This window comes from Echiichthys vipera, assembly GCF_963691815.1.
Source record: "Echiichthys vipera genome assembly, chromosome: 18".
NCBI classification, from domain to species: Eukaryota; Metazoa; Chordata; class Actinopteri; order Perciformes; family Trachinidae; genus Echiichthys; species Echiichthys vipera.
This window is the reverse complement of record NC_139843.1, coordinates 4,967,339-5,039,000: the sequence shown is the minus strand read 5'-3', so window position 1 is coordinate 5,039,000 and position 71,662 is coordinate 4,967,339. Positions and strand designations below refer to the sequence as shown.

Sequence of the window (71,662 nt, the reverse complement as noted above, 5' to 3'; positions counted from 1 at the left end):
AAAAAAATAATGAATTATGAGTGTGTATGTGTTTTGTTTTTGGAAAAATAAACATTTGATAGTCAACAAATAGGTGTTCCTGATGACATTTCAAACCAGGTTCCCAAGGCGAGGAGACAGGACAGTGCGCAAGGCCGAGCGACAGCGCCTCAAAGCTGAAAGGAGGCAGCTCAGAGCTGAAGTGAAGGAAATCAAGAAGAAACTGAGACTGGAGAAGAGGGGGCTGCAGTGGAGCGGGCCCTCTACCTCAGGCAGAGCCAACCTGACAAACATGGCGTCCGCGTCCACCCAGGTCCCAGCCCTGCCCCCCACTGCTGCCTCAGAAACAGCCTCAGGTCCAGCCCCAGCCCAAGGTCCCATCCCTGCCCCGGTCCCTGATCCCCAGGCCTCCAGTCCAGAGTAAGCGCCACCTCGGAAGGGCGTCCGACAGTGCTGGGTACCTCGAAACCCAGCATGGATGCAATAAAGTCTTTTTTTTTCCAAGAAAAGAAATCAAAAATATGCCATCTTTGTAATCTAGTCTGTTATGGGTGTATCGCTGGCTGCTCTGGGGTGGTGGAAAAATGTTGGAACTACCTCAATGTGAAAACTGCTGCTGCTGCTGCTGCTTCATAGATTTTCTAAGAAAAATTTGCTTTTGAGCTGCAAAAAAAAAAAAAAAAAAAAAATCTGGGGTCCTGCTTTTTTGATGCGTAGAGAACAAAAGAGATGGGTGTTATAAGAAACCAGGGCTATTTTCAACAATGCTCTGTACACTTGAAACTAGGGGTCCCGGGGTCTCGCACACGTCCTTGGTCCCCACTATGGCTGCCTTGTTTCTGGATGAAAATCTGCCGGACGGCACCCGTCTGGAGCCCGATACCAAGTTCATCAAATACTGGAAGATGAGGAACTCGGGCACTATCAGCTGGACCTCAGAGACTAAGGTACCGCTCCCACCCGCCGAGAGGACAGCCCCATTCTCTTCCCCCCCACCCCCCCCCCGCTTCACTTCCACTTTGAGTCCCCGCTCAGCTTCATTTATTACATAACCACTAACACCAGCTAAGATTTCTTACCCAGCCTTATACAACTAATACTTTTCTGTCTGAGACGTTTATTATTTTAGTTCAGTTGAATCTGTTTTCTGGTTTTTAAGTCTTATTCGTCATTATTCGTGTGCGTGTGCGAGTGTGTGTGTGTGTTATTTTTCTGCTGTGTGACTTTGGCTGCATGCTCTTGTCTCTGTGCTTTTTTCGCATGTGTATTCCTATTTTGTGTTTTCTTTTGTGTGTATGTGTGTACGTGCATCCAGCTAGTGTTCATGTGGGGGAACCTCGGCCTGGCGTCAGAGGAGAAGAGGGAGGTGCCGGTCCCGTTGCTGCTGCCGGGACAAGTGGGAGTGGTCAGTGTGGCGTTTGTCGCTCCTGTGATGGAGGGGACGTACACCTCCCACTGGCGGCTGGCACACTGCGGGTGTCAGTTCGGCCCGCGTGTCTGGTGCAGCATCGTGGTCGACGCGCTCGGGCATCAGAGCAGCAAACGACTGGCAAGTCTTGATATCCAATGACACCCTGAGAGAACATCAGCTGTTGACATTTAGATTCTAGCATTTAAGTAACTACGTGTAATTACTCTACTTGTGCTTACTTGAGTAAATCCATTTTGTTACTCCATCCTTCTACTCCACCAGACTTCAGAGGGACACATCACGCTTTTTTCTGCACTACATTCATTTGACAGCTATAGCTACAAGTTACTTTACAGATGCATAGTTTTGACTGCCTTCCAAATCACATAATTTTACGTTTAGTGCCTTTACACAGTACACACTGATGCATGCAGTATTCACTCTATACTATACTACTTGTTCTTAATCCCTTCAAAGAGGATTGTGGGTCAGAATAGCCAGAAAAGCTGCAGGACAGTCATTTTTGTACTAGGACATGCTGCATCTATTTCTGGTATTGGAACGCTCAGTTGTACCAAAGAGACATTTCCCCCTCTGCCCCTCTCAGATCGTCTTATTTAAATAACTTTAATAACAATACATTAATGTGATATTTCACAAAAAATGTTTGAAACCACACGACCAAACTACCTGACCATAGCTCCGCCTCAACCAGGTGCAACAGGAAAACACTTTACACACATGAACAATCTAATTATCTGACATTTAACTGCAGGATGAGCACTTTTATTTTTGATACTTTTACTATAATTTGATGATAATACTTGTTGTAATTTTACTGAAAGGTAAAATGAGTAAACACAACATGCAACGAGAGTGACGTGCTTGCCGGCGGATAAAAGCCAACCTGCTTATTTTCCTATATTTGCATCATTTTCGGAGATACTTCAATGCTATTAAGCGCAAAAGATATTTGGAGTTTGCTCCTGCAGTGTAAGTTAGTGGGAAAGTGTGCGTTTAGAGGTGGAATTATGATATTTTTAAAGTCACAGTCGTGTGCATATGAGCCAGTCCCTCAAGCACATGGCAAAAATAACCATGCCTTGTGATAACACTACCATTAAAGTCACATTGAGTTTGCAAAGGCGGAATACCGACAAATTGTCAAATGGTGTGCAACAAGAAAGCCGTTCAGTATCGCACAACTTCATGGAAGATGGAATAGCTAACAAATGTCCTCCAGAGAAATAGTTGCATATTTACATGAGCAGAAGGTGGACTCTTTGTCCAACGCCGCGGTGTTTGACGATGCGTTTGTTTTAATGCATTAGAAACGTTTTTCCATCTGTGAAAATGTGCTGTGCGATTAATGTTGCTTCAAAAAAACGTGAATCTGGTCACTTCATTGTCCTGCTCTCCAAAAGAAAGCGATTTAAGAGTTCATAGTAGCGACACGTCTGATGCCGTTAACCCTGTCTGCGATGACAGTCACCGGCGTTGTGTCCGTTTTCCCGTGCTGTGTTTTCTTCCGTAGCTTCCTCTTGTCATGCGCGCTCTCGATCAGACACCTGGTCCTGCAAAGTGAAAAGAAAAGTACGATACACTGCAGGCAGAGGGCAGGATCTCTGCAGATACACACGCCTAGACATTGGTCTTTTTAAGAAAATCCTACTCATTGTGCAGAACTTTAACCTGTAATGGAGTATTTTTACATTGTTCTTCCACCACAAATGTCTTTTCCAGAAAGATTAAACTCTCAACACGATCATGGCAGTGTAAGGCTGTTATTTAAGGGATGTTTGTGATGAGGATATAAAGAAAGATAATCTGGGGACACTGTACTCTTGGGGCGCTGAAACTCTAAATGCACTCATGATGCCGTTCTTGTGTGTGCTTCAGAAAGAGGAGGAGGTGAAGCCGGTGGAGATGGAGATGGAGATGGAGATGGAGATGGAGATGGAGGTAAGGTCCAGGGACAGCGGCCCCTCCTTTGCTGTCGACCTGAACCACGAGGACTTCTACTTCCCCTCAGTCGACCTGCTGACTGCACAGGTGCACACTCAGCCGCCTCATCATTTAGTTTTGGTCCACACTTTTTTATTTATTACACACACACACAAACACACACACACACACACACACACACACACAGCTGTAAGAAAGCACCTGATTGGGGATGTCATGATTAACCGATTACATAACTGTAAGAATTGTGGAAGCCAGGATATCTGTGGCGTCCTGATTCCTACATTGTTGAAATCTCCTCTCGTGAGTCACGTAACAAGTGTGTGTTCGCCGACTTCTTTTGTGTGTGAGTCATTGTGCCACTCACCTGAAGCGTTGAGAATAAAAGCTGCAAAAAAAGTCAGAAGTCACTGATATCGGAGCCTTATATCTGCCAAAAAAGCGTGGGAGAATTCTGGATATCTACAGAATGAGCAGGGAGTTGTTGTAGAAGATATCCAGTTTGCAAAGCGTTGCGTCTAAAAGTGACTGCAACACTTCAGATATGTTCCAACATCTTTTAGATCAGGGGTGTCAAACTCCAATTCACAGTGGGCCAAATTTAAAAAACAGGGACAAAGTTGCAGCCAAACTCAATATTTACCAAAAAAAAAAAAAAAAGACTGCAAATGTGCATGTTTCCCTTCTCTCCAGATGTGTAACGTTGAGCCTTTCCAGTGCAGGTCCTTGTTCTTGTCGTGGTGTTTCGTCTGTTTGATTCTTTGGTTACAGCCACGGTGGCTCTGCAGACGAGACAAACAGTTCTTTACCTCCAGACACAGATCATCTGCCTCCCACCGCTGCTGAAAGCTCCTGTTCTCCATCTTTCCTTGGGTCGTTTTTGGGGAGGGGTGGATTACGTTTGTCTGCAGAGACTGGTAGCATGGTTGCTCATGTTTGCTAACAGAAAAGTAGACGTGTATGTGCTTTATACTCGCGGGCCAGCTCTCACAGAACCTTGATATGATCTTGGGGCCAAGTATAATTACACCGCGGGTCAGATTTGGCCAACGGGCCTGAGTTTGACACCCCTGTTTTAGAAATTCATCCACCCATTTATTCTAGGTAAAAATGTCACTTAGCTGGACCAGAAATGTAGCAGTTACCTGGATGTAACTCCAGTTCTATGAGTTTTTGCTGAACCCTCTATTTTCAATATGAATATGATGTGTTTTATGTGCACATTTCCTTCCATATCGTCCAATAATAAATTCTCTAATTAATAATAATGAAACCGGGATATTTCCTCTGACAATAACCTTGATATCAAAATTTCATATCGTGACGTCCCTACTGTAGATCGATCATTGTCTGTAAATCAGCATTTATACTTCCTGCTTGTCTTGTGTTTTTTTAGGATCTGTTGTCATTTGAGTTGCTGGATATAAATATTGTGCAAGAGCTGGAGAAGGTTCCTAACAACACTCCAGTGGGTAAGAAACTATGATGAACATTATGTGTTTTTATGCAAATGACTTCCTTCCAAAGTCGCCTTGACTTTTGTAGGAAAACTGCGACTACACTCTTTACTTGTGACATTTCTTTTAAACCATGTGAGAGCTTGAAGGCAGTAATTGTGTTGTGCTTGTTCTTCCTCATTTGTAGATTTGACTCCCTGTATATCTCCTCTGCCCCATGATGCACCAGTGCTGGAGAAGGCCATCGTTGCTCAGATGAAAGAAGACGCAGAGGTCACAGGCGTCAGGAAGCTTTTTGGTAAGACTGGTACTGTGTACCGTAAAACTTTCAGAGTAAAACTGGTGTTTAATTGTATGAATGTGATGTTGGCTGTCGCTGAACAACCTGATGCAACGTAAATGTCTCCACCGGACCTGTTATTAGCGTCTTTTGCCTTTCCGTTGGACTTCGTCAGATGCTTAATCTTTCGTTGGCCGTTATAGAAGCGCAACGCTAAATGAGTTGATTATTCTTTCGTATTTTGTCCAGGAGTGAAACTGAGGCAGCAGAGGGAGCCTCTGGAGCCCGTGACCCAGGAGGAGGACCGGGAGGAGGAGATTAGCGGAGCCCAGTTCCTTTGCGAGACGGTCATCCGCTCCCTCACACTGGAGGAGGCGCCTGATCACAGACCCCTGCGCAGAGCCGCCGCACACAGCAGCCACAGACCGCAGCGTGAGAAGCCACTGCGTAATTATACACTAGCGCTGATTATTCTCCTCCTGCATTAATCTGTCGGGTGTTTTCCCGATTAATCCGTTAGTCGCTTGGTCTGTAAAACGTCGTCAAATGGTGAAAAATGTTGATAAAGCGCAGAGGTGACGTCCTCGAAATGTGTTGTTTTGTCCACAACTCAAAGACATTCAGTTTACTGTAACAGGAGGAAAGAAACCAGAAAATATTGTGGTGTAGTGGTTAGCACTGTCATTTCACAGCGAGAAGGTTCCAGGTTTGAATCCCGGCTGGGGCCCTTCTGTGTGGAGTTTGCATGTTCTCCCCGTGTCTGCGTGGGTTTTCTCCGGGTTCTCCGGTTTCCTCCCACAGTCCAAAGACGTGCAGGTGTTAGGTTAATTACACCCGTTCGTGTGAATGGTTGTCTTTGTGCCCTGCGATAGACTGGCGTCCTATCCAGGGTGTACCCGGCCTCACACCCGATGTCAGCTGGGATTGCCTGCAGCCCCCCCGCGACCCCGACAGGGACAAGCGGTTGAAGATTATTTAACACTATTACTCGATTATCAGAATAGTAGTACGTATTATATGTCACCAAAACCATGTCAAAAGTATCGATACTTTGATACTTTTCTGATACAATGTGTTTAAAACAATTAAACCTAAAGCTATAAAGAAAGACAATACAGACGGCACGGCATAGCTCACTGGCGGTAGCGCTCTACGTTAGCATATGATTAGCAAGCAGCGGCACTTTTCCAGACGCCTTGGCCACTGCCGGGGTCGGGGAGGACGGAAAACAGCAGATCAGTTAAAATTCTGGTACTGTGACGACCTCACAGCGCAGAACATACAGTTTATTTGTTTTGTGTCTAAAGGTTACTGTATGAAGATATACTCAGACTCTTCTCTTTGTTTTCCAGTGGTTTCCCGGGGCACCAGCTTTTGCTTCGAGAGAGCTGTCGAGGCTGAGAAGACTGAGGCGGTTCAGGAGAGACACGAGGAGATCTGCGCCGTCAGACTTGAGATCTCAGCTCCGCCTCTCAACACAGGACTGAACCAGGTCACCGAGGACAAGGAGGAGACACGGCCAGGTTAGATTTAGGGTCCTTTCCTGGATCTTTTTGGTACCAGCCACAATGTTTTTCAGCTAGCAGTAAAACTGTAGCCGATCCTTTTTGTGAGACTAATGCTGAAGCTCAGTGGCTTTGACCTCTCATCTGTGAAGCCGTATGAGAGGTCAGATTTATTTTAACCGTAGTGACGGTGGACAGCGAGGGTCAATCGGAGAATTGCGATGCATTCATCGTTGGTCATACGTTGGAAGCCACCACAGCAAAACATGGTCATCCCCTTATGTGTGACTATAACAACCCACCAGCGTAGATTTCTACTTTCCTCTATTTTTCTTAGTTTACCCCACATTTCTCCTTTTTTTCTGTTCGCGTTTCCTGTTAAATACATCGAGCAGTCAGGACTGCTAAATTGAACTTATCTAAACATTTCCATCTCATCATCTCATCTTTGTTGCCATTTTTTAGATGGTTATTTGGTGTTTTTTGTTTTTTTAAGCAGTTCTTCTGTTGGAACCAGTGAATGGAAACCTGTACACCAGTTCCCGTCACGATAACGAGGACGAAGAGGTCATGGTCCTGGATGACGTGCAGCACATGAGGGAGACTCAGGAGGAGAGAGAGGAGGGCGGGACCAAAGGAGAAGACTGGGAGGAGGTGAGGTTTAAACCTTTTTAAACACAAAGGCCACACTTGTCTTCTGCCCCCACAGCATTCCTGGTCCTTCTGATCAGTCTACCGGGTCTCCGTCCCCCTTTAGTTTAGTTGTTCCCATGTAATGAAGTCCACCGTCTTCTCCTCCTGTGTCTCAGGTCAGCAGCCAGACCTCTTCAGTCTCCTCCTGCGATGATTACATCATCGTCCTCCCTGACTGCTTCGACATCAGCCGGCCTCTTGGCGAGTCCATGTACAGCTCCGCCATGTCGCAGCCTGACACCGACGCCGACGCTGCTGATGCTGATGCTGACGCTGACGCTGCTGACGCTGACGACGCTGACGCCGACGCTGCTGATGATGATGATGTGACCTCAGCAGATCCCGACGTGCAGCAGGAGGAGGAGGAAGACTCCGAGGCAGGCGAGGTGGCACCGCTGCCAGAGACGCAGGAGGTGGCCGAAGCTGCGGATTTATCCGTGAACACGTGGCCCCCGCCCGACCCTCACGTCCACAGCAGCGTGAACCAGATGCTGTGTGCCTCCCAGACCCTGGATGCTGTGACGCTCACCCCTGAAGTGGTGCCACCACCAGTGCTGCCTGACTCCTTGCTGCCGCCGCCGACCATCTACTCACCCAGGTTAGATCAGCCAGAGGCTCCCTGTGCACTTCAGAAATCTGCCGCATGAAACAAACCTCGTGTGGAAACGGTTTCATTCTTCTTTGTTTACTGTCTCAGGTCTGAAGCACTGTACCTGGCCGAGGACCCCAGTCCTCCAGCCCGTGATCCCTATGAGCCACATCAACCAAGGGTCCACCTAAATGGTGAGTTTTGCTCTTTGAATCACATCACAGTATCACAGCACTTACTGGCACACACTGGCACAGCACTTCTTATCCTGCATTTAGGGTGGATTTCATGTTTAAAGGTGTCAATTTGAACGATCTAATGATATGACTCAAAGCAACCTATTCTATTAAGCCTTAGTTTTTGAAATATTGCATGTTTTTCATTATATTATGACTAAATTCTCAAAATCTCAGATTGTTAATAGAGTTTTTTCTTAACAGTGGTGCTAATACACAATCGTAGCTGAATTATGACATCTTCACCAGTGTTTTTACATAAATACGACATGTACTCTGTGTAACTTCAGTGTTGCCTCACAGAAAGGAAACACATTTTGCCCTTTGTGGGTAGACAGGAAGTGAGATAACACACAGGCTTTCAGGATATGTTGCTTCAGCAGAATGCACAGCCTCTTCTTCTAATACTATGTGTGTTTGCGTGTGTGTTGTTATTCCCCTTTCTTTTCATCTGCTCTGCAGTGTCGTCTGGTCTGTCACGATCAGCGGGCTCAGCTTCCAGTGCCTTTGAGACGTATAACCCCAGACCCAGCAACGCTTTGCAGCCAAGGTGCAATACAACAAAGAGTAAACCTGGTTTCACTTTTGTGTTAGCTGCATTTGATGCTTTGACACTTTTCATGTGGAAGCTTAATCTAATAGAGTCTGTGATGCATCTCTTAACTTGCATTTCTATGTTTAAAACAACCGGAATACATTCTTCTCTGCGGTACTGTTGTGTAACCACATCCCTGTCTTTATACAAGGGGCCAAGGAGGCATCACAGAGGGACTTGTCAAGGGGGCCCTTTCTGTGGCAGCGTCCGCTTATAAAGCTCTCTTCACTGGACCAAACTGCTCAATACAGGTACATCACACGAAACCCTTTTTAAATCTAGCCAAGCGCAAAATAGATTAATGTAATAGTGGAAAGGTTAAGTTTCCATTTAGGGTTCTAAGTGTAACTTTCAGAAAACTCTTGTTATTAGTGAAACCTGTGGCCGTTAGTGAATGCCCGTAGCCGTACACCCCGTAGCCGCAAGCTAGTACCGGTCAAAACAGACTGAGAACTGTAGAGTGAAGCTAGCTCACTGTTTGCAAATCTCTCCGTCAGCCAACGCCAGGAAGCACCCGATGGCGGCCAAGCCACAGCCATCTTAGGTTTCGGTGATCTAACATTAGCAAGCAAGCTAACATTAGCCAGCTAGCTGTAACTTAGCTACGCTGCATGGATTCCGACGTTGCTTGCTTTGTAACGTTAGCTACCCTTTTGGGGAGTCTGGATGAATCCGTTGATGTTTTCCACTCAAGTACCTCAAAATCGTACATGACTTGAGTAAATGTACTTTCCACCACTGGCGGTTCGAGGTATCACAAACACATCCACAGTAACATCACCTTCTCACGTCTGTTTTGTTCCTCCTCCCCCTCCTAGCGAGGCATCGACCCCGCCACCAGACAAGACCCTTCCCTGATGGCGATGCTGCTGGAGATGGGCTTCAGAGACCAGCGGCTCAACCAGCGGCTGCTGAGGAAGCACGGCTACAGCCTGCTGCACACCGTCAACGAGCTGGTGCAGATCGCCGAAGACAGCCAGAACAAAGCCGTCAACGCTCAGCACTGAAGGAGGGGGGAGGGGGGGGCAAAAAGGCTACTGTTAAAGGAATTTATTTGAGTTATAATGTAAAGAGAGTGTGCAGATGCGTATCTCTTGCTCTTTCCGGTGTTTTAGATTTGTTTTGAACTGTTTACGATTTGTGCAATTGATTGATTTTTCCAAGGGGTGGTTTTGTTTATTTTGGACCAAGAGTTTAAAAAAAACACACAAAAAAGAAAAAACGGAACAAAAAAGAAAGAGGAGCGTTTGTTTCTTGGCTTCTCCTGCCTTTCGCCTTTTAATTTAGCTTTGACATTTTGACGAAATAAGCATATACGCATTTGTAAAAATGATTCTGATGAGTGGTTAACCTCTGCCATGCCTTGTTTCTTCGGGGGCTACCTTACGCGTTGCTCCAAATAGAGCCGGATCCGTAGTTTCGACAGGACAAAGGCGTATCTCCGCTCTTCATCTTAGGTGTTTGTATGGCCGTTGTAGCTGCTTCCTCAGTGCTGGAAAAATAATTGTCTTTTGACAGGGCTTGGCTAGATCCTTCTCACCAATAGAGCAATGAAATATTAATATCGTTGAATGTCCTAAAGAAGATAGAAATGTTTTTGGAGAGCCACTGGAGCTGCTTCAGTACGTCGTGGATATATTCCGGCGGTCAGCGGCGCAGCATAGCGGGGACAGCAAATATCAATATAAGACTTTTCTCGATTATCGTAGTGAAATCTGCCTAAACAATGCAATCTTTTTTCTGTATCAAGAGTACTGTTATTTTAGACGTTGACATGTGGAATGTATACAAAAACTGTCCGAGCGGAGCGCCACTCCGGACTCTGATGTTTTCTACTGCTTTTTAGGAGACACCTGCATGACAGGTAGAGGCTTTAGAGATGAGTCGTGTTCTCGTGGTCTTAGCACAGTCACGGTAGAAAACGTCCGCTTTTTGCGTCATAGTTCAACAACCCTACCCCCCCCCCCCCCCCCCCCCCCGTTGCCTGCATCTTCACCTGTCCTCATGCAACCGAAACAGTCATTTAACGCTAAATCCAAGCTGAGATGTCTCTTAACAACACATTCCTCACTCTCACAGTGGAACCAAGTTATTTCATTACATTGCCTTTTAAGAAAGATGATTTATTAGTTTACTGAACTATCCATGTGGTGATTTTGACATTTGTGGTGTGTGTGTGTGTGTGTGTGCAGATTTAAGTTAGTCTTATTTTGAATGATTACTCCCCTCTGTGTGTGTGTGTTTTAACCATCTCCTGTCGATTGTCCATGTTTGTCTGAAAGAGTCACGCTCTAGAGAATAATTCTGAATATATCTACTATGCTTGTCAAATTATTCCTCTGTCACAGAGTGTATACATCCAGTTCCCTTCTACTGTCAATCCGCCAATAAACTATTTGCACATCTCTCTCTCTCTTGTCTCCTATCTGTTCATGAACGATGTCTAAATGCAGGTCATGCCACCCTTAACACACTGTAAGTCTTTATATACACCACAGTCTGTACTTAGATTACCCGAATGGTCAAAGTACAGCGCTGACATACATTAGAATAGTGATTATGCTGCATTTCTTTACACAGGTTGGGTGTAACATTTTAATAGCCTTTGCGTACGTCAAAGCAAACTGCCCCAGTGATGGAGGTCTAAACAAATACTCCATTACAAGTCGTCAATTCAAAATGAAACTTAAAAGTACAGAAGTCATTTCAGCAAAATTGAAAGTAAGTCAACAAGTGAAAGTACTTGTTATGTAGGCCTATTGGAGTAAAAAGTAGGCTACACTGTGGGCCTATGAAGGGTAGTAGTAAAAGTATAAATACGCAGAAAATCGACATACTAAAGTAAAGTTCACATATGTCAAAATTGTGCTTAATTCAAGTACGGTGCTTGAATAGCATAGTACCATAAGTGCTAAAGCCCCAGGTACAATACACTTGTCAGTCGGTTGTATGTAATTTGATAAATTGGTAATTAGCCTACGATACAGTTTTTATTGTGCTTACATGAATATCACTAACTAAAGAAGCAAAACTTCTACATTTTGGGAGAGTTTTGGGGATACCACTGTCTGTCGGCTTTGGTGAATGTGAAGCTAATCAGCAGCAGGTTAGCTCAGCTGAGAACAGGTGTGACGACCCTCCCTGCTCCCTCTCTCTGTCTCCCTCTGACATCAGCAGCAGGGTCGTCAGCAGCATTGGCACCACCTGGGCCGTGAGAGTCTGGGTGCTCTTAACTCTCTCCTGCAGCTCAGTCAGTGTGGCTCTCCTCCCAGAGACACCTGGTTCAGCTTTTGTTTGGTGTTTGGGTTTTTGTTCATCCTTCTTACAACATTACACACACACACTTCTCCACTCGTGCATTCACCTACACCACTGATTCCACTGACTACACACGCCATGATTAGTTTAGGTTACTTTTTAAGTTGATAATTAGTTAATTGTCTCATGTGTGCATCTCCTTGCTTTGTCATGGCCGTGCGGCCCGGTTTGTGACACAGGGTGGCAGGGGGTCGTCCCTGTGTTCCCTGGGTCCGATGTTCCCCGATCACATAAGCCTTTGCTGATTTAATTCAGCATTTTGTTAGGGTTAGGGGTTAAGGTTAGGGTTAGGGGGTAGTGTTAGGGTCGGCTTAGGCCTATTTGCCATGGAATTTGACACTTATTGTGGAAAAAATAACAGACCGGGGAACATCGGACCCTTATTTTGAAAGGTCAGCACAAACAAAACGGGGAGCATAGGACCTTTTTTGGGAAAACTGTGGAACATCGCAAGCTCAACTGTATTTTACCCGCAGAGCAAATGCGAAACATGCGAGTCAATCCATCTGGCGGAGTCAGATTACTTATGTTCCCCGGTCACATACAAAGCGGGGAACATAGGACCCGTGGAACATAGGTACGCTTACAAAAGGGTGGCAGCTAGCCTTGATGTCCAAAGTTTAAAAAAACACATCTCAAGTGTATTAAAGTAATATAAGGTGTTAATAAGTGAGCTTTAGTGACGGTAGCTGCATTTTTTAACTTTTGAGAGAGCTACGTTAGCTCCGAGTCTTGATGCTAACCTAAGATATCAAACTACCGACTCACTCAACACAAAGGTGTGAGAGTGGTTTCCATCTTCTTAGGCTACCTCTCTCTCTGCAAGTGAATGTGTTAAAGAATCCAAGAGTGTTGAACTATTGCTGCTTAACCTTTAAATATTTCTGCTTCATTTTAGCCAAAACTAGTTTTAAAAACCACTGCACAAACCTGTTCAATATGTATATTACAGTGAAAATGCAGTACCTACATAGAAAATGTGTTATGTTGGCTTTTTTTGTACATTTTAATGAATTGACTAAATCATGTATTTAAATGTGTGATTAAAATGTATCTTAACCACAGCAAAAGCTAAGCTAGGCTAATTAGCTAGGCTAGTTCAGTTAACATTAGCTACTTGTAACTTTAATTATTGGTGACTAATTTGCAGTACAACAAAAATAATTGCTAGCTAACTACAAAAAAGAGAATTAGCGTATTTCCAAAGATGCCAAACCTTTGATTTAAGGGGGCCGAATTAGCCCTGTGGCCCCGCAACAGATTGATACGGTCATGGTATAATAAATAAAATTTCATGGTCAAAATGGCTTTAGTCTTTAAAGCTTCTTACATTTGTGTTGGTTACATTTGCATTGGATTGTGTGTGAATATTGTTTTTTCTTTATGAGGAAAGGAAAGTTAATGAAAAGCAGCACATGTGATCTGCAGCCTTAAGTAACGGACCTGTCACTGACAGAAGAAGGAAGTGTTCCTCCCCCTCTGTTTCTGCAGAGACGTGTGATCCTTTCTTGTTGTCAGTCTCAATTTATCCTTTAAAGAAAATAATTATAAAGAAAGCAGCGGTGTGGCAGTTTAATCTCAGAGTCGTGCTTTGAGGTAAGTGCTCATTTCATGATGAATGTTTTGCATGTGAGGTGGGTCATATTTTACTGTTCCAAGGACCAACAACCTACATTTATAAAATTATGAAGCTATTAAACATAAGAACATATCTTTCAAGTCTATTTTGAGTAACAGAGGCTTAGATTGTTGCAGATACAGTGTCAATCGTTGAGTGAACTTTCCTAAAGATGTGAGAAATGTCAGGTGTAAAGCTAATTTAATTATTATTATTATTATTATTAGCTAATTACAATTCCTGTTTTCAATTTAAATCTAAGGGTCTTTAATTGTGTTAAGTATTTATAAAGCAGAAAACCTGCCTATAATGCAAGGGGATTTGGCCTACTATTGGATTATTTTGCTTTTTACTTTAGGTGGTTGAGGAAGGCAGAGCCGGATCACGGTCCTGCGAGGCCCCTGGGCATGTGTCTTTTGGAGGCACCCCCCTTTCATTTACAATATTTCATATCTCTATAATCGCAAATTCATCCACTAATTCGCCAAAATCTAACCGCTTGAACAGGTAACAGCTAATTTTTCTATTCTGCTGAACAGCACTTTTAGAGAAAACACGACCACAGCACCCCTGCGCTCTGAAACCCATTATTTCCAGTGGTTTGCACGGCAACACTACTTATTTTTCCCGCTGCGTCGAACACAGGGGTCCTCGCGGTCGTCTCACTCTTTACAAATTTTGTAAATTAATCTGTAAACTTAAAACGACAGCTGTCAAATACATGCAGTGGAGTAAAAGTACACAATATTTTCCTCTGACTCATAATTGAGTAAATATACTTAGTTGTGTTCCGGCAATGCAGAATATTGATCAAACTCTAAAGCTGAGAAACTAATCCTCATTTAAGCTATATTCAAATTTAAAAACATTAATTAGTTATGTAGGTGAATATACCTTCAATGTTGAAAGGAGCCAGTTGAGGTGGTTCAGGATCATCTGGTAAGGATGAACCCTGGGCGCCTCCCTAGGGAGGTGTTCCAGGCACGTCCAGCTGGGAGGAGGCCTCGGGGAAGACCCAGGACCAGGTGGAGAGATTAGATCTCCACACTGGCCTGGGAACGCCTCAGGATCCCCCAGTTAGAGCTGGTTAATGTGGCCCGGGAAAGGGAAGTTTGGGGTCCCATGTTAAAGCTGCTGCCCCCGCGACCCGACCCCGGATAAGAGGCTGAAGATGAGATGAGATGAGTGTATGATTAATTACCAATTACGCCCTTTAAACTCAATATTATCCTGTACAATAAAATTCTTCATATCACGTTGGAAGAATCATGTCACTTTTTTTAACATACAGAAACTGTAGTTTAAAGTAAAGTGATCATTGTGTCTTATGACACTTTCTAGATAGTAATTTGCATCACAAATGTTTAATATTTTACTTTTATTTAGCCTTCTGTACGTGTGTGGGTCTTCAGTGCAGCAGACATAACAAAACAAGACAAACCGGTTTCAGCTTCTTTACTGGAAAAAATTATCCCTATTTTCATAGCCTGCTCTTTAGTAAATATGCCACATTAAGGTATTGTGTTTAAATGCAGATGACTAAATAAGAAATTAACTAATACCACTGTTGCATTTATCACTAGGTTTCTGTAAAATGTAGAAGTAGTTTTTAGATTTTGTAGCTTTTGAGGCGTTGAATGATTCAGTGCTTCGATGAATAAACAGCCTCCAGTGAAGTTTTGTAACATTACACAGTACTGTAAGTGCAAATCACTGCATCATTGCACGGATAAGGTGGCAGAAACCCTGCATATAACACAGGTGATGCTGAAAGCTGATGTTCTTTTCACATGATTGAAACGGTGAAAAAGTAAAAGTAAACACCCATTTGTGTCTGGATTTTGTCTTTTGATAAAAGTATCATGGTGACACCGAAAACCAGCAATGATCTGACAGAGGGACCTGATCTGACAAAAGGGATGGAGAACGTAAAAACCCTGAAGCAATTCCCTCCATACGGTGCCATGAATGGACACTCAACAGGAGACACCTGCCCTACATGTCGCGGCACCGGGCGGATTCCCAGAGGTTGGTTCCCTGCTGTGTCTAAATGTGTCTGACTGACGACTGCACGTTAAGCAAGATGCTCATCCTGAAAGAACTGTTTCATTTCAAATCCCAAACCTTAGGGAAGTAGGTCGAATCAAAAGTCCCAAATGATGCCTCTGTTCAGCTGCACTTTCGAATCATTTTTGTGGTAAAAAGGAAATGATTTCCATCTGTCTTTTTATGCGTCGACAGGCCACGAAGACCAGCTAGTTGCTGTGATACCGTGCAATGATGTGAGGCTGAAACCAAGACGCACGTAAGGGGATCTGCTTGTGTGTGTGGAATTACACGGTTTAAATACAACTGGACATAAACAAATTCTCCGTTTATGTTTCTTGCACATGCACATGTTCGTAAAGGTCGCACCATGTCAGTTTTTGCACGTTTGCGTTGCATTTCAGGAAGCTGTACGTGTGCGTCTCAATGGCTGTCTGTCTGCTCCTTTGCTGTCTGATCCTCTTCTTCCTCTTCCCCCGGAGTGTCACCCTCACGCCTGTGTCTGTGCTGTCAGTCATGGTCTTCTTCACCCCAGATGCAGTTGAGATGGAGGTCACAGTAAGTCATAGGGACACTATTGCAAATCTGTGCTACCTCTTTGTTGTATCAAAATCACTTTGCGGAGGAAGTAGAGGTTAAGCCTTTTGTGTCTATGGTACAGTAACTAAAGCACCTACAGTGCAGTTTTCTGGCCAAAGCCAAAAAATACAATAGCTTTGGTCAAAACTGGGTTAAGACCAGAATCTAGCTTTGTGACATTTGTTTACGATATAACCAATGTGTAACCTATGGTAAGAGCATGTAGTAAAATTAGCATTAACTACAAAGCATAAGCTTAAATCTGGTTTGTTATAAGTTTGTGTTACGATTGAAACATTATTACTTCTGCTGCTGCCAGCCTCGGCCAGATTTTTAATCTTAATGAGTATTTCTCCTGGTTAAATAAAGGTTTAATTAAAAAAACAACAACATTAAAACAAGAAAAAACACAGTTAGCACCCACCAGCAGCTCCTTAGTTAAAGCTCTATACACACTGTTCCTTGAAAGTTAAAAAATCTGATGATCCAACGTGTTATATTTAGTTATACTTCTTGTACCGCATAAAGTAGGCAACTACTAAATCCAAACAAGATGAAGAAAAAGAGCAATATAGCAAGTATGTAGCTAACGTTATAGCTAAATTAATCCTGCTAAAAGCTAACTTGTCTACTATAGCTTAGTAGGCTAAGTCCTAGCTTGGCTCTGTCATCTCACACATCAATCAGCAGAAACAAGAAAGCTAACTATGTGAATTCAAAGCTAGCTTCTTAACAAATTTCAACTGTTTCCTATGAAATACAAATAAAAAAGGTAATCCAACGCGTTGGTACTGCACTTTTTATCACATAAAGTAGACAGCAAACACAGTGAAAAGGTATGGCTAACATACAGTAGAAGCTAACGTTAGTCCTGCTAAAAGCTATAACTTGCCTAGCTTAGCAGTCAGTTATTGACTCGATCTGGAAAAAAAGTATTGTGAGGTTGTTTGCTAACTTGTTGAGAGACCACTCTCATATCTGTCTGTTCAATGGGGACAGGGGACAACTAGCTTAGCTTAGCATAAAGACAACAGGGACTTTTTTACACTTTGCTTTGAAAAACAGACATGATGTAAATAAGCTTTAGAAGTTTTTTCAGGCAGACTTTACTAGCATTTGTGCATCGCTAGCTGGATCTCCCTGTTTCTCTCAATGCTAAGCTAAGCTATGCTAAGCTAATCGACTGCTAGCTCCAACACACGTGTATCAGTCTGTCCATCTAACTACAATTAGCCCCAAATGACAAACTATTCCTCTAAAGAAATAAAAATGCATTAAAATAACATTTAAAAACAAAATGACTGTGAGAGTGAATAAATATCAATTGAAATAGAATAAAACAAATTACAAATGTACAGGACAGACAGTATATACCCTACATAGACTTGGCTTAGCTAAACTGAAGTGTTACATATCTGTGTGGTTTTCACTGAACTTCCTGAGCCACCACGTTTTTATTGTACACGTCCAAACCCCGCCCACAAACAGTCAGCACTGCATTCACATGACAGACTGAAGATAGCTGCTTACGTGAAGGACAAAGTTCCTTTTTAATGATGGAAAAGTGTGTTAAGGTTGCACCTGACGAGGTGTGTGTGTGTGTGTGTGTGTGTGTGTGTGTGTGTGTGTGTGTGTGTGTGTGTGTGTGTGTGTGTGTGTGTGTGTGTGTGTGTGTGTGTGTGTGTGTGTGTGTGTGTGTGTTTTCTCTCCTAGAATCTCATCAGCATCTCCAACGAGAACTTTTTCCCAGTTCACATTATCGAGTTGAGTGTTCAGTGTCTGCTCTCGGACGAAGTTGTGGGTAAAACCAAGATATCTAACATGACCGCCATCCAGTCCCGCTCAACGAAATCGGTTAGTTTGACACTGGATGACTCACTTAAATATTCTGTTGATGTATTTATCATGCAATTAATTTCTTACCCCTCGTTCTTTTGCAGTACACCGTTCAAATGGACCTGTCCAGTAACGATAAAGGCCTTAAGTAAGTTTGAAATGCGCGAAGATGCCATATTGCTATGTTCATCATTCTTGTATATGTCTGGAATCAGCACAACTGCTTTTCTTTCTTTCAGCTATTACTGCAAGTCGAGCTCCATCAAGATTCACACTTTATTTCTGGTGCTGCAGTAAGTGTCAAACCACCGAGGAGGCTTCGTCTTCACAGCGTATCTGAAACCCACAGGGTGTCAAAAAAGCATGGTCATAAACCACAACCTCAACCGCAGAGCAGGTTGTCTTTAAATCTGAAATGTTCTTTAAGATAAAACTAAAAAGGCATGACAACACAAACACATTAAGGTTCAGTTCTGTTTTAAGAATCCACTGGAGGTGGAAAAAAGGCATTTTAACCACATAAACAAACTTTAATTTTCACTTCTGCTTTGTTTGCACTCGGTGAAAACATGTCTGCTTGCGATCAGCTGCGTTGTCCCCCAGATGCGGTCGAGAGTTTCCTCCCGAGCGTCTGAATGAGTGACATTTGAACTAAGTACGAGTGTAACATCAGAAGCGTTCAGTATAAAGTCAGCTTGTATGGACCGTATAAACCTATCAGAGGCCTCAACAAAAACAGTTCCAGTAAATAGGTTGTAATTTATTTCTGACACAATTGACCCTGCAGTACATGACACACACTATATAGAGTTATATACTGTACCGCCTTTGATAACGTTGTTTTGTTTGTATTCAGGGTTAAAAGAGCAGTAGTTCGTAAATTATTGTTAGCTTGCTTAGATGTTTTTGGCCACTTGGGGGCAGCAGATCAATCTGAAAATATTCATTTATTGCAGTTATTAAACATACAATGTGTGTAAAGATCGAGTGGACATTCTCACAGCTCCAGTCCGCTCACGTGCTCTGCCGCCATGTGGTAATTTTGCAACCATTGTCGTGATCGGTGTTGGAGCCGCGGTATTAAAGTGTAATTCCCGCGCAAAATCATCCCATGGTCTTTTTCGGCACTTACATACATCGAATAAGCCACCCGAGACAGTTTGTTTTGTGTAACAACTATTAACGGAGAAATCCGGGAGAGTCGCTAACAGCCGGACAGTGGCTAACGGTGATTAGCTCGGGGCAGTACGGTGAAGGCATTCAAACGTCTTTTTTAACCACTAATGCTGCTGAAAATAACAGCAGACCTCTGCAGCAGCATGAGAAGAGTCCCTACACACAAAAGAAAGCACAAATGGGCTCCTTCCTTTGGGATTGACTTTGGTAATCCACTTGAATGGACTTTACTATGAGAGGAGCTGGTACAGGGGCCAGTAGGTAAGTCTTTAAAACACTCTTTTAATAAACTCTGGGTTCACTAACTACGCTGTTGGTGCTTTGTTTTCTGTGTAGGGACTCTTCTCATGCTGCTGCAGAGGTTTGCTGTTATTTTGAGCAGTATTAGTGGTTAAAAAAGACCTTTGAATGCCTGGTGTTGAGGTGTTCCAGGCACGTCCAGCTGGGAGGAGGCCTCGGGGAAGACCCAGGACCAGGTGGAGAGATTAGATCTCCACACTGGCCTGGGAACGCCTCAGGATCCCCCAGTTAGAGCTGGTTAATGTGGCCCGGGAAAGGGAAGTTTGGGGTCCCCTGCTAAAGCTGCTGCCCCCGCGACCCAACCCCGGATAAGAGGCTGAAGATGAGATGAGATGAGATGAGATATATCCCCTTTTTGTAGGTTTGAAAACCAAGACTAAGACTCAGTAGAGCTACATTACTCATCATCATTTGCTCCATTGTTCATACGAGAAATAAGGATTAGTTCTGCTTTAAAACAGTATGAAAAAACACTCACTCTAATAATGTTTTTTCTTCTTTTTCCCCCCAGAATGACAATGAATATCACGTATCTCTCTCACACGGAGCAGCTGTCTCTGGACACCTTTGAGTATATTGACTGTGGCACCAATTCAACAATCCCACATCCTGTGAGATTGATGAAATCCAAATGAAAAACACCACAGCGAGAGTGTGAAACGATGAATATTCTGGCTGCATTGCACCTTTTTTTCTTCTCCTGCGTGGGATGTGACTTTGTGAATGACCGTTCTGTTAAAATGCATCTCATCCAGTGTTTCAGATCTTTTACTCAAGAAAAACTACCAATAAAACAGTTTAGAAATGTAGACATGTTAGTAACACAATGCGCTTAAAGTCACAACGTAAATGTACTTAGTGGCATTTCCACCTCTGATCTTGTTCTGTATGTTGTTTAAGCATACCTTAAGACGTTCATCCACTACTGCAATGGTATAATTTAAAATAATAATGCCTGAAATACACTTGTAATTTAAAATCAAAGGTTGTTTTTTTGCTCTTATTTGATTCATATCCGCCTGTAAAGCTGAATTACAGATAAAATGGTTTTATAAAACTGAAATAAGCGACTTTCTTAAATTCAAAATGTGAAACTATTTTTTAATTGAAGGTGTGCACATTTCTTAGACACTTCCCAATGTTGTTTTTTGTCAGGATGCAATATATCGTATTGTGTAAATAGGATGTTTATATCTGATTAACTTCTCTTGTGTCATTTGCACTTTATTAAAATGTCTTTTAAGATGTTAGATTTTCATTTATTTCAATTTCATGGTACATTTTTAGACCTTTTCTCATGTTTAAAATCATCACACTGCCGTTAACTGTGAACTAAATGGATCCTCATTGTGTTAGAGTGCTAAATTAAAAGCTGCTGCAACTTCCAGCGAGTTAAAACAGTGTGTAACGTTAAAATCACTCCCCAGTTTACACTGTGACACATAATAACATCATGATAGTCACTACCAGTATGCATCCAGATGTGTCACACTTACTATTTCTTTCTTTTGCATTTTTTTTTGTTCATTTTCCTTTTTTTTAATATAGAAAAAATAAATAATCTACAATAGGAACCGTGTTTTCCTCCAGTTTTCGAGTGGACACAAGATGGAGCCAACACTTTGTTACACTGAGAATGTCAGTCATGGGAGATGTTTGTTTTGTTTGTTTTGTTTTTTACATTTTATGGTTTAACATAGAATTGGTTCGCATCCCGGCTGGGGCCTTTCTGTGTGGAGTTTGCATGTTGTCCCCGTGTCTGCGTGGGTTTTCTCCGGGTTCTCCTGTTTCCTCCCACAGTCCAAAGACGTGCAGGTGTTCGGTTCATTGACGACTCTAAATCACCCGTAGGTGTGAATGGTTGTCTCTGTTCGTCTCTATGTGTCCTGCGATAGACTGGCGTCCTGTCCAGGGTGGACCCCGCCTCACGCCCAATGTCAGCTGGGATCGGCTCCAGCCCCCCATGACCCCGACAGGGACAAGCGGTTGACGATGAATGAATGAATAACATAGCATAACACAAGACTTAGACATAAAACAATACAAACACAACAATAACAGTGCATGCGTCAGGGGAGCACAACTCAATTACATTTCAAAAAGGTTCAAAGAGCACAATAAACACAACACAAATGTTTGTTCCACAATCATTTCATTTTAGATGTGACTCTAAAATGTGAAGTTCAATTCTGAATAATAGGGGTATTTTTATGTGTGTGTGTATGTGTTTGTGTGTTTGTGGGGGGGGGGGGGTGAGTCACATGAGTAGAAGAAGAATTACTTTATTAATCCCGCAAGGGGAAATTCAATTTTTTCACTCTTTTATTATTATTGTTATTCGGGCTACACACACACACACATGCACACACACACACACACACACACACACACACACACACACACACACACACACACACACATGCACAAACAGGACCTATATACATGCAATTAATGGAGAGATGTCAGAGCGAGGGGGCTGCCAATGGATCGGCTCCCCGAGCAGTTGGGGTTTCAGTGCCTTGCTCAACAGCACCTCTGCAGTGCCCAGGAGATGAACTGGCACCTCTCCAGCCACCAGTCCACACTCCATTCATGGTCCACACAGGGACTCGAACCGACAACCCCTCGGTTCCCAGTAGAGTCACCTATGTATACATGATTGGTTTTAATTAGTTATCTGATGCTATAGAGACGAAACGTCATGGTTGACCAGAGTACCTCCTCCACCTCGTGTGTTGGAGGGTTTGACGTGCAGTTCCGCGCTGCACCTGCAGGGGGCGTGGTGTAGCCGTCCAGGTGACCGTGACGTCACCGGGGCTCGAGGTGCCGCCGTGTGCGCTCGTGCCTCTCCGGAGCTTCCTCAGTGCTGCTGGAGGAGGAGGAGGAGAGGAGCAACGTGACCGGCTCACTATGGACGTGTTTATCGCGTGTGGATGAGGCTTTCTCCGCACATTTAAAAGGTACGTGCGTTTGTTTGTTTGTTTGTTTGTTTGTTTGTGTAGACATGCATGCATGCAGCAGGACATTTCTCATGTTGTTGGGCATTTCATTATGTCTTATGTGTGTGAGAGCTGCATGCATTTTTATATTTAAACAGTAGCTTTAACTGCGTGTCAGGTTATTTCAAATGAACCTCTGTGCGATGTTTAGAAGTTTATTTATTTGCATTTGCTTTGTTAATAACACGCAGTTCAAACTAGGTGGTCTCGTGCACGAAGAAGGAAACTAAAATGGCTTATTCCCAACAGAATAATCTTGAACACTGTGGAGAATTTCTTTTAAAAGAGACACACACACACACACACACGCATGACTGTGCATTTCCCCCCTATATAAATAAAAATCATTTAATGATCACTCTCTGCAGTATCAGATTTTCTTTCCTGCTCCTGAGTAAATAATAAATAACTGTAAAACTGTATTTTTGGCCAGAAGCAGCTGTTTGATGGGTATCAGGATGTCAACAACAACCGGATTAGTGCTGCTTCTGCTGCTTCTGCTGCTGCTGCTGCTGCAGTCCTCATAGTCATAGTGAATACACACATATGATCCATCCACTGCATTGAAATCAATCTGCCTTGAAGAGAAGCCGTTCATGTTGAGCAGTGTTAAGAGGATTTAGGCTCCAGATAACCTCAGCCGCCACCCAATGAGCTGTTGTTTGGCTCTGTCATGTGACCGAGACTTTTATTGTTTTATATAATCAGAATTGGAAGTTACTCAAGTGTGCAACAATGGATTTAAGGGTGGTCTATGAGGTATTTATCCAAAGTCAGCGAGTTACCTACAGTAGATGGAGGTCTCCCAGTTTGGAAAAGCAGACAGAAGCATCAACCCGGAAGCTAAGAAACGTACTTCTATGGATGGAGGCAGCAGCTAAATGTATTTTAGCCACTTAAAAAGCACAATATTAGTTGAGTGTACGCTATAATTGTACTATTTTCGCAGCTTTACCTTGCCGTCAGACAGCCCTGGTTAAGTTTACACAGAGGGAACTGAGGCTGTTATCCGTGCTCTCCTCAAAGCCACCAGACTCCACTGACAAACCTCACAAAACACACAGTTGCTTGTTGGTTTTGTCGGTTCCTAACCCTTCAATACTAATGATAAACTTTATCTATATAGCCCCTTTCATTACAAACACAAAGTGCTGTACACAAAATTAAATAAATCAGCAGCACAAGTATTAAAACTGGGGAATAAAAGGGCAAGAAATACTAAATAAATAAATGTCATAAAAGGATAAAACGGGAATCCTATGAGTAAAAACAAGTTAATAACGCCAAAAATGATTTTAAGATATAAAAGCCCTTAAACATGTATAGGAAATATTGAATAACAATAAAAACTATTACTGGAAATTATTCAAAAAACTATTGTAAAACACCAAAGTCGCACAACAACACAAACAAACTAAACGGCCGCAGTTTTAAACACATGGTTAACGTTGTGAATTAATGCGAAATTAACTACTAACATTACTTAGGTCTAGGTTTAGGATAAGACTGTGGTCTGGGTTAAAATGAGTGCGTCTGTTATGTATTTAAGTTTAGAGTTTGATGCTTGTAAAACTATGTCACCTGACTTCTGCAGCACTTGGATGATGGTTGGATGGTTTTACATTTGAGTCCTGCAGACATGAAAGGCTGCTAACACGTGGTCTCTGTGGTCTGCAGGAACGTACGATGCCAACATTTTTCCTGGTGACCAGGTTGTTCTGTGACATAAAATGATGTATGGCTTCAATTTTCCCCCGCATAAACTTTAACAGGGCTGTCTGACGGCAAGATAAAGTTCTGAAAATATACTAAATATAGCGTAAGCTTAAACTGATGATGGTTTAAATATGTTTAGCTGCTGAACCCGTCCGCATCAGCACATTTCTTAGCTTCAGCGTCGGTACTCCTGTCTCGCTGATCGCCATCTACTGTAGGTAACACATAAGTATGGTTAAGTATATCATGCAAAATCGAAACTATCCCTTTTAAATAAAGTGATAACCTCTGGTGTGAACACGACAGGAGATGCCGTGTTGATAGGATGTTATTACATCAAGCACTGTGACATTTGCTTTCCCTGATAACCACTATCTGTTGTCTGTTCTTTAGGTGAGATTGTGAAATAGCACTTAAGGGTTCCTGAAGCCCCCATTGTCTTCTCATTAAATGTTAACGCTCTGTTTGTTTTGATCTCCAGCGCCATCTGATCCCATCTGCCTCTGAGGACACGGAGCAAATGCCACACCACTGAAAAAGGATTAAATCAGGAATCCGTCACCTCAACTAAGTAGGTGTGAATTGCTGGGTCGCGATCATGGGGAACCAGCTGACTGATATCGCTCCCAACACGTCCTTCCTGCCAAACTTCCAGTGTCTGCACGTGGTGGTTATCGGGCTCGACTCGGCCGGCAAAACGTCTCTCCTCTACAGGCTCAAGCTGAAGGAGTTTGTGAAGACCATCCCCACCAAGGGCTTCAACACGGAGAAGATCAAGGTTGCTGTGGGGGCGTCCAGGACCATAAACTTCCAGGTGTGGGATGTGGGCGGCCAGGAGAAGCTGCGCCCGCTGTGGAAGTCTTACACGCGACGGACGGACGGGATGGTGTTTGTGGTGGACTCCACGGAGCTGGAGCGGATGGAGGAGGCCAAAGTGGAGCTCCACAAGATCACCCGCACCTCAGAGAACCAGGGGGTCCCTGTGCTCATCCTGGCCAACAAACAGGACCAGGACTCTGCCTCGTCCGTCAGCGAGGTGGAGAAGTTGCTCTCCGTGCACGAACTGAGCACGTACACGCTGCATCACGTGCAAAGCTGCAGCGCCGTGGACGGTCGGGGACTCCAGCCGGGCCTGGAGAAACTATACGAGATGATTCTGAAGAGGAAGAAGATGGTGAAGCACAACAGGAACAGAAGGAGATGAACTCTCGGCTCCGGCTGCAGACATCAGGGAGATTTATCCCCGGTTAAGACAATTCCAAGCTTAATGGTCCCTTTTTTAATGGGAGGGCGATTTGTGCCAACACAACAACAATTACACGCGGCCGCGGGGTCAGGAGAAATGGATTTGCTCATAATAGTTGAAGCTTTATCGACATATTCTTTGTTCTACAGTCCTGCAGCTGCCCTTTGAAAGCTTACGTTATAGATTTAAAGGGAACCTGGATGGCAGTTAGTCTTCACTAAGTGCTTCTACACTTGTTTTAAAGACAAATCCTAGCGAGACGTTTCCCTGTTAACTGTAGGACTAATATAAACACATGTACACCCACGAGGTCCCTATGATATATCACATGTCCTTTATAATCCTTCACAAGCTTGCACAAGAACTTCCGCACTAAATAGCTGTTTTTTGTTCCACCGACGCTTCCCTGAAATATTTATTCCATATTTTTGTGTTTGTGTCGGACAGAAGAGGCTTTTTTTTGTGTGTGTAAATGATGTGAAATGAAACAGAGTTCGAAAACCAATTATATCTGATTTATTCGCCATCGAACAGTAATCCGAAAGTGCATTCCCTTCAAGGCCACAGAGGTTAAGTTTCAGTTAGTAAGATAATAATGTTTATACGAATTGTACATTTTGTAACACTGAAGACTTAATAAATCTAAACGCTGTACAGAACATTCTTTTACTTCCTTGTAGTTGGTGTGAACGAAATAACACTTATAACCTACGAGAAATGCTGATCTATCAGGAATTATCTGCAAACATTTCAGATTAAGATTTGGGCTGACAAAAAGTTGTTCTCCTTAAAGCTGCTGTAATCCAATTAATCTAGTATTTGAGCTTGTATTTTAAGCACAGTGTTTTGGTTTCCCGGCCTGTAATTCTATTTAAAAAGGCTCGTCGACCTTTGGCTGGGGCCACACGTGCAGTTTTACAGGAACAAAACTTATCGTCAATACACAAAGGAAAGAGAACCATCCATCCCCTGAATGTCCCAGGTCTCTACTTTGTGGTTGTGAAGTTTCAGGAGGATGTGATCATCCTAAAGATCACAGCCGCCCATTTTACACAGTGAGATCAAGGTCTAAATAATCCTCTCACTACAATGAAAAGGCTACTATGGGAACTAACAACATCACACATGAATGGATAAAATAGGACTCATTAAATCCACAAGAGTGTCAGCTTTGGAGTCAGACCCAAACTGACCTGTTTATGGACCCCGGGATGCAAAACTATTCAAATACACCGTTTTAGAAAGAGTGAGAATAACACATTTGTACTGCATGTATTTTTCCTAAACTGTCTGGATATTATATATCATATCAATTCAATTTTATTTAAAGTGCCAAATCATAACAAAAGTGATCTCAGGACACTTTACAGAGCAGGTAAAGACCACACTCTATGACTTATTTATGATTTCCAGAGACCCAACAATTCCCCCGTAGAGTACGGTGGCGTTGAAAACCTTCACTATAACAGACAGGAACGTCAGACAGACCCAGCTCTGTGGAGGCCGCACATCTGTCTGCACCGGGGAGAGGAAGAGAAGGAGAGAGAGAGAGAGAGAAAAGACGTACAGATGGACAGAGAGAGACAAAGACAGACACAAAGACAGAGACAGACACACTTCCAGCAACTATAGCAATATCTATAGCAATGTGAATATGACCTATATGTTATGGAAGTGGACATGTCTGTAAATGGGAGACTCATGCGTACCCATATAACCATATATTTTTTAAGTCAGATACATTCAGGTCAGAGGTCAAGGGGCGCCTTTAGAAATGGCCATGCAAGTTCTTCCCTCGCCAAAATGTAACTTTGGAACATGATTTCCCAACAAGCTAGCATGACCTGGTTGACGGAGAGGGGTCCGCCTGCACCACACTGCAGACAGACAAAATTAGCGCCTAGCTGGGGAACACGAGCGGAGCGTTTAGCAGCTAAAGAGTCAGATATTTCCCTCAGGAGTAGGTGGAGACCAAAGCACGGAGCTAAAAGAGAGAACGTATTTGAAGTCTGTGAGTTGTGACCCTCCTCCTTAATCATGACTGAATCAGCAAATAAGGCTGACAGAGAGGGGGTGGGGGGTGGGGGGTGGACCTCCTCCTCCCCCGCACAAACCAAAACAATCCATTTACTTTGATTCCCACCTTCCAGTCTGCCAGCTGCTGACGTGGTAATTGCATCAATTAGTGGCGAGGTGGTCCAGAGGTGAGGTGGTTCAGTCCTGTCATGTGATCATCTGGGATTGAGCCAGATGTTCTGCTTTACTGCACGTCTGATACCCAAGCAGGATGAAGTCATGCAGGTCTGGGCGGAGACGTCTTCTAATACTAATGACTCTTCATCGAGGTAGTTTGTAGCCATGTTTCTCTGTTTAATGACCCAGATAACCACAGTCTCCCCTGAGGTGTCCTGAAATTGCTGATTTTCAAATAAACGATATCTTTATCTGCACGTGGACATAATAGCTGTGTGTTTATCTGCAGCGATAACAGTAAAGGATGCTCGATGTAAACAAGTGTAACATGATCTCCCAGAAACATTTGATCTTTCACTTTTGAGTATTTTGTCTCATGAACACATCACCGTGTATGAAAATACACATCGTAGCGGTTAGTTTTAGCATCTCATCTCATCTCATCTTCAGCCTCTTATCCGAGGTCGGGTCGCGGGGGCAGCAGCTCTAACAGGGGACCCCAAACTTCCCTTTCCCGGGCCACATTAACCAGCTCTAACTGGGGGATCCTGAGGCGTTCCCAGGCCAGTGTGGAGATCTAATCTCTCCACCTGGTCCTGGTTCTTCCCCGAGGCCTCCTCCCAGCTGGACGTGCCTGGAACACCTCCCTAGGGAGGCGCCCAGGGTTCATCCTTACCAGATGATCCTGAACCACCTCAACTGGCTCCTTTCAACGCAAAGGAGCAGCGGCTCTACTCAGAGTTCCTCACGGATGCTGAACTTCTCCCCCTCTCTCTAAGGGAGACTCCAGACCCCCTCCTGAGGAAACACATTTCGGCCGCTTGTACCCGCGACCTCGTTCTTTCGGTCATGATAGTTTTAGCATTTCAAATCTATTTTAAGGTCGTCAGAACACCCGATTTCTCACCTGTCATGTTAAAGTTTATTATCGTTGACGCGTTTCATGACCTGCAGAAACCATTTAACCTATTTGTGGCAATTATGTAAGTGTCAAAGACTTTAATCTGCTTGCTTTTCCTACTAATATCTTAAGTCGCCACTCAAATGTTATATTATGCAACAAATACCTGGTCCAATCTGCAGGTCACACATCGCAGACCTGCATGCTGCCAATGTGTGTGTGCTCCTGCTGCGTATTTGTCTTGGTTGACATGGTGACATAACAGCTTGTTTGCCTAAACTCAGATCCCTCTTGCTGAGTGTTCTTAAAAGCTGATTGTCAAAACATCATACATAAATGCATGCATGCATAATATGAGAAGACAGCACACATCTTGCGTGACCTCACTGTCCCCGTTATTAGCATCGGTGAGCTCATTAAAACTTCCAAGGGTGCCTTTTGCAGAATCATCTTGACACAGCAGCTGGTCCCTGAATACATTAGCATCATGATGTGGTGTTTTCACCAGCTGAGACGCACTGTGGGCATGTGGAGGCATCAGTCAGCCCACGAAAAACACTCTGAGACAGAGCCTCTGAGTTAAAGGTGTAAAAGGCACCGTGTTGCTGCTAAGAAAGGGGGTTTTGTGCTGACAGTACACTGCACTCTCGATTGAAAGGGAGAACCTGAGGGAGCTGCGTGTGCATTGTTTTGTTTGTGTGTATGTGTGTGTGTGTGTGTGTGTGTGTGTGTGTGTGTGTGTGTGTGTGTGTGTGTGTGTGTGTGTGTGTGTGTGTGTCTGTGTGTGTGCGTGCGCGTGTGCATGTTTCTGTCGTATACTGTACAGTCTCAATGTTTTCCTCTGTGTCGCTCTCTCGCCTCATGTGCTTTAGGTGTAACAGGAAACACACGGGAGAGGGAAGCCTCGGGGATTGTGTGTCAGGGATTAGACGCAGGAAGAGAGGTGTATCCCTGGATTAATGTGACATGAATCAAAGACAGGCGCAGTCAGACAATCAATACACCCAAGGACCTTCCTGTTGCAATGACTGCTAGAAGGTACCAGCTGTAAAACGTTGCAACAAGGTCTATGAGAGTACAGCCATGCTAGTGTAGGCATAGTGTTGCTTTGAGCTAATGTCAGCATGCTAACATGCTCACCACTACAATGCTAACATACTGTTGTTTAATTATCATGTTCACCATCTCAGGGTACATCCACACTAATATGTTTTTGTTTTAAACACATAACTACACTTACACTCGGCGTCCACTCTACTCTGGCGTTTTTATGACCCCTAAAACTGAGACATTTGTTTATATGTCTGCTCTGACCGTGTTTTAGTTTGAAACTCTAGGATTGTGTTTCTAAGACTTTGGAAGTGATGACGCAGACACCCGCGCTCACTTCCTGATTGGATAATGTCAGTCACGTCGTGTCCTTCCCTCAGCAACCAAACAACATCAGCAGCCTTGTGGTTAATTCAACACGGATACGGAATTACAGCTGCCCACCTTGTTGGTGATGCTAGCAGCTGTTGTACAGTTACATTTAAGCCTCTGAACACCCACACAGGTGTTTTCAGTTACTCTGGCTGATTAGACCTCTGCTTGTGTTGACGGTGGGCGGGGCTGCGATGGGAATTCATGAGGTCATAAATGTCCGTCTACCAATAAGAATGATAAAGGTGCACTTTGTCCGGCCTTAACAGGTGATGCTAAGCTAACAGGAGACTTGGGAGGATGTCAATCATCACAGTAGACACACCCACAGTCCTGCAGAGGTCTAATCAACCAGGTAACTGAAAACACCTGTGAAGGTGTTCAGAGGCTTTCAATGCACAAGAGGTAAGGTAGTTTTTGAGCATTTTGCAACAGTTCTTTTGTACGGCAGCGTACACTGTCACATTGTGTACGTCATGGGTGTCAAAGTGATCCAGTAAAGGGCCGTGTGGCTGCAGGTTTTCATTCCAACCAATCAAAAACACACCTGGTCCAACGAATCAACTGTGTGAAGACAGTTCAGGTGATTGAGTAAGTCGAGTCAGGTGTGTTCTTGCTTAGTTGGAACGAAAACCTGCAGCCACACGGCCCTTTACTGGATCACTTTGACACCCGTGGTGTACGTGAATGGTCTGTGATATTTGTTTTCAGGCGTGTTTGTGGTTATTTGTGAGACAAAAACGCTCATGAGGACAGAAATTGTCCCAAAACATTTGATCAGTTAGTTCAGAGTGTTAGCTAATTTGCTAACTAGCACTAAACACAGAACAGCTGAAGCTGGTGGGAATGTCAATATGGAGGACAAATGGTCACCAACGTTATTACAATTCATCCTGAAGGGGACGTGAATTTCTACTAAAATTCAACGCCAACTATCGGATTGTTGTCGACACGTTTCGCTCAAAATCACAGATGTGAACTCGGCGTCGCTGTGGCGCTGGAGGAAAAGTCCAGCGATCGTCAAAGTCATCAGGGTTCATCCTCTGGGAACCATGAATGTTTGAATCACATTTAATGGCAATTCATCCAGTTGGTGTTGAGATATTATCATAAACAGATTCATTCATAAATTAATATCAGACAGTTTTAAAAAGATCATTTTCACCACAGTTGGTTGGCACATGTGTCACTCTCTGCTGTACTTCTCCAGAATAATTGATCTTTAAATGTTTGAAAAGGTTCAGGTCTTAGCTATTAAATAAATATATTTTAATGTGCGCAAATGATTTCTAAAATGTTGTGCATTGGTGCCAACTAGTCCTATCACAGGGTCGGTTGGCACAGTGTCATAAAGGCTGCAGTTACAAATATGAAGCGAACAACAGAAACAATATTAACATTTAATAGAATATCTGCTGATTCATGTAATGTATTTATTGAGGATTAGAATATAGAGTAGAGGTAGGATTAGATACGCATGTTGCTTTTTCCTTTTGCATTTCAACCGTGACATGTTAATCCATGTTGCTTACTGTTATTATTATTATTATTATATTATTATTGGTTATTTTGTGCTCAAAACACATTTTATTTAATTCAATTCCGTGTGTCACATATGTGTATGGACAGCTGAACCCACTTATCCACACCGCCATTCACAGAGTCACGCTGCTAAAAACAGGAACGCGTGTAAACAGCCCTGATGTTTCCTCCTCTTCTGCGAAACGCTGAAGAGTTATAAAATATCCAGATAAATAAACAACGGAGCAATAATTCTCCGCTGCAGCCTCTTTACAGCCCCCATGATGAAAAACGTTACAGGCTTCTGGGCACAGATCCGAGCCTCCTATCACGTCCAAACAGGGTCTAGACGTAATTTTTCTGTCGCCATGGCAACCTGGAGTCAGCAGTGGCTAAGGGGTGACCCGTGAGGGCAGCTGCGGGGGTCAGATTGCTTTTTGTGGCTGGATGTCCAATCCAGCTGAGGTTACTGAGCGGGCAGGGAGATTAGAAAAGGAGCTCAGATCAATACTGGGATCCTGATATCTGTCTCTCTCTTTTCCATCATCGTCACTTCTTTATCTCCCTCCTTGTGTGTGTTGTGTTCTGGCTGTCCTCATCCTCCGTTCAAGCGTCTAGCAAGTAACGTGCTGTATTTTATATTTAATCCACGTATTTATTACTGTAGAAATTACATCTGGAGCAAAGAAGGAAATCAGGGGACGTAGAATTACAGGAGGGTCTGGGTGGGGGATGGGTCTCAAAACAGAGGACTTCCACCCGTGGGACCAGTGTTCGTATCCTGGAAGTACTTAGTCAAACCACAACCGTTTCAAATCCTAGCCCACTTAAACCTTTTGTTGCCTAAAATTAACCGTTACACTTTGTTGCTAAAACTTAACCGGTCATGTAACAGTAGCTTTGTTGCCTAAACTTAACTGTCAACTTTTGTTTCCTAAACTTAACAGTCACCTTTTGTTGCCTAAATCTAACCGGTCATGTAACAGTAGCATTGTTGCCTAAACTTAACCGTCATCTTTTGTTGCCTAAACTTAACCGTCATCTTTTGTTGCCTAAGTTTAACCAGTCATGTAACAGTAGCTTTGTTGCCTAAACTTAACCGTCATATTTCATTGCCTAAACATAACAGTCACCTTTTGTTGCCTAAACTTAACCGTCATCTTTTGTTGCCTGAACATAACCATCATATTTTGTTGCTTTAACTTAACATTCACCTCTTGTTGCCTAAATTTAACCGGTCATGTAACAGTAGCTTTGTTGCCTAAACTTAACCGTCACCTTTTGTTGCCTAAGTTTAACCGGTCATGTAACAGTAGCTTTGTTGCCTAAACTTAACAGTCACCCTTTGTTGCCTAAGTTTAACCGGTCATGTAACAGTAGCTTTGTTGCCTAAACTTAACCGTCACCTTTTGTTGCCTAAATTTAACAGTCACCTTTTGTTGCCTAAACTCAACCAGCCACTTAAAGGTAGTTTTGTTGCCTAAAATTAACCATCCTCTTTTGTTGCCTAAACTTAGCAGTCACCTTTTGATGCCTAAACTTAACAGTCACAGTCACATACAGATTGCAATTTCACAGTGTTAAATAGAACGCCGTATTTCGTAAGACATCACTATGTTGCTTTATTTAATCTTCTTCAAGTTGTTGACAACCTCTGGTTTTTCTAACTGTTTTCTTTTTTTTGTTGTTGAAGAAAATATCTCAAAGTTCACACCAGGAGGGTCTTTCTAGGAAATCCACCTTGTTGATGTAGCTGTGGCTGTTAGGGGGGGTTGGCTCTGCAGAGGAGCTGGCTGTTAGCACCGGACACGCTACAGAGGAAAGGTCCTTTGTGAGTTCAAAAGGGACAATGTTTGTGGGAGGGCTGGATTAGTTGCTTTGGCTTTTATTCCTGAAAGGTCGTAAAGCTGCCACTCGCCCTCCATTTAGACCTGAGCGTGTGGGATTGAATGGATGGAGAGGGATTGAGAGGGAAGCTGAAGCTTGACTTTAGTGCAGTTTTTCTCCCCCGGGGCTGCAAGTGAAGAAACACCAAGGCTGTATTTCTTAGATGTGAGAAAGACAGTGTCACATGGGGGTGGGGCCTCCGCGCTCGCATGAAATCGCCTTCGCCTGAGGTAACCGTGCACCAAAACATATGGGTACAATCATCTGTTTAATTCATCCTCTGCCAAAAGACACACATCATTTTCCATTTTATTTAGTATCAAGTCAGGGAGCATTTATTCATATTCATAAAAAAAAACCTTAAAGAGAGAGTTAGGGATGATTAATTTCTCACGGGAGCCGTGAGGAAACTATGGGCCTCATATTTGCTGTGATTTCAACTTTATGGCCAAACTTATTCAGCTGCAGGAGGGGATTTAAATATGACTTGTTTCATGCTTCCATAGACTCTCAAAGGGGGGAGATTAAATCACTTTTCAAGAAGAACTGCAGTTTTCGTGCAGTGATGCTTGACAGTGTCATTTTTAAACACTCGGTTTTGGATTACTGGTGCAGTTCGTTCATTCATTCATTCATCTTCAACCGCTTATCCCGGGTCGGGGTCATGGGGGGGCTGGAGCCGATCCCAGCTGACATCGGGCGTGAGGCGGGGTCCACCCTGGACAGGACGCCAGTCTATCACAGGACACATAGAGACGAACAGAGACAGACAACCATTCACACCTAAGGGCAATTTTGTCCTTAGGTGTGTCATCAACTCCACACAGAAAGGCCCAGGCCGGGATTCAAACCTGGAACCTTCTCGCTGTGAGGCGACAGTGCTAACCACTACACCCCCGTGCAGCCCATTACTGGTGCAGTAAAAAAATAAAACTGCCAGTATTTGAACTGGCGTCCTCTCCAGGGTGGACCCCGCCTCACCCCCAATGTCAGCTGAGATCGGCTCCAGCCCCCCGCAACCCCGACAGGGACAAGCGCTTGAAGATGAATGAATGAATGAATGTATTTGTAACAGGCTGATTGCAAGAACTGAACAACTTCACACTTGGCACTGCACTTCCTCGAGTCCTCAGCAGTGCATCCGCCAAGTCGGAAGTTGATCGGATGAACGGTCATCGAGAAGATCGAAGGACAGACAGACAGACAGACAGACAGACAGACAGACAGACAGACAGACAGACAGACAGACAGACAGACAGACAGACAGACAGACAGACAGACAGACAGACAGACAGACAGAGACTCCTTCAGTTTTAGTGACACAGAATCGTAAATTGGTTACCGTCTTTATATCCATACAGCATTTTAGAATGAATTCTCTTTTGTCTTTATTTGGCAGTAATTAATCCGACACGCCACCCCGGGTCTTCCCCTGATCCCACGCTAGGATTACCTAGAAACCCGTCTGCCGCCTGCCAGCTAGCGTGGGGTGTGCATGATCAGTGCAGTGGCCACAGAAACACCAGTTAATCCCGACTGTTACTGCCGTTTAAAACCAGACGAGCCTCTGAGCTGCAGCCCAGATAGCTGCGGATCAGACGTGCTGTTAGGTGCTATATGGAGATCAGGGCTGTTTATTTGTGTCACTCCGCCAGTGGGGGGGGGGTCTGGGAATGTGCTGACTTGGGAGTTACTGTATGTGGCGCGATGTAATGTAATGGAATGATCTAATGTGTTAGTGAGACATAAATAATTGCCCCTGTTAAAGATGGAGCGTGAATCACCGCACGCTAAAGACAGACTGTGTAAAAAAAGAAAATCACTCACGCATCATTTGTGCACGACAGCATATTTACTCCTCTGCTTTTTTATATGAGCGTCTGAATGTGTGAAATGTTTACACTTTATACTGTAGTTCACTGTTTCATCCATAATAAGGCATTTCTCATCTTTTTATCGTGCATTTTCTACAACCGGGCTACACTGTGGTGTAGTGAATAGCACTGTCGCCTCACAGCGAGAAGGTTTCAGATTCGCATCCCGGCTGGGGCCCTTCTGTGTGGAGTTTGCATGTTGTCCCCGTGTCTGCGTGGGTTTTCTCCGGGTTCTCCGGTTTCCTCCCACAGTCCAAAGACGTGCAGGTGTTTGGTTCATTGATGACTCTAAATCACCCGTAGGTGTGAATGGTTGTCTGTCTCTGTACGTCTCTATGTGACCTGCGATAGACTGGCGTCCTGTCCAGGGTGGACCCCGCCTCACGCCTGATGTCAGCTGGGATCGGCTCCAGCCCCCCACGACCCAGACAGGGACAAGAGGTTGAAGATGAATGAATTTTGTACAACCCCTACAACCCATTTTTTCAAATACAGGAGCTCGGTCAGTGGCCCCTCTGTGTCTGATACCAACGCACAGGGCACACATTAGCGTCTGTATGAGAGGCACCAGGTTTGACATGATGTAGTGTAAAAAAGCAACAAAAGTCTCTGTAGGGAGGAGGTGGATGGATCAAACAAACACATGACTTCCACCCATGAGAACGCCAACTCTGTAACGTGTGACACCAAAATTTAATGTTGATTTATTTTAACTCAGGTAACGTTCGACTTTGAATGAATTAAATAAAATGTATTACGTGTATTTTTTGGTGAAACGTGGATTCTTCACACACGTCTTCAGATCTGTACAGTCACCACAGTCTCAAGATTGAGAGTCACCGATTTAGTCCCCGACCAACGGTTCTGTTCCTGAGTTATGAAACATTATGATGTCACAGTGAAGTTGACCTTTGACCTTTTGGATATAAGATATCATCACTTCATCGTTTCTATCCTATGAGACATTTGTGTCAAATGTAATAATTAATGTAGGAATTCCCGAGTTATGGACAAAAATGCCATTTGTTTTTTCCACCAGTTTCGACAGTAAAGCAATACATCCTTTTTTTTTGGAGGAGTTGCTCCAGGGCAAGTTTCTGCTCAGTTTTCAAAGTAAACTTGCCAGGGAAATAATTTAAAACTGCATCGACAGCAGCATCATCAGGCAGCGGTGGCCGCGCTTCAGCGGCCGCCACGTTGTCTGTAAACTGTAAGCACAAAGCTGCTTGCGACGCTTCTCTGTCGTCATCGGGTTTAACCAGCCAATCACACGCCAGGTGAAATAAGTCAGCTTGGTTATTGGATCCAGAAAAAAGGGATAGGAAACAGGAGGAATAGACCTGCTCTTTTTTCAGACCCAGGTGCAGAGCAAATTCAAATCACTGGCAAATACCTCAGAACTGTAATGAAAGCACTTGAGTAAATGTGCTTATTTACCTTGCAGCACTGCTACAGAGTGAATATTTGAATGTTTATTGTGAATGAGTGATTATGGCCTCAGCTGACGTCTCACCTAACCCGCATAACCTTATAAATTGCAGAAAATCTGACTCAATCCGGTGCAAACACGTTCTCCATCTTTGAGGTCGTGCGGCGTCTCTTCCACATGACATTTTGTTGCCACCGCGTCACGCCTGGTAGATCAAGATCAGAGCTCCATCAAGTGTGCGACCCCCGTGCTGTGGCTCCCTCCACCAGCTGTAAACAGGCCAGCGTTGAGTTTTTCTTTTTTTTTCTCCAGCCTTGCACAGATAGGAAGAACACGTGGGAGTGAGGCCGCACGTGAGCTGTGGAGCTCGTGGCAAAACAAATCACCCTGGACTGGACTGAAGGTTTTTTTTTCACTCCGCTTGTGATGAGGTGTTCGAGTGGTCTCACGCTCATCTGTTCCTTCCCCCTCTCTGGTACAGCTCGTCTTTTCATGCTCGCAATTCTTTTTCTAAATGATTTTTCCTTCAGACCAAAGAGAACGGAGTGTTTTTTTGAAGTAAAACGTTTTAGACACGCCTTCGCTACAGGCGCCGCGGATCTGTTTGACATTGAAGACTGGTAGAGAAGATAATCCGCCTGCAGGGAACAAACTATTCTACGATTTAAATATGCTCTATTGTCTATTCAATAATAACTGTTCTCAACTCAAGGTCCACTTACATACTTGTTCTGGAGCTTTAGACCCTCATCCCACAGTCCTTATCAGCAAATTGATTTCACTTTTGGAAATGTAGATGACCCTGAGCTCCTCTAGTACTTCTTCACGCAGTACTTGGTTAAAGTTGGACATACAAAAGGGAGAAATACATATTTATCTATTGAGTTGCTCATGCCGGTGTTGAGTGCTGAACAGAAAATATTGTAAGCAGAAGCAACAGAGGATCTCTTTCACTTTTATCTCCATCTTTTTTGTCAAGATTACAGTTTTTTTTGTAAATATATTTTGCAGTTCCTCAGTGAAATACAGGCATGTCCACAAAAACAGGCTGTTAATATTTCAAGTATGTGTTGCTTTATCTCTGCCAGATGTAAGTCTGGAGGGGATCGTGTGTCCAGTCGTGTGCGAGCGTACGTTTGTCTGTCTGTCTTTCCGTCCACAGCCAATGGCCTGCGTGTAAAGGCCTCAAGTTAGGAATCCTAAATTTAGACACTGTCCTAAACTAAAAAATAACTGTCAAAAATTACATCACCGTGGTTGTTCAGGTCATGACAGGCATGGTATCAAGCAGAACGTTGTTAAACCTTTCCTGTTAGCAAAATGGTAGCTAACTAATATACTAATAAGTAATAAAAGATTAAGGCTAACTCTTGTCAATGTAGGCTGGCTATGCATGGGAGCATACCTATGTTTGCCGCTTTGTATGTGACCATTGAGGGTCCGATGTTCCCCGCTATGTAGCCTATGTAGACCCTCACTCTAACCCTGACCCTAACCCTGACCCTGACCTCCATTACAAACAAAATGCTAAATTAAATCAGCAAAGCCATATGGATTAGCTAGCTAATGCTTTGCCAACATTAGCTAATAGGAAAGGGGGATGCTGACCTGGTACAAAGCTTGCTTACACCTTCAGTGTGGTCAGTCAACATTGAGCTAACTAGTTAGCCTAGCTTGTTAGCTCCTTCTTTCCAAGTGGAATGCAAAAACAATGGGTCTTTGTTTCAAATACTATGTGGGCATGTTACAGAGGGGGAGTGTTTTAACAACATTTGTAGGGTAAAGATTCCAGTCAGTGGCTCCCAAAAACTTCTTCTTCTACCATCACCAGCTCTCAAGTGTCTTAAAAATCAACTGTTGCTACCCAAAGGTCTGAAGCTCAGGTACTGTAGCTACTGTTTACGAATATGTTAAAAATAAGACCTTTAGCTTTGTTTGACAAAAGGAAAAGCTGCAGTGTCATCATATTTCCTAACACAAAACATGAAGACTGTAGATGAAAATGAGAAACTCACTCAGTTAAAGAATATCTCACTTATAAGTGCTCATTATGTGTGCACAATGGACTGCAAACTGTATTGTGGAGAAGGACCCAGAAATCTTCACCAAGGTTGTGAAGGGGAACCCATGCGGATCAGATCTGGTATTTGGGGCTTGATCTCCCAAATGAGGCACCCATAGTGGCCTTTTTGTTCATCCCAGCCGTGCTCCCGTCTTTCACAAGCCATCTCATCATTCCTTTTGTTGCTTTTCGTGTTATTTTATCAAAGATTTCACTGTTAGAGGCTCTGGAGTTTGCCAGACTGTCAGACCACAGCTCCAAACCAGGGCACTTCAGAACAGGCATCATGCATGGATAAAGAGGAGGGCATATTTTACTGAGACTCAGCAGTTAAGTCCCAGTCCTCCAGTGACCATGACTACACAGGAACCATCAGTGCTGCTTTGACAACAGTGAGTTCATTTCCACACGGGGATGTGGTCATCCATATGAACCTGGATTCAAATTAGTTGCTCGTAAAATGATTCGGCACACTTTCCATTTGCTCATGTCTTGGCTTCATCTGCACTTTGTCAGCTCATTTGAGAGGCCGGTGCCCCAGTTTGTGCTGGATGGTCCCAGTTCTCCTGAAGTAGACAATTTACAAAGGAGGACTAAAACAAAGATACATTTGCCCAATTTTCTAAAATGCTGAGATGATTTCACTTTATTTGACCCTTTTTTTCAAAGAAAATATATCATTTAATCCTTATTTACAGAAATCTTTTCCGTGCTGTTGCAGAGAGATGAAAGATGTCAGGAGATGGTTAGCTTAGCTTAGCATAAAGACAGCTAGCCAGGGGTTGTGTCTAGATGATAAACTTGGATTCGCAAAAACTCTTGCGAGACTCACTGCCTGACAATCTGTCCGAACCATAACCATTCAAGGTCAGTGCCTAATCTCAACCATCTTCTGTGAGCGTCACAAATCTTGGGTTACCATATAGACACAAATACACTGGATACTGTTGCAAACACACCTAATAGCCTGTGCTGCTCCTGGGCTTTGGTGCCCAGCCTTTGTACACAAGCCAGGCTATAGCTATCCTCTGTTTCACGTCATCATGCTAAGCTAACATAACTGTGTCCTTGCTCCAACTTCATATTTTACAATAAATTGACTCTCAGAAGGAAAGCAAAGACGCATAGTTACCCAAATGTGTCTTTAATTTCTCTTTCAGCGTGTTTCCTTCCTGATATGTGTTTTCTATTTAATTTATAATACACCTAAAATAATCAATAACGTGCACGTTAGGTGCTAACGACCGACATTCACTCACCTTAAACATTCTGCCTGCAATGCACTTTTCCCTCCTCTATTTGCACGCCCATAAATAAATTGAGAGCACATTTGGATTTCCTGACTGTCAGCTTTCAGGAGGCAGGTCCCTGCCACGTCTGTCAGATCGATTCATTCAGACGCAAGTCCCGATGAACCGTTTCTTGGGGCAGCGCGTTGATGTCTTAAAACAGTGCCCCTAATCAGCAAAATGGAAATAAGAATATCCAGACTTTATACGGGTATGATGGTCCTGGAGTGTGTTTAATCAGTGAAAAAGTGACATAGAAAGCACAGTGTTGACCTTGTATCTTGGCAGATTACTACTAAAAGGTTGATGACGTTTTACCTTTGTTATGTGGTCATATAGTACAATGAGTGGTTGTGTTTCCCAAGGCTGCAGTAATGTAAAGTTACAGCCACTGTGAATCCACAGAAAGACGGTGCTGCCACTGCTGTTGTCAAGGGTTTAATTCCCACTGGATCCAAACCTACTAATTATAGTAAAACTCATTAAAAGCATCGTCTGCCCCCTAACCTCCAAGCAACTTCCGTCATCTTGTGTTTCACCTGTGTGTTGAGAATAAAACTTAATAACAGAGACCTCATTCGGCCTTCTATCGTATGCAATGCTGCTGTACATCTAGCATCAAGGGCATTGTACCGACCCCCTGTGTGTAAAGGTGACATACACAAAGTCCTTCCAGCTTTAATCCTGTTAGAAAGACCTAAAGCTTGGAGGGTCGCCAGGATGCACCAGTGGTATGAGACCAGCAGGTCACAAATAGCCTTAAGTCTCGTCTAGACAGGAGGGCTAATGGATGGTAACACCCTGCATGTGCCCGCCCGTGGACCTGCCAAATGATTAAGAAATTATGAGTGAAAGAGTCAAGAAGGAGAAATAGGATTATGTGACAGAAACATTTCATGCTCTTCTAGTCTAGACTAGAGCTGTTTTCTCATATTTAGAAACACATGTGGCACACAACAGGAGTTTGTCCGTGTCTGATGAGTTCTCACCTAAAGGAAAATACTCAGCTTTAGGCGAGGGATGGCGCCTGGGCAGAGCGTGCAGGAGGAAGGACATGAAGCAGATCACACCGCGGGCACATAGCCTGCCATAAAAACAACCCAAGTCTCTTGCTGTTGCTTGAATTTGTCTGACGATTTCCGCGTCGGTCCTTAGCGACAGAAGTTCCCAAATCTCGTTGTCTCTTCAGTTCTATATTTCCGTTGTCATCTTCGTTGTCAATCACCCTTCTTCTTCTTCTTCTCCCCCAGATGTTTGTTTGCTTCCTGTTTGCACTGGCCACGTGATAGAAACGTAATCAACACGTTTACTCACACATGGGCTAAATCGGACATTGCGCAGACTTTGTTTTTCGGGAGCTGACGGGGTAAATGTCTGATCCAACTGACTCAACCATTTGCGTTCTCCCGAGCCCCATTAATGCCGCCTTTATCAAGCCCCGCCATCTGTGTTAATGGTGCGAGGACGGAGTGGATTGACAGATCCGTTGTGCCACTGAGCCAACGCCTGTGTTAACGTGAAGGCCGCGAGTCGATCCGCATGAGGGTCAAAAAGTGACAAAGCAGGTTTCAGAGTAGCCCGAGTTAGCAATACCTTACAGAAACATTGCGTGCAACTCCACTGTCTCTTCCCATCTCCCTGCAGATCGGCTCACAAACCCTACTTTCTGTGTCAAATCACGCCTGGGATGGCTTTTACGCTGCCTTGCTTGGTCTGTGCAGAATCTCTGTGTGACGGTTAACGTCGAGATAATTGCAGGTTTGCAGGTTTGCGGTGCATGTGTGAAAGGCGCTCTGGAGAGCAGCGAAGTAAGTAAAACTAGGACAGAATATATTGTCCCGTAGATCGTGAGAACTCATCAGCATCAAACAACTTTCCACATTTCTCCTCCTTTCCTTATCAATTCCAGCCGAACATTGTTGATGAAAGAAACAGAAAATGCTTCATTATTTTTCCACATGGTGCAACATGGTGAAATGCAGCAGAGTTGGCACCGGTAGTTTTTTTTTGGTCTTACTTGACTGAGCTTGAAGCTTTATATATTTATTTCGCAATGACACCGTCCAGGGTGCACACTTACAAACCATCATGCCATTTCCAAGAAGACGGAGAGGAGTGTGGGGGGGGTATACCCATGATGCTTTTCTTTTGTCTGCTGCCTGAGACACCCCCCACTTCCATTACTATAATAGGAGAGGAGAAGGAGGGAAGTAAATGGAAAGTCATTGTGTGAATGCTTTTTGGAATATGTCCCGTGGCACACATTTAAATCACCCTAAATGGAGCATCCAATGATCTGTAACTGTGCAGAGGAGATTGACTCAAACAGCTTCCGCCGGCCCCTCTTTCATTAGGAACTTATTAAACCTGAATGGAAGCTTAAAGAGTGCGACAGTAAAAAAAACAACCAAAAAAAACCACCCAAAAACCACCTCAGGCATCGGTTGAATGTGACTAAATACCCTGTCATTCTGTCAAGAGCACGCCGCAATTTTAAGGAAAATGCAGAGGATTTGAGGACTACGGCGTGGCACTTGCTTTTAGTTGAATATAGTTTCTATTGAGGCAGTAGAGGCCACAATTTTCCCTTCCATTCATTATTCACCAGCTGTGTTATCTGCACACAAACCGGGCTCTAGAACGACACAGCTGGGTGTTAAAAAACTGCAGGATGTTAGCAGGAATAATAGACCTGATATCAAGATATTTGTTGGGAAGGAGCAGAATAAATGCAGCCAGGTGTGCTCTTTTTACACTTTGTTTCAACGTCATATCATTAAAACATTTCCTGTTCCTAGAAGCGAACCGTCAGCAGTACTTTCTCATCACTGTCGGCTGCAGTGTAAAGCTCCCGGCTGGGCGTGCGTCGGGGGACACCGGCTCAGAAGGTGAAGCGGGAGGACAGAGGAAGTGTGTATCGTGTTGCTCGATGTGTAGCCTGGTGGTCTGTGCACAGCGAGGAGATGACAGGCAGCGGAGGCCAGCAGTGACACACAGTGCATATGCTCTCTTGACAGCTACAGACGCTGCAATGCAGAAACAGAAAGAGTAAGAGAGAGAGAGAGAGAGGGAGGACACAATTACAGGTGCACGCTGACAGCAGCATCTCCCATTCTGGGGTTTAAAATCACTATTATTAGACAACCTCACACTGACGTGATTGGATGGATATTAAGAATGCATGAATCGTTTCCTGGTAATTTTCACATGCTGGGAGGAAAGATGATGACAGGTACATGTACAGTATGAAGACTAATGTTCTGAGAGGTTTGAATAAAAGCTCATATGATTACCTTTAGATTTTTATCCCAAACAATGCTCATTTTCTGCTTCATACTTGTATTTTGGGTGTCAGCTAGAACATGTTTACATGCTTTAAAGTTGTACACACACAGTGCACAGTGGTGTCGAGTCTTCTGTGTGGAGTTTGCATGTTCTCCCCATGTCTGTGTGGGCTTTCTCCGGGTTTTCCGGTTTCCTCCCACAGTCCAAAGACGTGCAGGTGTTCGGTTCATTGATGACTCTAAATCACCCGTAGGTGTGAATGGTTGTCTGTCTCTGTTTGTCTCTATGTGTCCTGTGATAGACTGGCATCCTGTCCAGGGTGGACCCCGCCTCACACCCGATGTCAGCTTGGATCGGCTCCAGTCCCCCGTGACCCCGATATGGACAAGTGGTTGAAGATGAATGAATGTTTCTAGCTGCCTCTTTGGCGGTTAGATGTAACTGCAGGTGAGCCTGTTCTTTCAGAGCCTCCATCCTGTCACGTTCACGGTCACTATGTGTGTTGACTATATTTATTTTTCGCTCTTTTGTAAACCTTTTTGAAACACATTCACCTCTCTACTTCCAGTCTGTCCCCTTTATGTTACCCTCTTAAATCCACACACACACACGCACACACACACATACACACAAACACACACACACACACACACACACGTTCCAATTACACTTCTGTCCTTACTACAAGCCTCATTTGGAATTTGAGGTTCCCGATTTCTGATTAGTCAAGTTGTCATTAGACAAGTGAACGCAGCATAGCTGTTGTCGCCACAGACACTTAGATTATAAAACTCGACGAAAAGTGCTTTCATTAGTGGGTCATATGATCAATCACCATTGTTTTAACTCACTATTTGATAGATAGGAACTTAAAAGACAATTAAATAGATGAAAATCTTACAGAGTACAACTTATATGTTCAAAACAATAGGCACATTATATCTTGATTGTTTAATCCGTACAAATACAGCGTAAAAGTGTAAAAACAGGTGGACAGAGTCGGGCTAGCTTTTTCCTCCTGATTTACAGTCTTTATGCTAAGCTAAGCTAACTATCTTCTGGCTATAGGCTTCATATTTAAGGGACAAATGTGACGCTGGTGTCAATCTTCTCATCTAACTCTCTGCAGGAGAGTGAATAAGCGGGTTTCCCTAAAACGTTAACGCATTCCTTTAAGAATGACGTTATTGCAGGGGAGCATAGATTTGCATTTCACTTAGAAGACACATCATAAGATTTAAAGAGGTCACGATGCACATGTTTGTTGTGCCTTTAATAGCATTTAACATGACGACTGAGCTATTTCGGGATTGTTTGATCAGACAAATCAGAATGTATTGTTGTTAATAATCCATCTACAAGGAGATACCTGAGTTTTTTCCCTACTGTTATTATAAATCGAAAGTGCTAGCTTATAAAAAAGGATCAAGCAGCTCTGCAGCGTCGTGTGAATTGCTGATTAAAAGCTGTAATAGGTATAAACTGGGATTGCATTTGACACCAGTAACCACAGCTCATATAATTGGTGAAAGGACAGTTTGTTTCAGGGCATGAATTCATTTTTTAATAGTTTATAGTCTCTGAGTGCACGACTGATGGAATTTAATACATTTTTGGCCAATAGAAATACATGTGTGTATCCCGTGAGGCTCATGGCTTAGAACTCGCCCTCCAGGCAGGAATCAGGGCCGCTCAGGGAGCAAGAGTCAGTCTTTCACTCTGCAGCAAGAAACAAACATCAGACTCATGTTTTTATCCCAGAAGTAGGTTGCTTCCCCTAATCTGCCCAGTAAACAGTTTATGCAGCGTGCATATGTAAGTTACCGTAGCGTGTGTGTGCGGGGTTTTGGTTGCGTGCAAGCATGCATAAGCGTGCGCGTTTGCATGTGCAGCCAACAGTGAGTGGGCTGAGGGGAACGAGGAGGAGGAAGAGTGGGAAGAGTAGGAGGAGGCCAGTGGTAAAAGCTTCAAACAAAAGCTAAAGATAGCACAGCGCTCGCAGGCACTCAATGAAGCTTAGATTTTCTCTGTCAAGGTTACACACACACACACACACACACACACACACACACACACACACACACACACACACACACAGAGGGACCACAGTAAAGGGCCTGAGAGTGCACGAGAAGTCCTTTACGAACAAACTACAACAGTAATTTATGGGAAAATGTACACTTGTGCATTATAGTAATGTTCAGATAAGGCTTGTGCCAAATGAATATTTATGATAAAATTCAGAGTATGTTTGATATTCTGCAGAATGCAAAATGGTGTTCACCCCGCAAATCAGTCGGACCGGACCTTTGAACAGACTGTACCCTGCCAGCTCCCTAGTACAAAGTCTGTGTAATGACCGAGTGACTTCATGTGTGAATTACATTGCCTTCATTTAGCTGATGCTTTTTTATCAAAGCTGCTTACAATCAGTGCGTTCAACCATGACGACATCAACCAAAAAGTGAGAGAATTGTGCGAGTACAGGGCATAAATCACCCAAATTGCATATTCTTCATTTAAGAAATATATTTTTTTAAATATATGTTTTTATTGATTCATGGGTCAAGGCGCAGTTTGAACAGGTGAAGTTTTTCAGTTAGTTTCATGCTGTGAAGACGAATGAAAGGATGAATTAATGTGATTCTAGAGGCGATTTCTCGTTTGAGCTGCGAACAATTTCCGTCAAATCAGGTGTAGACGTCCTCTGGAGTTTCCCTTAGATTTCTGCAAACCACATAAACATTAATAATTAATGCTTTTGGTACCCTTTTACAACTGCATGTGATGTACTGTGCTTTCAACTGACTCCAACGCAAAATTATAGACATTAGTATTACACGTCAAGCTCTCAAACTCCGCTTAGGGAGGAGGTTGGTTGGATGGTCGGGTCAAACACACACTGGACTTTCACCGCGGTTCATGTCCCGTTTATGCTCCATGTGAAAGTGGACCTTCATTACGTAACAGATGTACTTATTTTAACCCAAGCCACACTCTTGGTTCACTCCTGAGCCTGACCGTGTAGATTTGATGCCAACGTTAATCATGTGTTTAAAACAGCGACTATGGAGCATCAAAAAGTGTCGGTGTGTGACGAGTAGGGAATGAGAACGGGTTTGCAGCGGTTTGGAAACGTTTATATTCATCACATCTCTGGTTTACATAAAAGTACAATGCAGGACGGTTGTGCAAAATGGTTGCCCAGTTGCCATTGGCAACCATTTAGAGAAATTGGCAAATTGCCTTTGGTGGCAACCACTTTTTAACTTCTAAATCAAATTGGACAGCAAGGAGCAAAAGGTATTGCATTACTTATATTTAAATATTCATGTTTAAGTCACCAGACATTGCTGCATTTGAGACAACGATGTTTGAATTTGGGATGAAAAGTTCGAGTAAATCCTGCCATCTTTGAGCTGGACGCAGTTATTTTGTAAATCAGGAGTGAGGACACATTTACTAATAACAAGATTTAGGACAGTAAAGTACCAGATAACACTCAAAGCTTTCATTCTTTTATATCACATTTTCATTATGGGTGAGAAGTTCAGCCATCCAGGAGGAACTCGGAGTAGAGCCGCTGCTCCTTTGCGTTGAAAGGAGCCAGTTGAGGTGGTTCAGGATCATCTAGTAAGGATGAACCCTGGGCGCCTCCCTAGGGAGGTGTTCCAGGCACGTCCAGCTGGGAGGAGGCCTCGGGGAAGACCCAGGACCAGGTGGAGAGATTAGATCTCCACACTGGCCTGGGAACGCCTCGGGATCCCCCAGTTAGAGCTGGTTAATGTGGCCCGGGAAAGGGAAGTTTGGGGTCCCCTGCTAAAGCTGCTGCCCCCGCGACCCGACCCCGGATAAGAGGCTGAAGATGAGATGAGATGAGATGAGATGAGATGAGACTAACGTATAACTGCGTGCTATCTCAATATTACTCAAAATAACAGGTGACTAAAATGGCAACTATATTTTCAGCTCAGTCAATCAAAAGCTGATTAAAAGTTAGTGTTGATCCCTGAAATGCCAACATTTTATTCTAGCGACTGGGTTCTTCAGTCAGCATGGTCCAGCACAAACCTCCAGGACCGCTTCCATGCTCCTTGTCACATCATTTTCATACTTAACTTAACATTCAGTGATCCTTCACGCCCTTGTTTATTCAGATGTTTCCTTTGATTGTATCACCTGTCTGCAGATTGTCTTAACAAGATTCATGTAAACTCTCAAAGGTGTTTGGGTAAAGCTGCATTCCTCCTACGAATAAGTGGGTAACATATGTTTGGGTGCGTTTATCAGTCAAAACCCTCGAACCCTCCTTTGATTTATGACGCTGCAGAACAGAACAATATGGCTGCCTGCGGGGAATCTCTCACCAGCCCTGTAGAGGTAGCAATCAATTACAACTTTACTTTAATCCTGACACAAGATCCTCAGTCACCATGTTGGAGAACTACACACTGGATGCCAGTCGATAGTTCCAGTGGCCCGACCAGAGGCGTGATAAATTTTCCTTAAGCAATATTTCCTTTATACTTCCTGTCAGCAGGACAAAGCGAGCAGATTCTAATTGACAGCATTTTGCACCCCAGTCCTGACAAATGTGAGCATTAAGTAGCAAATTAAACAGAAACTACACCATCAGCCCCAGTGACGTGCTGATCTACTTCCCCTCAGCCACGTGTCGATACGTTATGCTGACTCCACCCAGCTCACTAATAGCTACGGGCTAAAGATAGAAGTGAAACTAATGGACGCTGTCCAAAAAACTGCACACATGGCGTGAGCTTAATCACGCAGGCTAGTTAAAGCCTCTGAGGAACTGCATTCAGTGGATTTGGAGCTTTTCCGTGGCTTTCTTTAGAAATGGGATCAAATGCTCATGTACCTGTGTGATAAACCTCAGCTAGCACACTTTTGTGTCACGCCTTCCTAATGCCAGGATCAGACTGCATGGTATCAGCCATCAACACAACAGATGTGGGAAAACACACACACACACACACACACACACACACACACACACACACACGCCTTCTCTGAAGTAGTTTCACAGCTTATAGGACTTCGGTGCCGTTCTTTGCTCTTCTTTCAATGATGAAATACTCCCCAGTTCTGATTTAACTGATACTTTTGATGTCGTTTGCTCGCCGTTGTCTCTAAGAACAGATGCCTGCGCGCATGTGAAACACACTAATGTCAGTGTAGTGTTGTCTGGCTCTGGCCCAGAGGGGTGTAGTACGAAGCGCGCTGAATATACCCAGAGTTTCTTTGGATTACATGTATCGACAAATCCGAAACTCACCATCAGAGTTAAACGGTACCACAAAGCTCACTTTAGAGTCAATGTGTCAAGCCAGGGTTCCCGCTTTAGTTTCAAGGCACGTTCTCATAAAGAAGGCGTGTATCGCATCATTTTACGCACCCTTCAGAAAGATCAAGGGCCACATATTTCACTCAACAGGAGCAGATCATTCTAATGAGCTCCTATGACCAGTTCAAGAGTATAATACTATACTATACTATACTATACTAAAAAGGAAGTCTAGGAAGCTGCTTTACACTTAGCTTTAGTAGCCGATCTAACCGACCAGGTTTGGTTGAAAGCGTGAGTTACCATGGTGATACATCGACGAAAGAGAGCGACTTTCATGTCACAGCTGACCCAGGCTCTGAGCGCAACACACCTCACAGACCTTATAACAGAGCTTCCTAGTAAGACCCAGAGGTTCTGACTTTGGGTTGAGATGTATTTTAACAGCAGTATTTAAATATTGTTCTTTTAAACTGACAAACATCAGATGTGTACTTCGTGGCACAACTGGAACAAAAATTATTTGTCTCTCCCTGTTCACTACCATTCTCCACCAGGAGGGGAGGAACTTCACGTCTCTATTTACGGTACTATAATATAAAGTACATTTGCAGTTTATTAATTAGTGATATATTTACTTTTGACAGAGCGAGGTCCAGTCTTTATGCTAAGCTAATCGCCGGCTATCTCCAGCTTCATATTTAGCACACAAATACAGGAGCGGTATTAATCTTCTCGTCTAACTCTCTGCAAGAAAGAGAACAAAGGCCTGTTTGTATTGTTTTGCTCAAATCCAGCCTCAGGAAGCAAACGTGCAGCACACAGGCAATCTGCGTATATCCCAGGTGGCTTTTAAAAAGCAATCCATGTAGTCGATGGATTTACTTGTTCCTATGTTACCAGATTATCTGTTTAATATGAAAACAGTTCAGTCATTGTGATATAATGATGTAGCAAGCTTACGTAAGAACTGCCGGATGGATGCTTGAATTTTATATCATCGCACTGTCACCAGTCGTGGATTCACTGCGCCGTGTTTTCTCCAAGTGATTAGTGACCCTGTCGGCTCACACTACAGCCCGCCTTGTCTTTATACCCTCAGACTCTTTTCTCCGGGGTCATTATTTGAGCAGAGATTACCTAAGACAACACGGGGCGGCTGCGGTTATCACATTATCACCCCCTGTTGTTGAAATAACATTAAGCCCGATCACGGTTGGACAAAGAGGCCATTGTAAGACAAACACGGTTGTAAATCGCATTTTGGAAAACGGGTGAAATCCGTTCCTCAAACACGCCGCTCTGCTCATGAGACGGAGGTGTATTTGTGGGGGAAAGTGTTTGTTGTAGAGGGGGAATGTTATCAGTTTTCCCCACATGTTAATAGCTCCTAATCACCGTAAGCCCGTACGGGGCAGCGTCTAATCGCGTTACAACCTTATTTTAGTGAACTATGGAAGTAGGTTATGAAACTAGTGAGTTAGGAGGAGCAGAACATGGTCAGGGTTATGAACTTAAAGAAAGCTCCAGTCTGTTTTTATAGGTTTTATAGGTTTTATAGGCGTGATATGAAGGACCCTACTAAATAATGCATTCATGTGCCTTGATTTATAATGTCAATAATTTAGCTGATTGCAGAGGAATCTCCAGCTATCTTAGAAAATAGGGAAAATAAAGAATAGAGAGAGAGCCAAACCAAACAAACGTATTGTTTTTCACACATGCAGCACACGGCGGGAGGTTGGAGCGCAATGTAGTCCTGAACAACCACGTCTCTTTCCAGTCCTTGAATCCGTCTGACGATTTCGTCCTGACAGAAGTTTCTGAATCTCATCGTCTCTCCAGTTGGACCTGTTTGTTCCCATCTTTGTGTAAATCTGATGTTTGTATTCTTTTGGTTTTCATGCGAGCCGCGTGATAGCAACATCATCGACGCACCCATCCACTTGCTGTGAAATTCTCCGGACTCAGAGCTTCTCTTTTCACACATTAGCTCCATCGGGACATCACACAGACTTTGTACTGGTGAGCCGGCAAGGTACAGTCTGCTTTATATCCAGTCCAACTGGTTCAGACACTTTCTCACTTTCATTTTCTCACATACAGTAGTTCAGTGCATGTGTGAAAGGGACTCCAAAGCATTTTGAGACATGTTTAATCCTCATTAAAGGTCGTTTTTCAGACCAAAATACCAAACAAGCCACCTCTTCCATTTTGCTGCTTTGTATGTTTGTAACCTCTTTGGGTTTTAGACCAAAAAAAGCTGTTGTGACGGACATTTTGAACACTTTCTGTGACATTTTTATAAACTAAATGTCACTAATTGAGCTGATTAATAAAGCAAATCGGGAAAAGATCGTAATAGTCCACCCTAAAAATAAATACATCTCAACACTCTTTATTTGTGTTTTCTATCTGTTGAATTATCCTCTTCCTCTTTTTATATTAAACCCAACCACCCGTATTTTATGTTGCCAGTCACCTGCGGGCCTTCTTTTTAATTAACCACTGAGGAAATGCACAGTCAGGCGAAAAAGGTCACTCCTTGACCAAGCACAGCTCTGCATTTACAAGTCACGTCAGAAACAAGCGGACTGAAAATGACCTCCGCTGAAAGAAAAACACCCGATGTCAGGACCTCTTCTTCCCAACTGTGAGATTAATGTGGACACGGAGGGACCACCCGGAAGACTTTGACATCCTCCTTACACGTGGATTAAATGCACAAATAAATGAAAGCACCGCGGTAACTTCAGGGTAACTTTCTCACTGTGATTGTGAGTTTTACCCTTAGATTTAAAATTCTTTGCCCTATCCACAGCAGGCATCAGCATTCAGATTACACTCCTCTCCTCAGGTTTTTATCAAGGTGGCCAGTCGGGCAGATGGTTTTTATCAATCACACTTCACAACTGTTCTTTCCCCCCTCCCCGCGATAGAAACTTCTATTGTTCTATACCCTCTGACATAAGACGAATAACCTCCTTCTGACTGGCTACAAAAGCTTCTGGCTAAAGCCGGACCAAGCAGGGGTCACTGTGAATAAAAGGAACTCAGATTGATTGAGACGCACTGATTCTGGACTGAAAAGAGCCCAGGGGCTAAAAAGCACCACGTGCAGATATGCATTACAATAGCGTGAGCATGCAGAGAGGCAGCTTTCAATGATAGAGTACAGCACACGCAGGGACCATCTGGATAATTCAGCAAAGAGGCTGCCGTCGGGTACAAGTCTTGCATGTAGAATTGATAAAAAAGACCTTTTTTTTATATCGTGATGACTTTGCTTTAGAAAAGGTTTTGTAACGGCGCCATAAAGCTGCTGACCCGTGGTAAATGTAGACCTCTGCTGGTGTTTCTGGGACAGTGATGAGTGTAATTTTTTATAAAGTGGGAGGATGCTGCTTTGGTCAAGGAAAGGAAAACCCCATTAATGCATGTTTCACCCACACGCTTTTGAAGGAGATTGCAGCCGTTTGACATGAAATGTAAATGTGTCTGCCCACACTGCATGTGCACAAGCAAAGGAATACCCCACATATATATTACATGTTGATGGTGGGCTCATGTTCAGTCTTCCCTGCTTGTATGTGGAGCTGATAAAGATGCAAACCAAACCATTTTCCCCAGTCCGAACTGCTTTGAGCTCCGCGGGGGAAATTTGACAATGATTACCAGGCTTCTCTGTCTGTAAAGATTATTTTGGAGACACATGTAGAAGCTGAATTTAGCTCCTTCCACCTTTACAAAAGAGAAAACATGTGAATATCCAAAGAAAATAGTTACAAATCTGCATTAACAAACATTAACCAAAGCATTTGGGGAAATAAAAACATTTTTATTAGCATTTAAGGATAACAAACATTTATAATAATTTGTGTTAAACATATCTGGTGATAGGAACACCAGCAGTCTTAATGACAGTACATAAAAAAACACATAAAGAGAGTAAAAGAATAACACACAGTGATAATGATGATGATGAGAAATAGTGCAGGCCGATCTCCTGCCAGAGAGAAATAAAACATTTTCTAAAAATAAAAATACCACCATAATTGTCTTTTTTCTATTAGACTCAGCTGTTGTTGCTCCAATCAGCCACTCACAGACTCCCTGCAGCTTTTTGGTATGAAGATAACAAAGCTAATATCAGATATTAGTCGGAACAGGGTCACTTGAAATCAGATTTGAGCGCACGGCGTAACTCCACTGCCTGTCACTGAGAGCTGATTTGCAGAAGGACTCAGGTGGTGGTCGTCCTATTAACTTGCCGCAGCATCATGATGCAGAATGAGGGAAGGGGCAACTGTCAATAAAAAATGCTACTAAATCAATGTTAAGCCTTGACTTCCCTCAGACAGATGGGGCTCGCGGTCAGCCTCCCCTCCCCATAATTTATCTATTCTGCATTTTTATGTTACACTATGGCCGGGACACCTTCTGCTGTGTATTGTTTCTTTAAAGTGGTAATAAAAAATGAACTGATTAGCTAGATTGTAATGCAAAGCATCACAGCTGCTAAAAAACAACAGAAAATGCAATTTTAAAACACATTTGAAAATGGTGCAAACAACAGCTTTCACCGCATGCCACATTTTGCGTGTTTTCGGTGTAAATTCAGCTAAGTTGTGAAACAATGGATGCTTGATTTGGATAAAAGCAGCTTCTAATTTTTGGCCAGCGACAGACGATAATGCTAGCTAGGTTATTTAAGCTAATGTTGGCTTCATGAGTTGGTTGAGAACGCTCCCTCCAGCTGACTTTTTTTACTGTCACGCACTTCATGGCTGCATGCTGTAAATTATATGATGGTAAAAGACTGAAGCTAAAACGTCACCAGCTGAAGAAGAAGACAATAAAGAAAGAGCATTGTTACTGTAACCCTTGCATTGCAGAGCGGGAGCGTACCTATGTTCCCCGGGTCCTATGTCCCCGGGTCCTATGTCCCCGGGTCCTATGTCATCGGGTCCTATGTTCCCCGTTTTGTACGTAGGTGACCGAGGAACAAAAGGTCCGCTGTTCCCCGCTGTTCACAGAAAGGGTCCTATGTTCCCCGGTCTGTTATTTTTTCCACAATCAGTGCCAAATTCCTCGGCAAATAGGCTTATGTAGACCCTAACCCTCCCCCCTAACCCTGCCCCTCACCCTTACTCTAACCGTTACCTCTAGCTGTACCAAAATCATGAATTAAATACATAGGGATGACCCCCTGCAGAGCTAGCCTACTTCTAGATGATGAAGAATAATATAATTGTTGTTTTATTTTTTAAACAGTATGTTTTCATTTTAAATGTTATAAGAGGGAAAAGGCTTTTGGGATAAGGACTCAGAGATGAGTTTGGCAAATGTAGCGCTATCTTAGGTAACGTTAGCGAGCGCTGCTGGAGTGTAACCTTTCCAGGTCCGAGCTAACGTTAGCTTAAACCTGGACCAGCTTGAACACAGCCGAAGTGCTAGAAGTAAAGCATTTTTTGAAACATAAGCTGCGACCCCACAATATGGAGTTGATATGCTCACTGGCTTTGAAAGTAGCACTCGGTTAAGTATGTAGCAAGCTAATTAGCTGGATTGCAGTTTACGCTGTGAGAGATTGTAAAGCCATTTGTGATGTGTGATGGGCCTGTTAGGCTATATCAATAAAACTGACTTGACTTTAATGCATAAGCAGAAAAATACACTGTTTAATCAACTTTTAACACTTTTGCTCGTCTGTTTTTGGTTCTGGAAAGGCTAAAAAGACGACATCACTGCAGCCCCTGTGTAAAGTCTACTGAAGACGTTTGGCAAGCCTGTAGTTATGTTTGCTAAACTATGATTGGTCTTAATTGGACAATTGATCTATTGAAATATAAATATATGAATGGAATAATGTATTTTAGGAACTGTGTGTGGATATGCCACACTTTACTGTGGCTTGCTACTTTAAATTAAAGCATCATTTGTGCGGAACTGTCATGTTGCTTTCATTCCCGATCAAAAATGCTAAATGCGGGCCTGTGTTACAATGAAGCACGCGCGCGCACACAGATACAGGTGTGTGCGCAACAGGGAGCTCATATTTTGCTCCACAAGATCTGTTGTTGCCATGGTATTGCACTGGATCTCCTTACATTGCCATGGAAACACAAAAATGATGACTGGCATGGGGCTTTAAGTGAAGTGGGTCAAGAGCATTCGAGTCAAGTCGAAACCAAACGAACGTGTTTCACATTCAAACGTCTCAGGGGGATTTACAGTGGACCGACAGCTGACCCACTCCAGGACTGAGGACCCCCACAAATTAATTCAGCACATCAGGAAACAAAAGGCTCATATAGTCCATAAAGTGTTATATTTGCGTGTAGTTGATCCACTTGAAATAACTTTTTTAATCGGCATCAGCAAACACTCTTTCACTGGACGAGCTCAGTCTTTTGCAGGTCACACACGAATGAATGCTCCTTTGTTTTGACTCATTAACCTACTTTATAAACCTCTCATTCACTGGATTACAGGCAGTGTGCAAACGATACCATGGATTTTGGGGTGTTCACTTTTTTTTAGGAAGGTGGGTGTGTGTGTGTGTGTGTGTGTGTGGGGGGGGGGGGGGGGTCTTGCCCGTGCCTCAAAGAGAGGCTCTGCAAGGCCTACTTGTTTCATGTCATCTTATATATAATAATCAGATGCACATGCTTTAAATATTGAGGGGGACATGTCCCCTGCGCCCCCACCCCCGATCTGTGCCCCTGGTTATAGAGCAGGGGTGTCAAAGTGATCCAGTAAAGGGCCGTGTGGCTGCAGGTTTTCATTCCAACCAAGCAAGAACACACCTGACTCGACTTACACAATCACCTGAACTGTCTGCACACAGTTGATTTGTTGGACCAGGTGTGTTTTTGATTGGTTGGAATGAAAACCTGCAGCCACAGCGGCCCTTTACTGGATCACTTTGACACCCATGTTATAGAGGAAAGCAGCTTTCACTCCCTAAGTGGAGGATTTAAGCCCCTTACTCTGTTGCATGATACGTTAAATACAGCTCAGTGTGATTTTTATTCATTTCTTACTCATTTTTCACTGTGTGCATCATCGTGATTTCACTGTCCCTTCTAGAAAAATACACTTTCAAACGTTTGTGGTATCACTGTGTTGATTGGATGGAGATGTGGCTCCATCTAGTGGTTTTAAATATTACAGCAAAACGATGCACGCTCCAAACCTCCTCATGTGTGTTTATATATCACCTCAGGAAATCAGTTTGATCAGAAATCCAAGTTCTGGAATCTCACATGCATTTAATCTGTGTTGCATTGATATGACAGGACGCGGGCAGATGCAAAAGTAGTAGTACATATGTTGTCATTGTTATGCAAATGAGGTCTGTCCATCGCCACAAACCAGGCTCATGCAACTCTGATGAAACTAGATCACATATGAAGTGAGATTCTGGTGCTGTGTTGCATATTTCTGGCTTAAAATGTTGTTAAAAACACATTTCATTGCGCTCCTCAGCTGTAAAACTAGAACATCTGTGACCTGGCGGCCATGTTGAAAACAGACAAGCCGAAACAATCCATCGTCGTCCGTTAGTTTGATGGTGACGGTGGACAAACAGGAATATTTAAAAACTGGAATTAAAGAGTTCTCTACAATTTTCACACTTCCCCGTGCATTGGACCCCTTCAGCGGGCCGGTTCTGGCCCTCGGGCCATATGTTTGACACCCCTGGTAGCTGATAAGACTGGAGGGGAAAGAAACAGGACCTGCTCTGCAAATCTTCAGACTGATAACTGACCAATAAAGGGGCTAAACAAATACATGTATCAATCATAAACTGAGCTTATTGCATAGTTCAGGGGTGGGCAACTCCAGTCCTGGAGAGCCACTGTCCTGCATGTTTTAGGTTTCTCTCTGCTCCAACACACCTGAGTCTAATGATGTGCTCATAATCAAGCAGCTGAAGCTCTTCACAGTTTGATTATTGTTAGACTCAGGTGTGTTAGGGTAGGGAGAAACCTAAAACATGCAGGAAAGTGGCTCTCCAGGACCAGAATTGCCCACCCCTGGCATAGTCCAATGCAACAAGGATGGAAATCTAAAAGAAAAAGCAATTCGACCACTTGTTGTGTAGAAAACATCCAAACTGTAGTCACATGTGCACACATCATCCACCAGCAGCTCATCTGTAAAGCAGGGACTCGTGGGTATTTATGATACCACCTGTTTTTGTCATGGAACCCAGCCACAATGTGAGGGGAGGCCTAATTTTAGGATTTTACGAGCAGCACCTGAAGGCAGCACGCTATCCTCCCTTGTCACCGCCGTCCTCCTCGGCTCCCGTCTCCGGAGTGTCTGACTGCCGGTGGGGTGTGTCTGCTGGAGATAGTGGTGGAGAGAGGCAGCAGCGTCAAGACGGCCACGGTCAGGCAGAATAAAACCGGAAGTTGCACGATGTCGTCTTCAAAGTAAGAGCAATGCCTTCTGCAGTCTTTTCAGAATGACTGTTGATGATAAAGTTAAAAAAAATCTAGTTTATGTCCAATTAAAACATTAAAGCTGTTGAGGGTATTCTCAAAAGCTTTTGCATCCTCACCCTTATTTCCAATATGACTCCCAAACACACACGTGATTGTTGCATAATTATTTATTTAAAATCGTACATATATGATCATTTTACCTTTCTTTAGACAAAGTTTTTATATCAAACACATTTTCTCATTTATATTATTCTAAGAGGTCTTTGTTTTTTACCTTCAGTCAAATATTGTATCATCTACTGTATTTTTATTTTCTATTACAATTACATCCAAAGATGCTTCTCCTTCTTCTTCTCCTTCTTCTTCTTCTGTTTCTGTAAAGTGTCTTGAGATAACTGGTGTCATGATTTGGCACTGTAAGTAAAATTGGATTGAATTGAATTGAATAGATTGGGGCGGCAGTAGCTCAGTCCATAGGTGACTCAGCTGGGAACCATAGGGTTGCTGGTTCGAGTCCCTGTGTGGACCATAAATGGAGCGTGGACTGGTGGCTGGAGAGGTGTCAGTTCATCTCCTGGGCACTGACGAGGTGCTGTTGAGCAAGGCACCGAACCCCCAATTGCTCGGCGATTGGCAGCCCCCTCGCTCTGACATCTCTCCATTAATTGCATGTGTGTATTTCGGGCCTGTGTGTGTGTAACATAGAATGAAATAATAATAGTGAAAAAATAGATTTCCCCTTAAAAATAAAGGCATTTTTTTATTATTTCTTTGAATCGAAGTGGTCGTATTTTATTTTGAAAGATTTAACCGGAACTACCCTCCGGAACTCTCCCTACCTTGCCGTCGACGGAAGAAGCTGTTAAATAAATAAATAATAACACATGGAAAAAAAAAACCCTCTCCCGCCACATCATCGTCAGACAGACACCTTGCAGACACAGCTCGCGCGCACGACTCACGTGCGCAGGTAAAAATGCAGCTGAATAACCGGGCGACGCTCACGAGTCTGGAGCCGGCAGTCATCTAACAGTGGTGTGAGGAAGAAGAAGAAGAAAAAGAGAAGAAGAAGAAGAAGAAGAAGAGCCATGAAGAAACACCTGAGTCCGTCCAAACAGCAGCAGCCTCAGCCGGCGGAGGAGGACGCCCCGGCGGCTCCCGGCGGCGAGGTGACGGTCCAACACCTCAACGAGCTGCTGTCCAACGGCAGCGGCTTCTACAGTTTACCGACACAGCACTTCAACGAGGTCTTCCCCCGAATATACATCGGTAACGCGTGAGTCCTTTAAGCCCTTTCATCTGGTTGTTATGGTTTCACTCCCACAGGTAAGACGGCTCTTTTACCCCCCCCCCCCCTTTAATTATTATAAGGTGCTCGCGCCCCCATCATCCCCGTGCAGACGCGACAATGACAACAGTGTCGCATGCACACACACGCACACACACACACACACATGAAATAAATTAGGTTGGGGCCGAATTCCCCATGATATGATACGATAATGAATATTTTGAAGGACAAAACTGTCCTTTTTTTTCATTTTAATCATGAAATGTGATCCAATAAGTGTGTAAAACAATGCAACACACACACACAGGCATGCTCGCACACACACACACAGGAACACACGCACACACACACGCGCACTGGGCGGGCGTGTTATTTTTGGTGTCTATCATCATGGAGGAAGCGACAGGCTGTTGTCAACAAATTGTGTTATTGTTCTGCAGCAGCCCGACAGGTGCACATAGATGTACATACATAGATATATAGATATATTATGTAACAGTGTAATTGCATAAACTACTAATGATGATATTTTGGAGGTATGATCACGTTCCCCTTTAAATGCACACCTCACGCGCCCGGGTTTGACGTATGAAAGGACACAAAGCCCCTGTGTGTGTGTGTGTGTGATTTACTCAATGAATCCTCCATCATCAGCGCCACTGCCGTGCCATCACGTCTCCGCCGGACCCCTCCCCGCTCTCTATTCACAGCTGGGCTGCAACAGCATTTCTATATGTATGTGTCTTTCCAAAAGAAGGAGCTTTAATCTCCATTCATAAACTGCTCAAAATGAAAACAACAGGCGGTCTCGCGCGTCTCTGCAGAACAAAGAGGGAGAAGAAGGAGCGCGTGAATCCTGTAGTCGTGAGTGGGGAGATGCTCCTGTTAGTAACTCGTGTCAACACGTTTTTTTAAAAGCATTTGACGCCTTTATAACATCAATCGGTTGTCATGGTAATAAACAGAAGATACCTTTAGGCATCAGTGACATCAATGTGAGGCTGCTGACTGACTGCAAGCCAGAGAAATGCCTTTTAATTTGTCTAAAGAGGAAACAGTTAGTTGCTTATTCAATTTGTGTATGGACAGAATAGAAATATGTTACCATTTTGATAAATCACACGTCAAAAATGTCAAATATAATTGTTTAGCTTCTCAGTTGTGAGTGTTTTTTTGATTTTTATTGTCGTGTGTGATACAAAAAACAACTATATATTCTTGTTTTGGACACCAGGACACTAATATTGCATTCTTTATGCCACAAAGCATCAGTTTGTCATTGATTGCCATTTTGCCAAAGTAATATAAAAGAGACCTAATTTAGTCTTACTATGCTGCAATGACAAGAAGTGTCAGTGTCAGGGCCAATGGTGGAGAAGGAGCGCGTGAATCCTGTAGTCGTGAGTGGGGAGATGCTCCTGTTAGTAACTCGTGTCAACACGTTTTTTTAAAGCATTTGACGCCTTTATAACATCAATCGGTTGTCATGGTAATAAACAGAAGATACCTTTAGGCATCAGTGACATCAATGTGAGTCTGCTGACTTGCTGCAAGCCAGAGAAATGCCGTTTAATTTTTTTTATAAAGAGGAAACAGTTAGTTGCTTATTAAATTTGTGTATGGACAGAATACAAACATGTTACTGTTTTGATAAATTATCGTTTCAATAAAAGTCAAAATGTCAAATATAATTTTTTAGCTTCTCAGTTGTGAGTTGTTTTTTTGCTTCTTATTGTCATATATGATACAAATATATATATATATATATATATATATATATATATATATATATATATATATATATATATATATATATATATATTTGGACACCAGGACACTAATATTGCATTCTTTATGCCACAAAGCATCAGTTTTTCATTGATTGCGTGCCATTTTGCCAAAGTAATATAAAAGAGACCTAATTTAGTCTTACTATGCTGCAATGACAAGAAGTGTCAGTGTCAGGGCCCATGGTGAAGTGTCAGTGTCAGGGCCAATGGTGAAGTGCTTTAAGGCTGCATGCTCTCTAATGTCCAGCAGGGGGCGACTCCACTGGTTACGAAAAGAAGTGTATTTGTATAGAAGTCAATGAGAAAATGAGCCTTAACTTCTCACTTGATTTATTCCCTCAGTAAACATTTTCCTAAAGAGTTTATGGTCTCAATCCTTAGTTTCAAGTCTTCTTCACTACAGCATCGTGTTCTTTTAGTAAATGATGGTCCCATTTAGAGTCAAATAGACCAGAAAGCACGGGATGATTTAGGGCGGGGCTACACAGCCACCTGTGAAGTTAGGCTGGAGGTGTAGCAATGCAACATTAACTTGTTTTTAGGTCTTATCTGCGTTACTGTTCTCAGTCCTCGACCCTCTCAGTGTGTGTTTTTTGCTTAATCAGAGATTATTGTAATGTTTTAGTCGACTGAAAATGTCTCAACCAGGTGGTTACACCTCAACAAGATAGCTAGCTAGCTGCTAACTTCAGGGAAACTGACTATTTTCAGCTCTCACTGTGTCACTGCATGACGAACGGCTGCTCACCTGCTGGTAAAAGTTTCCCTATTTAGCGTATGGCGTAGGGTAGCACCATTGAAACGTGAGTCCTCACGGTGGCTCCATTATTGTTTTACTGTCTATGGCTGCTACCACTGAACCCTCAGATCGCTATGTAAACAATCAAGTACCTTTGCCTTTTCTTCCACTTTTCCAAGTTTGTCTTATGGTCACGATTCACCTCATAGTCGGTTGGTTTCCAGGTGTGAAACTGTGAATGAATGGGGAAATCCAATCCATAACCAGAGCCGATCAGAAAGTGGGCGATCAGTGAGCACAGAGGAGCAGCGGAAAGTGCTGAGCACACAAACCCATGCATACGTACAGTCAGTGTGTATATACTGTATATGATGTGGCAGATGGCAAGCCATAAATCCATGGTTGTTGGTCGACTGGATGCTATTGACTCTGTAATGAACATGCCAACTCTTTATGAATTTACAGCTCCGTGTTACAGTAAACCCAGTTCCTGGTACTTCCTGCACAGACATGTATGCATGAGAAATATTGTGTGCCTTCATGATGAGATAAACAAACTAAGTGACTGTAAGTCGAAGCTTCTATTCAAGTGTCCTTGTTTCAGAATCTTATGTTTGTTTACCTATCTTTATATTATCCATAACCCAAGTGATGTTGGATGTTTGAGGCTGATACTGGTGTTGATATTTGGGAGTTTAGAAAATGTGATCAGGATTTTGCCGCTGATTCTTCGGCTTTATTACTTTTTTGTTTTTAAAATTGTGAACAAGATCCGTGCTGAGCATTTACATATAACAAAAATCAGTTTCACGTTGTAACTGAAAGAGCCTGCACACATACATACATACATACATGCATACCCATAGTGTGACAGACTCACCAATCAGCTTCTGTGCTCACATTAGCACCTGTTGCTAATGTCCGACAGCTCAACAGTTTTTGGGCTTGTGAAAAGAGTATGTGCATCAGTATAACAAATGAAATTCTTTGTTAAATACATAACAAATCCCACTGCTCAATGTGAAGTCAGAGTGGCAGATTTTCTGTCATTTTGGATGTCAAACTTTGGTCCACTGAAGGTGACGTCTTTTTTAGACGTTTACCATCATCCAATGTGGACCTCCTTTATAAGGGCTATTTATAGTCCAAATGTGGTCGGAAGTAAATGCTCTTCAACATCAAATTTGGACAATTTTAGACTACTTCTAAAATAATAATAACACGGCACTTCTCTAGGCCGCTCATGGCCGCCATTCAATGCCTACGGCCCCTCCGACAACCACCTCAGACAAACAGCATTCAGACGAGGCAAGGTGGGTGGTGATCAAGGCAGGGAAGGGATTGAATCGCTGACCCTCCAAATATTGGCCAACCTGCTCTACCACCCAAACCACAGCAGCTAAAGCAACATGTTGTTGTTGATGTTTAGTGGGAAGACGTCTTCCGCAACCTTCCAGATCTCTAACCATTAACTGCAAAACATCCTAAATCGCACAACTATCAGAAATCATTTCAGGTGTCCAGTGTCAAATTTATCGGAACAAGATGGGGAAAAAACTCAGTGACTGGAAGTGTGATGTTCAAATACATTTGGCCCTGCTGTAATGTAATATCAGCTTTCACTTTTATGGATTCGCGGTGGAGAAACAGATCCGTGGAAGGATGTCCTGAGAAACGTGCATGTATCTGCGCAGCCTCACATCATTTGACCCCGGTCAGTCTCTGCCAGGAGAGCAGTGGAAGGATACAAGCACATTACTGTTCCCTCCGTGCCACAAACAAAATCAATCTGACTATGCCAACGCAGCCGGGCCAAGTCTCCAAACAGAGCGCTGGCAGCTGCGTGTGCTCGGCTGATTGGACAGCGCCGTGGGCTTGAAAGAGACTCTGCTTCTTTTGAATGAGAGACTTTTGATTTGGAATGAAGGCATTGTGTTCTTTTGTAATTCCTTTACAGTAACATCTCTTATCAGGGGCCATACGGTCTGGTGCTGTAATTAGTCAGATGTCTCATCACTTAAGTGTATCACAGGAGTCCGGAGGGCAGTGTAATGCAATGTGATATCACAAATGGCTCAGGCCGGGCGAGCTGGTATCGATTGTTGATGAAAGTCTGCACCTTGTCCACTGTTTCCACCACTGGGACCCACTTAGGCCTTCCTGCTGATGGATTCCGTGTATTAGTTGCACCCTGTTTTACAATCGTGTTGCAGGGCCGGGGAAAATCACATCAAACAAACGCAGTGTACACAGGGCTTATTTCTTTAAGTGCTAGCACTGATGCTAGCACTTAAATAAATGTAGTGGCACAACAATAAAAGTAGTAGCGTGGGCGAAAACTTGTTTTATGCAAATATATAATCAAGAGGACGTTGTATATGAACATAGAATGGACATGTTTAACAAACGTAAAGTGAAATAAATCTATCCATTTGTCTGTTAATTCACTCTTATCTATCATTTATCTATGTTTTGGCCGGATGCACGTTCCTAAAAGTAGAGATATCGGCTCCGATATTGACTAATTAGCTGGATCGGATGGATGATTCTGATCCAGTCATTTCTTTTTTATTAATATCTTGCACAGCAATACAGTCACAGTGATCTATCACTTCAGTTCTGTTTGCAACATCAGTTAGGGTTTATATTACATTTTAAAATATCTGTTTGCAGTGCAGAGGGTTCCTGGTTCGAATCCCGGCTGGGGCCCTTCTGTGTGGAGTTTGCATGTTCTCTCCGTGTCTGCGTGGGTTTTCTCCGGGTTCTCCGGTTTCCTCCCACAGTCCAAAGACGTGCAGGTGTTCGGTTCATTGATGACTCTAAATCACCCGTAGGTGTGAATGGTTGTCTGTCTCTGTTCGTCTCTATGTGCCCTGTGATAGACTGGCGTCCTGTCCAGGGTGTACCCCACCTCACGCCCGATGTCAGCTGGGATCGGCTCCAGCCCCCCGCGACCCCGACAGGGACAAGCGGTTGAAGATGAATGAATGAAAAATTAATGTTTGCGGTGCACTTTACATGGAAGTGTTGTTTAGTTATTTTCACTGCTAATGTTCACTTTGTTATTTGTTGATATGTAGTAATAGGTACATTTATATATGTGTTCATTGTTACCTTTTTAACAAGGCTAAATGTTTATGTCTAGCCTGATGCCTTCACTCACATGACAAAGTACGGATAAAAGTACGGATCATTCATTCAACAGTAGGATCAGATCGGTATCTGGTATCGGCCGATACAGAGGATGTGCTCGGCAGCGTTGTCCCCTTTTTAAAAATCTGATTCCCTGTTACTGACGGGGGTCTTTATGTACCAAACATTGACTTTGTGGCTTCGCCGTACACAAGCAGAGAAAAAAGTTTTCAGTCGCTGTGGGTTAAAACTGTACGTTTTCCACTTGGATGAGACAGAGTCACAGGCAACAACCTGCCTCGTCGGAGTTGCTCTGGTGCCGAACGTGCCGATACATTCTCTTCTAAATGTGAATATTTTATTTCTGAACTCGAGTCGTCGACATGCAGGCGTGAAGACGTGCCACAGAGTACGGAGAAGTACCTTTTCATTTTTGCTATAAAAATCCATCGTGACAAAACGTCTTTGACAACACGCTCATGTTCGGGAAAATGTTTTTTAATAGTTGCGTTGACGTGGTCAGTTTATACTTTAAAATACATTTCCCTTGATGCATTGCTCCTCTGTCTTAAAGAGACACACGCGTCCTAAGCAACCTATCACATTTTTACATCTTTTATAGCAAATATGATCAAAACGGTCACACTGTACAGACCCGATGTGCGTGTGCGTGTGCGTGTGCGTGTGCGTGTGCGTGTGTGTGTGTGTGTGTGTGTGTGTGTGTGTGGTGCTTTGTTTCACACACTTATTGGATCCCAGTTCATGATTAAAAATGAGTAAAAGACGTTTTGTCCTTGAACATATTCATTAACGTTTCATATCATGGGATACCTTGGTTGGGAATTCGGCCCCCAACCTAATTTAAGGCTGCGATCTATACTTTAAAGCAACAACCAGGACAGACTTATATATAGGATTGTTCCTCTGGGACGCATGAGAGTAAAATCTCATAAACCCATGATGTTTACTGACCTGCTGATGTTAACATCTGAGGTGGAAAAAGCGTCAGATTTCAAGTAATTAACTCTATTTGTGGCTAATTTAGCATTCATTTAAAATGGAAAAGGTATAATTCAGTGAGGCTGTGTCTGAAATTCCTCATTCACTTCTTCCAGACACAAGCAAATGAGCAGCACATTGAGATTCCAGACACTTAGTACGTACTAATCGTTATTTTGCTTGTCAGTAAAATTTTCCGGTGCCGTAGATGGATTATTAGTGTGTTTTCCAGAACTCAAAGCCCTTACTCTACTGTTTCACATCAGTCAGAGTCAGCACTATGAAACCACTATGTGTGCAGCTCGGGAGACACACTTAAAGGTGTGGTTTGTTTGCTTTGAGGGAACACTTCGGCTCTTTGTGAAGCCGGTCTTTAATAATGGATGCTGTGGGACTGCAGATCCCAGGGTGGAGGAGGCTGGGACAGGGCAGGTGAAGAGGAAGGGAGGCTGTGAACTCGCTCCATCCACACTGTGCCTCTGCATCGTGTGCGGTGAAACACGGCGCCGCTCGAGTCTCCTTCCACACAGATGCGCTTTTGTTTTAAGTGCTCGTACTGTACATGTGAGCATTTACTCAATCACAGATGCACATACGGACATATTCCTAATGCAAGAGGGGACTAATAGGAACTCCTCTCTGCCCTGCAGCTGACACACAAACCGATGGGCTGCTCCGTCTGTCCTCCAGTGGTCGTAAAGCAAAATGGTGGCAGGGAGGATTTTTTTTATTTTTTATTATTAGTTCTTGCAGAAGGAGCTTTGCAGCCACCTCCTCCAGGGAGCTGTGCAGGGTCACCTAGCCTCGCCCCACCAGCCTTATATATTGACTGTGAGCAGATACGACAATAAAAGCACCCGGTGCCGTCAGAGTGAGCATGTTTCATGAAGATTTACCATTTCTTCGGTCTGATAAAGAGTAAAGCGAATAGACACTTTTAGCTTTTGTAGTATTTAAAACGATATGAATACACAGGTAGGGCTGTACCAAATACAGTTTTTTACTCGAATGACGTTTCAAATGTCACATTTTACGTCATCACCCTAAAAAAAACAAACAAATTCATCAATTTTGGACAAAGTGATGCCCTGAGAACTTTTGCAGTTGGCTTTTTATAATTCCTGCTGGACAACCACGGACTCTTTAATAATAATAGAGTGAAAAATTCGAATTTCCCCGTTGCGGGACTAATAAGGGAATTCTTCTTCTTCTTCTCCTTCTTCTTCTTCTTCTTCTTCTTCTTCTCCTTCTCCTCCTCCTCCTCCTCCTTCTTCTTCTTCTCCTTCTCCTCCTCCTCCTCCTTCTCCTCCTTCTTCTTCTTCTTCTTCTTCTTCTTCTTCTTCTTCTTCTCCTTCGCATGAAGTTGAAGTTTTTGCAACTCTGTTCGTTCCAACGCATCCACCCATCCAAACAAGAGAGCAGGACGATTGGCAATAACTCAAAAAACTCAAACAGACTGTTCTATTTAACAGCGTGAAATGACTATTCAACGTATACAGTCATTTTTTGGGGGGTAAGGACGTTCAGGGCGCTGCTGGGAAAAAAACACGAGTTGCACCGAGCGGAAAAAACACGAGGCGCTCAGCAACGCAAAAGCAAACTCCCAATGGAACAAATACACACTGGAGGGGAAAAGACGAACGTTACCGGCACGTACACGTGGAGTTTCTTCCGTTCTTCCGTCGTGACTTGTGTCTGTATCAGCCGTGCAGCAACCGTCTGCTGCAGCTTTTTGTTGAGGGTACATTCAGCACAGCTAATTAGTGACACTAACCGTTCAATAACACTTCAATACAACATATACAAAAGAGGCGTTTTATCCAGAATCAATGGGGCAGTGCCGTCGGCCAGAATGGATCGCATCAGTGGACACAGGCGTGGAGCCAGCCGCGCTGCAGCAGCCAGGGCCCCGGATTACTTTGTTATTGGTTTGTTTGCTGTACAGGCCTTATATGCAGTATTGTATTTCTTACAAGGTACAGTAGAGTGTGTGTGTGTGTGTGTGTGTGTGTGTGTGTGTGTGTGTGTGTGTGTGTGTGTGTGTGTGTGTGTGTGTGTGTGTGTGTGTGTGTGTGTGTGTGTGTGTGTGTGTGTGTGTGTGTGTGTGTGTGTGTGTGTGTGTGTGTGGGGGGGGGGGTAGATATAAGTAGATAAAGATGGATGTGACACTTTCTTTCTGTCTCTCCTCCTGCTTGAAGATTTCCACACTTTTTACTCTTTCTCCGTCTTTCTTTGGTCCTTTTTAATTTGTTTCAAAGCTCCATTCTTCTCTCTGTACACAGCTTTTATTTACCCTCTCATAACATGCTTTCAAAATACTATGTCTCTTACAAAATCGTCATTGTATCACTTTAGAAGAGAAGGGGTGGCAGTAGCTCAGTCCATAGGTGACTCGGCTGGGAGCCAGTTCGAGTCCCTGTGTGGACCATGAATGGAGCGTGGACTGGTGGCTGGAGAGGTGCCAGTTCATCTCCTGGGCACTGCCGGGGTGCTGCTGAGCAAGGCACCGAACCTCCAACTGCTCGGGGTGCTGAGCCAAAAATTACACTTATTTACGTCTTCATTTTTCCCGGTCAAAACGGCAACGTTTTATTCTGGCTGGTTGATTAGACACCTGGTAACAACACACACACACACACAAACACACACCCACACACACAAACACACCCCGACACGTAATGTCAACATTGACAAAGTTAAGCCTTTTTTTAATTTTTAAACTGAAAATCTTCCACATCCCTGATTAGTTTTGCTCCACAGTTTGGAATAGCGTGTATATCTGAGGCCAGTTTTAAAGCAACAGCATGTTTAACAAAGGTAAAGTGAAAGTGCGTCTACAGCTCCCGGCTGATATCATATATTATTATGTATACAGTGTTTGGCTGTGTATCAAGAGTGATGCTGCCAGTGCAGTGTTCACTAAAATGCAGCGTGGTCGTGATGCCACCCACATTGTCAAAATATCACTTTAAAATAAATTGTGCTGAGGCGCTCCTTCGCTGTGGTTGTGTGTGCTGTTATTTGTCTTGTTCTGCTGCTCTAAACTCATCATTCCATGTTATTTCCCATCTACAGAAGCACTCTCTACGTTTTTTACTGGTGTCAGTAACCTGCTAAAGTGATACAGTTATTACATTTTCCTGCTCTGACCCCGGATCTCATCCCGCCCCACTCAGGTTCGTGGCCCAGAATGCGATGCGTCTGCAGAAACTCGGAGTGACGCACGTCCTCAACGTGGCGGAGGGCACCTCCTTCATGCATGTCAACACCAGCGTGGACTTCTACGCCGGCACGGGCATCACGTACCACGGTATCCAGGCAAACGACACGCAGCAGTTCAACCTCAGTGCCTTCTTTGAGGAGGGGGCTGATTTTATCGACAAGGCCCTAGCACACAACAATGGCAAAGGTGAGTTAATGTTGAGGTGGATAGAGACGCGGGGATGTGAGCCTCCACTGAAAGTAGACTGACGATGGTGCTGCAGTAATAATTAGTATTAGTGTGGCCAAAAGGAGCATGCAAATTACCGGTTGTCAGATACTGGCAGAAAATGTTGTATCCCTTGTTATCAGTATGTGCAAACGCACCTAAACCCCAAAGAGAACTGAGAGTTTATGCCTCAACAAAAGCCCTCAAAGGTAGAGACGATCAAAGAGGAACACGGTGTTGTTCTCACTTCAGTAGCTCTCACTTGAAAGTAATTTGTCTGCACAAGTTGAGACACGAAAACAAGCTCCTCTTGTTGCTCGTCTAACAGAGGAGACCAGATTTAAGGCGTCTTGTAACGATTCACTCCCAGTACGCCTCTTTGCCGTGGATCTTAAATTGAACACAGGAGGTAATGATGAGCATCTCAGGCTAAATCTGACACACTCCTGAGCCCTGCTCCATTTTCCATTATCAGATCATGTCAAAATGTTCCATGCATAACACATCTGTAGCATCAAATACACCTCGTTCTTGTCCTACAGTAGTCATAGTAATGGTCAAAATGCAGAAATCACTAATGAGTTGAGGCTTAAAGGAGCCATTTGATGTAACTACAAGGTCAGGTTCATGGATCGAATACTGAACAGAAACACTAGGTACAGACCCAGGGGGCTCCCTGACCTTCACCTGCAAACCTGCGTCACTCGAAGAGACACAAGCCGACCATGAAGAGATGCAAAACGACCACAAAGACATAATGACTACAAAGAGACACAAAACAACCACAAAGAGACACAAAACAACCTCAAAGAGACACAAAATAACCATAAAGAGACACTAAACAACGACAAAGAGACACAAAATAACCACAAAGAGACACTAAACAACTAAAAAGAGACACAAAACAACCAAAAAGAGACAAAAACATTTACAAAAACACACAAAATAATCACAAAGAGACACTTAACAACTACAAAGAAACACATAATAACCACAAAAAGTCACAAAACAATCACAAAGAGACACAAAACAACCACAAAGACACACAACAACCATAAAGAGACACAACAATCACAAAGAGACACTAAACAACTAAAAAGAAACACATAATAACCACAAAAAGACTCAAAATAACCACAAAAAGTCACAAAACAATCACAAAGAGACACAAAACAACCACAAAGAGACACAACAACCACAAAGAGACACAACAATCACAAAGACACAAAACAACCACAAAAAGACAGAAAAGGTGGAAGTATCACAAAGTCTCTGTCTTGCTCCCCAGCTGGACAGATGTTGAGGTCTTCCTCTTGTCTGCGGGGTCCATCGTCTCATAATGGGGCCGCAGTCCGGCGTTTTCTGTACTGACTCAACTTTTGCGCAGCATTTTGGAGAGCAGGATGTCGACTGAAGGAGCGATCGACCCCAGATCTCTAAATTTGGTTAATTTGTTGCAGCACATGAGGGATGTGTTTAATTAGTCCCGAGCACTGTTATTTTTTATAGCATGGATTTATTGACAGCCCTCGGGCACAGCGCAGCATCTTAATTCCCAGGCAGTTTGGTTCGACGACGCTGTGTAAATCAGGAGTGAAGGACTGCGGAGCCGAGCGTCCCACCTCTGCCCGATGCATCGAACCGCCGTAGTTTGACACTGTGACATGTGCAACATTATGGTCGACATTTCATGACCCTCTCGCTGCGAGCTCTGAAAAGGGTCATAGGTCGGGGGTTTTAATGAGGAACAGGAGCACTGCGTCGCTCCGACATGACCGCCATATTGAAGACATGAGGTTACTGCGTGTTACGAGCTCACACTGCACACTTTCATCTGAATATCAGCAAAACTCTCAGCACATTCAAGCTGAAATAATAGATTTGTTTTAACACACGAAAGATAAAATGATGTGATTTAAATTATAACTTCTGTAGTCCAACAACATCTCACCAACCTGTAGGTCTAGTCTAGTTAATTACAGTTGCTATATGATGACAAGTACCTGCGTTAAACTACTCAGCTGTAGCTAATTAACGTTAAAAATGCAGGTCTGCCAAATAACAAAAAGTTAATTTTGGTGTGGTGGTCAGCACTGTCGCCTCACAGCAAGAGGGTTTCTGGTTTGAATCCCCGCTGGAACCCAACTGTGTGGACTCTGCGTGGGTTTTCTCCGGGTTCTCCGGTTTCCTCCCACAGTCCAAAGACGTGCAGGTGTTCGGTTCATTGATGACTCTAAATCACCCGTAGGTGTGAATGGTTGTCTGTCTCTGTTCGTCTCTATGTGTCCTGTGATAGACTGGCGTCCTGTCCAGGGTGGACCCCGCCTCACGCCCGATGTCAGCTGGGATCGGCTCCAGCCCCCCGTGACTCCGACAGGGACAAGTGGTTGAAGATGAATGAATGAATGAATGTTCAGAGTGGATTTTACTCAGAAGTGAACAACAAGTTTTAGACAAAATGGTGTTTTAGTTAGGACAGGAGCCAGGGAGTGAATTTGTGCGATGTAATGAGACAAAAAAAAGAGAGAGGAGGAGAACAAGAAAGATAAATGAGTCATCTGGGGGGCGGCATGCAGCAAAGGGCCCAGGGTTGGAGCTGAACCTGACCTCTGCGACGAGGGCCCAGTACCTCCCCTGGTAGAGAAGGAACCCTTTATAGAAATCCCCTACTTGAAGTTGTCTGTTGCAAATATTAAATTCAAACATTTCAGTTTGAAAATTAAATTTTTCTCCGCGTTCAAATATCAGATAAGAGGTGACGGCCGCAGAGAGAGTGAGTGAAGTGGTGAGCCAGAGATCCTGTGTGTCCAACAAGAGGATACAGTAGAATGGACATTGATCGGTGGCAGCCTGGGTGATTAGGTATTGAAGAGGTCGTTTCATTGGCAGAGGACTTGTTCTGGGGGAAAGTACAGAGGAGAGGGTTGAAGGGAGATTATGCTACGGAGAGGAGAGGAGAGGAGAGGAGAGGAGAGGAGGGGAGGAAAGGAGAGGAGAGGAGAGGAAACGAGAGGAGAGGAGGGGAGGAAAGGAGAGGAGAGGAGAGGAAACGAGAGGAGAGGAGAGGAGAGGAGGGGAGAGGAGGGGAGGAAAGGAGAGGAGAGGAAACGAGA

At 43.5% G+C, this 71,662-nt stretch overlaps 4 protein-coding genes across 12 annotated transcripts in view; all 4 read left to right on the top strand.

Moving 5' to 3' along the window:
- The window catches only part of nbr1a (NBR1 autophagy cargo receptor a), a 22,834-nt gene extending 11,718 nt beyond the window's left edge, over positions 1-11,116 (top strand). For 2 of the 9 annotated variants that reach the window (XM_083932817.1, XM_083932809.1), the window contains exons 9-22: positions 100-399; positions 767-926; positions 1,295-1,528; positions 3,290-3,442; positions 4,752-4,827; positions 5,000-5,110; positions 5,342-5,539; positions 6,445-6,615; positions 7,094-7,251; positions 7,407-7,888; positions 7,988-8,073; positions 8,578-8,665; positions 8,862-8,961; positions 9,529-11,116. In XM_083932817.1, the coding sequence (XP_083788943.1) occupies positions 100-399; positions 767-926; positions 1,295-1,528; positions 3,290-3,442; positions 4,752-4,827; positions 5,000-5,110; positions 5,342-5,539; positions 6,445-6,615; positions 7,094-7,251; positions 7,407-7,888; positions 7,988-8,073; positions 8,578-8,665; positions 8,862-8,961; positions 9,529-9,717 (2,506 nt within the window). In that variant the 3' untranslated portion in view covers positions 9,718-11,116. Of the gene's footprint in view, positions 1-99; positions 400-766; positions 927-1,294; positions 1,533-3,289; positions 3,443-4,751; positions 4,828-4,999; positions 5,111-5,341; positions 5,540-6,444; positions 6,616-7,093; positions 7,252-7,406; positions 7,889-7,987; positions 8,074-8,577; positions 8,683-8,861; positions 8,962-9,528 lie in introns of all 9 variants that reach the window. The other 7 variants (XM_083932814.1, XM_083932813.1, XM_083932812.1 and 4 more) reach the window with 7 other exon arrangements.
- Positions 11,117-15,561: 4,445 nt separating this feature from the next.
- Positions 15,562-20,235, top strand: tmem106a (transmembrane protein 106A). Its single transcript, XM_083932446.1, has 7 exons — positions 15,562-15,674; positions 15,888-15,951; positions 16,097-16,250; positions 17,985-18,125; positions 18,212-18,255; positions 18,347-18,400; positions 20,095-20,235. Exons 1-7 carry the CDS (start codon positions 15,566-15,568, stop codon positions 20,216-20,218), a joined length of 690 nt encoding a protein of 229 aa, XP_083788572.1. The 5' UTR covers positions 15,562-15,565; the 3' UTR covers positions 20,219-20,235.
- A 2,222-nt stretch (positions 20,236-22,457) lies between these two features.
- arl4d (ADP-ribosylation factor-like 4D) lies at positions 22,458-25,897 on the top strand. The gene is made up of 2 exons (XM_083932369.1): positions 22,458-22,543; positions 24,780-25,897. Exon 2 carries the CDS (start codon positions 24,897-24,899, stop codon positions 25,500-25,502), a length of 606 nt encoding a protein of 201 aa, XP_083788495.1. The 5' UTR covers positions 22,458-22,543; positions 24,780-24,896; the 3' UTR covers positions 25,503-25,897.
- Positions 25,898-58,235: 32,338 nt separating this feature from the next.
- Positions 58,236-71,662, top strand: part of dusp3a (dual specificity phosphatase 3a) — a 15,373-nt gene continuing 1,946 nt past the window's right edge. Inside the window, exons 1-2 of the mRNA XM_083932483.1 lie at positions 58,236-58,444; positions 68,296-68,528. Of these exons, the coding sequence (XP_083788609.1) occupies positions 58,257-58,444; positions 68,296-68,528 (421 nt within the window). The 5' untranslated portion in view covers positions 58,236-58,256. The remainder of the gene's footprint in view (positions 58,445-68,295; positions 68,529-71,662) is intronic.

What these genes read in the sequence shown, in the direction of transcription:
- arl4d (XM_083932369.1), top strand. Translation starts at nt 24,897, where the DNA reads ATGGGGAACCAGCTGACTGATATCGCTCCCAACACGTCCTTCCTGCCA.
- tmem106a (XM_083932446.1), top strand. Translation starts at nt 15,566, where the DNA reads ATGGAGAACGTAAAAACCCTGAAGCAATTCCCTCCATACGGTGCCATG. An exon ending in CAGTTGAGATGGAGGTCACA is followed by an intron (nt 16,251 to 17,984) that starts GTAAGTCATAGG and finishes TTTCTCTCCTAG; the next exon opens with AATCTCATCAGCATCTCCAA. An exon ending in AGTCCCGCTCAACGAAATCG is followed by an intron (nt 18,126 to 18,211) that starts GTTAGTTTGACA and finishes GTTCTTTTGCAG; the next exon opens with TACACCGTTCAAATGGACCT.